Below are 72,089 nucleotides of genomic sequence, written 5' to 3'. Positions count from 1 at the left end.
GTGGCCTTTTCACTATGGTATTATCACTACAGTAGCATTCTTTGCACCCACTGAAACCCAACTTTCCCATCCTTTCCCAATGGAATTTGAAAAAAAAAAAATCATATGAGCACATACAAAAAAATCATGAGTAACAGCACACAGTTGTCAGTGAGAATAAAAAAAATAAAAGGTGAAAAACTGTAAAAATGAGAAAGAGCCGATCTCAATAGACTTTTCATCTGGCAGAAACTGGGCCAGAATGAAAAAGTGAAGGAGTAAATAGGTGTAAAAATCAATCCGCTAACAAAGATGGATATATTTGGAAGTATTTGGGGATGTGCATACATAGCTTTCTATGTCTGTGCTCCCTTGTGGTCTGTGTGAAGAAGTCACAGATGGTGTAGCACTACATGCTCTGAGATACTTTGGAAAAAGAGTAAGAAATCTACTACATCACATCCAAAAAAATCCATGTAGTTCTCTGGCTTTACTGTGATTGTCTAGCTCTTACCCATTGAAAACTCATTAAAGCTGTAGGCCTGTGCAGTGTTTAGGAAACAGGAAAAAAGAAAAGGGGGAAAAAATGGAAAGAAAGAGTTAGAAATTTATAGTTTTACATTTTATTTTTCTTTTCATTCACATGCATAACATCTACAAACTGCATTTCTACAGTCAGGCACATACTCATGAAAAAATATTTAAAATGTGTTTATGGTCAAAGTATAGAAAATATTATGAATGTGGATAACCTCTTTTAATCCAATAACATTAGAAGAACCTTAATCGTCTTTAGTGTTCAATTAACAGCACACTCACCACATAGTTCTAGTTTATGATAATTGTCACTCTTTCAAACAGTACCCAGGAACAGTTCAGTGTCCAACAGAGGTGGAGACAGTGAGCTATTTTCAGGGAAGAGATTTTCACTAGATGGAAATAAGCCATGCACTTGTCCTTCAGGACTAGTCCTACTTCCATTAGTACACAGCATGTCTCCCTCACTCTGGCATTGACTGCAAAAATTGCTGCCCTGTACCTAAAAAGCACTCTGATACGACAGTTTTGTCAAATTGCACAATTATCACAGTCTAAATCAACATCTGCAGATAAAAAGATTTAATTTAACTGCAGTTTTTATTTTAGGTTTTCTATAATATTTAGTCGCTTAACAGAAATTCAAAATAGATTAATGAGACACTGAACACACTGTAGAGTCAACGTTCTCACTGTTTTAGGCTTATTCCAGCAACTTTGGAATGACCTTAATTCTACAGACCGCCAAAGAACCATAGGGAAACTAAGAAAACCCTCAGTTTCCCTATTTATTTTTTTTCATTTTTTTTAGAGAAAAAATTTTTAAATAGTTTAGTGCACTGCAGAATTAAATATCACCATGAATATGCTAATTATAAGGCATACTGAGAAGTTTTCTCCTATACTTTAATAGTAGGTTGCATTATCTACCTGCAGAATATTTACTCTTCTTGCAAAAGAACTTTGGAAAGCTTGATTAATATCAAAGGTCTTCCCCCTTCTGAGCTGAATTGCTCTGCAGGTGACATAAACATGTACTGACCAAACTGCTCACTGCAATAATAGAATCAGTAAAATGTCATCGAACATGTAAAACATTATGGGCAGATCTAAATTGCCATGTAAGGCAATTTAAACATACAGAAGGGTACTTCCAAAAACACAGCACAACATTAGCCCTGCAACATATAGAACATTCAACTTTATCAGCTGCAATTTTGTAAGCAATTCATAAACTTCAATGGTTTTTGGAAAGCTCCTTCACAAGTATGTAAAAATATTCTCAATGTCAGTAATAAATGACAGGCAAGGAATTTTGGCAGCAAATGTTTCAGCCGTCTTCATGAAATGGATGAATATTTCCCTCCTTACATTAATTCATGTTACACCACATACACAGGAGAATGATAATAGGGTTCTTCCCTCGTGCTTGTCATGTATAAAATATTGTACCACTTCATAACATTAAAAGGGTGAATGAGGCCAGACATTGCTTAAAAAGAAAAAAGGAAACCTAAAGTTTGAAAGGTAACATCTTCAGTGTGAAATGTAGTATTCATGAAGACTGTCAAATACCAATCTCATCTCAAGTGCTGGCTCCTGCTAATTCTTACTGACAACTGTTCTTATGCCTACCTTGAGACATTTGGTTTTAAATGTCAGTCTGGTTGGATCTTCTTCTCTAAACACTCACCAACAAGATGAAGAATATGTTTGATAAAAAAAAAGGGAGGGGAAGGGGGAGGGGGAGAGAGGGGGAAGAAATCATGTAAATTTGAAACATGAAATGTTCTATACGGAGATTGCCTTTCAGAGAAAAAAAAAAAATCCAAATTAAATTATTTCTCCCTGTACCTCCAGAGACTGCAAAATAAAGAGGGTTTGATATATACATTATCTACTACATGTGGATGGATAATAGTCTGCTAATGGACTTGTTTTTACAGTGCTTGCACTGGCATACTCAATTACAAGGGTTTTTGAGAGTAGATGTGGGCATGAAAAGATTGATCTCAGCCCTACCATTCTCTGTGTGCCTCTGAAAAATCTGCTGCCTCCTTCATGCTTGCATGCTTAGTAGCCAATTCAAAGTCCAGCAACTGATCCAAAGCCCATGAAAATCAGCAAACATCTTCCTTTTAACTGGGATGATCTTTGAATTTTCCCATCTGTGACAAGGTGTTGTGTCTTGCTGTGTGTAACAGTTGGTCAGAGTTCTTGTGTTCTGGAGATTTATTCATAACAGGATTTGCAAAATTTGAATTGGTCTCTATACTGACCTTTACAGGGAGAGAAATTAATGTCCATTCAACAGATTTAGTCATGTCTGTATACATTCCCTCTTCCTCCTCCCCTCCACCTTTTTTTTTTTTTTTTTTTTTAGTTCTTAAATGAGCTTTGTAGGAGAGCAAAAGTGAATGTAAACAAGTAATGGTACTCGACTGCTTCATATACAGACTGGATGCCTTCCCATGCAGTGTGTTTTAGTCAGGCCCTCAACGTTTTCATTCCACCATGAGACGTAGGGAAGTTTCATTGCCCGGTATCATAGAAGAGTTCAAACCAGATGACCTGAAATGTTCAGATGTGTTGGAAGAGTATTTCTACCTTTGCCTTCCTTGTCTATTTAAGCTGAGATCTTTGGCAAAGATAGATCTCTTTGTACATATCTTCACAATCCTTTATGGAATGAAATATTTTATTAGGGGCAACACGGTCATAATGGAGACAACTAAAAGCATCATTGGAATATTCTGTGACTTTATAGTCTGACAAATCTTGGGATTAATATTGCTTTGTGTCAGGTCTCCAAGGAAATTACACTTCTGTAGTGACTAGATTTAATGCTTCTGTAGGGACTAGATTTTATATATATATATATATATTTTTTTTTTTTCCAAAAAGAGAAGAGTAAAATAATCAGAATGTGCAACAAGGCACTATTTGAAAGCATAGCACTAGATGGTGATTGATTTGGGTAAACCTGGCAAATAGTGCTTCCTCCTGTTGAACCTGAGAGCTACTAGCTAGTAGCTGGCAGTTATTTATTTTTCCCTTTCACCTTCCCTATTTTCTGTGCCTATGTGATCATCTCTGACCATCTCTGACCATTTTCCTACTGTCTAGAATAAACTATCAAGGCATGGATTTCTGGTTGACATCATATATGTGATTATCATGGGCCATTGGCTTGAAAAAATGATGATGCTAAGCCAGCTGAGGAAATACTCTGGGCTGTCATACTGAAGGCTGCTAGCCTCTGTTTTCCCCTGAGTGGTGGTCAGAGCCCTGGTCTGTGACTGTGTCTCTGGCATCTATGTTTTGTTTGAGTCACCCCCCTTAGCTTGTCAGTAAATTGCTGGCCCTTTTTACATGGAAGGAATTGAAACTCAACAACGTATTTGCTTTGTATACATGGCAAAGCACACTGGAGTTCTCAGCTATCACTGGTGTAATCCAAATCAGAAACATGCTACCATGACCAGCAGACCTTTTGTTACCACCCATAGGCAGTTGAAGACCAGTGTCAGTACACCCTTCAAAATTACGCAAATATTGCCTGGCCAAGAATAACAAAAATAAAAGAATGCTACAAGAGAATTGATTAGAAAACTGAGCACTACAAGTACTTATGAACAAGCAATCGTCAAATTCTTCTGCATGAAACATCCAGCTCTTTCCTTGCTTATTATGACTCCTGTGGGATGTTTCTTGAAGGTCAGTATTTTCCCTGACAGATGCCAATCCAGTCTGGAGATGTGTACAAGAACCTGTCCTGTAGCTTTATCAAGAGATTCTTAAATCATCTTCTGCTGGATGTGTAGCTATAGACATTTTAAACACGTTGCTACATTTTATACAAGCATGAAGGACCTACAGCTGTTGCTGGCTCTCATACAGGTTTGGCTATGTTCATTTCTCAGACAGATGTAGCAGTGCTTTCTCAGTGCACAGTCACTGATCCAAATGCAAAGTATTGTTCCACAGTAATATACACAAATGAATTTATCCTTTATTTGGGTTAAAATTTGAGTTCACTAACGCAGCTGGTGTAAGCAGACTATAGTTTGCAACCTGTGCAGTTTACCCAGCTTCTAAAGAGACTCCCTGATCTTTTATGAACCTGACATTGGTTGGCCACTGTGTCACTGACTTCTGGGAATATCATATACAATGCTTAGATTAAAAAACTTACTTTCCTTTGCACCAACACTGGATATCAGTTTTTGATTACAAAGAGTTAGCTAAACCCATTTTCCATAAAGTTTTATCTTTTATATATATACATACATATATATATATTTTTTTTTCCCTCAACTTTTTTATTTAGTAGTAGCTTTAGTGGAAACGGTGCCTAAGTCATTTTGGCCAGAAACTAATACATTTTAAAAGGCTGCGCTATATGAAAACAGGTGCAGTATCAATACATACTGAGGAAGATAATAGCTTATGAGTTTATCCTATGTGCTGTTTTATTATAGTACTCCCAGCAAGACAATAAATTAAAGCTACAAAATGAATTGTTAAACATGAACTTTACAGCTGGAGATTAGGTAGGAGGGCAATTGCAGGTAGGTATCCAGCGACACATTTAGAAAGGAAAGAACAACAGAAGAAATGCAGATTAAAGAAGACTAATTTAGGTGGGAGAGGAGTTGTAATTAATGTTGTAATTCAGTTTGTTTTCTATGCTAACACATATAGAATTAAATATGCCCATTAGCGTATGTTCTGTGTGCACAAAACCTGTGTTATGTGCTATCAAGCATTTTAAATGCTATTGCAGTATAGCCAATACTAGACTAAATTCTGTTTCAGCTGTGTGCCTAGGCCTGATCCCCCGTTCATTGGGATTGTTTGATCCCAAATCTCCTAGTAATGTTTCCAGAAACCCAAATTTCCTAATCCCCTAGCTGCCACTTCTGCTACTAGTCATAGAGATGTCATCTGTGATCTTCAATTCTGTAAACATCAGAATTCCCAGTTTCCTATCTAATGCCTAATGAATTTAACTAGAAACGGATGGTTCAGCCTTAATAAACCTACCTAACCAGCTATTGATAGCAATGAGTTGCTTCATACCTACAAACGATTTTAGCTATTCTTATCTGACCTGCAGCCTTTCCAAAATCTCCAAGGCAGGTGCTTTCATCAAGAGTGCAAAATATGTGAAAATATCTTCTTTTTATGTATACATCTGTAATGACTGGAGCACTTAAGCAGTGGAGGTCAGGTGAAAAATCTTTAAATGGGAAAAATATAGGATCTGTAATCATGTTCATGATGTTGTTAGCCACAAGGCTTTCTTCCTTGATATTTTATGTAAACATACGATAGTTAAGATGAGAAACTGAAGTTAGGCTACTTTCTAAGCTAGTGCAGAAGGTTGGGATTTCAAGGATTAAATATCTCCTACTTTGCATAACAGAAGAAATTTGAATATATGACATATAGGTCTTAAATGAATGTACTAATTACCAGATTACTGAGAACACAGGGCAAGATGAAGGTATGGTGGGACCAAAAATGTCATTACAATCTCTATCCTAGAACATACACTCACTTCATAGTTCCATTCCAGGAATGAGATTAGCCTAGTATATAGTGATTGTAGTTACCAGTTTAATTGTGTATATTATACAGAACTATTTCTTTGTGATGCAGTGTTTTTCTTTTTTGCTTGTATCACATTATTGGTAACATCTTTTGTAATTTTATTTATTTATTTATTTTTGTACCTACTCAGTCTAGGGTATTGCAAGGTGCCCTTTTCCTTTTATATTTCTCAAGAATTTTCTATAAAATGCTGTAGAACCTTTCCATAATACTCTACCTCAATTCTGGAAAGTTTAAATATTTCACACTATATGAATATATGTGTTTCATGGCTTTAAGATCTCTCATTTCCCACAATCCTCCTTTTTCAGAGCAACTTTCATTAATAGAATGACTTGTGTGTCTGCAACAAGCCTCAACATTTCTGTTCCCATAACAAATCCCATGGAGAAGAACACTGCTAAATAAGTTGTTTCTCAAGAGGCTGGGTGTGGCTTACACTTGGAAAGCAACACAGCAAGCCAAGGACAGTATGTATAAATGTACTTCATTGAGTACATTTCTCACTCCACGGAGACCCATCAGCCCTTCAGGCAGATTCCTCCCATGTTTTCTTAGCACACCCATAAATCTTGAAATCCCTCCCACTGAAAAAAAAAAAAAAAAAAAAAAAAAAAAGGAGAAGAAAAAAAAAAAAAAGTGATGCTTACTCCAAGGCAAGCACAGCAAGTCAGCTGATATGTCTAGGCATATCTGCTTTTATTAAAGACAGATGAATGTGTGGGTTGATCCTTGAGAAAACATTATAGTCTTCTTGCTGACAGTGATGAAGTCTTTTGGCACTTGTGTTTTATTATTTGTAAAGTCCAGCCCTTTAATGACAAAAAAGAAAGCACAATCTTTCTGAAATCCATGGAGTGGGGAGAAAAAAAGAATCCTTAAAGGAAAAAAGGGTCCTTAAAAGGATGGATCCTCAGTACCTACCACAGGCTGAGCAAACAAACCTTCCAGGGGAAGTCTTCATTTCCAGACCTAAAGGAGATCCTTGCAGCAAACAATGCTGACACAGTGTATCTATTCCATCCATTCATTAATCTGCATTACTTCTTTTAGTGCTTCTGCAGTTGAAGCCAACTCTGTGATTGCAGTACATTTGCTCTGGAAGGATTTCTGCTGTATCATGCACTAGGGAGAAATAACTGTTGAGTACAATTTAACTCTCTAAGCTGAGGAGAAAAAAATGAATAGTAATTATTCCCGCTTGCTTGCCTTTCAGGAAATGTGCATTTTAAAGGCTCATGTAACTATAAAAGCAGTTGCATGCTGAGCAGTTTTGAAAGATTTTTTAACAGTCTGAAAATCATGATATTTACTGCCTCACAAGGACCACTGACAGCTAAGATGGGTTTGGATCCACTGTTTACTTTTCATAAATCAGAAGTGATTGAAACAGGGAACAGAAGCCTGAATCTCATGAATCATCTGCTTACATATGGTTTCTCTGTATTGGGATCATAAAAATTTGCATTAACTGAAGCTTTCATACATAAGAGGATTTTCTCATACACGTAGCACTATATGCTAGTCGGCAAATCATAGAGATTCAAATGCAGAAAGTTCTGACATCCTAATTGGAGTACTAATTATTTGTGCCTATGAGTTTCATTCCTAGATTGGAGAAGTATATAAAATATCCTTCCCTTCCAGGAGTATGTCAAAACAAATTGAATACAGAATTTATGTTGGAACGGACCTTTAGAGATCATTTAGTCCAACCTTGTGCTAAAAGCAGGTATGGCTTTAAAGTCAAATCATGTTGCCCAGAGCTTTTTTCCAGTTAACTTTTGAGTATTTCCAAAGCTGCAAATTCCCACAGTCTCTCTGGGAAACCCGTTCTAGTGGTTAACCACCCCCATTTTGCATTTTTTTTTCCTTATATCTAGTCATAATTTCTTCTGACTTTCCCTTTCCTGTATATCTTGAAGAATTCAGGCTACCTTCTCTATAACCACTCTCAAGTTATTAAAAAACAGAAGTTATATTTCCTTTAGGCTTCTTGCCTCTGGTTTAAACAAACTTGGGTCTTTCAGCCTTTCCTTGTATGTCTTGTGTCTAAGGCATATCCCCTTTACCTTATTTACCTTTACCTCTGATGGACATTCTCCAATTTGTCAATATATCTCTAATACTGGAGAAGGGTGCCAAAACTGGTCACAGCACTCCAGATGAAGCCTCATGAATGCTGAATGGATATTGATAATCTATTCTCTTGACATGCTAGCTGCTTATGCTTATGATACAGCCCAGTTCATACCTGGTCTTACTTGGCATACTTCTTAAAATGGCATACTTCTGTTGTGTTCAGCAGTCATAGTCCCTGAGGACGCCCTGCAGAGCTGCTCCCTCAGTCAGACAGTCTCCATGGGCATTGCCTTAGTTTTCATTGATCTTCATGAACTTTCAGCAGCCTGCTCCTTCAGCTTGTCAAAGTCCCTCCAGGATACCCATTGCTATTCCCAGTTTGTTGTCATCTGTGAATACAAAGAAGAAACATCCCAGTCCATCATCCTGTCTGTTGATGAATATATTAGACAGAAACTACCTCAGAATCAACTCCTGAAAAATACCTCTCATGCCTGGCTGCCGGTCACTCTTTGAAACTTTGACCAATATTTTTTAACACTTCAGTCAAGACAGTCTCTTGCTTATTTTACAGTCCACCCACCCGCCCCACATCTCTCAGTTTGGTGACAAGAATGCCATGAGACACCCTGTTAAAAGCTTTGTTAAAGTAAAAGTAAACCACACCTTCTCTCTGTCATTGAGCCAGTCATCTGATCATGCAAGGCAACCAGATCGGCCAGGCATTTGTCTTTAGTAAATCTGTGCTGGTTTCTCCCAATCACCTTCTTGTCCATGTGTCTGGAAATAACCTTCAGGAGGACTCTTCCCATAGTCCTCCTTGGGGGCTAATGTCAGGCTAACTGGCCTGCTGTTCCCATGTTATATCTCTAAAATATCTGTAACACTTGCTCTTTTCTGGTGGTTAGGAAATACTGATTGCCATAAAAGACAAGTCCCTGGCAGCAACACCAGCCATACAGCAAATTGTTGATCCATATCTACTCCTCTCTCACCACTTCCCATAGACAAGCAAGGTTGAAGAGAACAGGAATTGATTTCCTTTGCCCTTATTTCTAAGACCATGTGGTCACCCTTGATCTACTCAGCATCTCCACTGGCAGCATCTTTGGTATCCACATGGGCAAGTAATAAACAGTAGTATTTCAAAGTCTGCATGAACCTCTGCAAATTCTCTGTTGTATTGCAGATTTGTGTCCCAGATAAACAGCATGTGTCCCAAGACAGAGAGTCTGGTTGGCAGATGGCTTTCACCATCCTTTACAGGAAGACTGCTGTTACTCTTTTTGAGTTATGACCTGGGTCATGCATGATCAATCTAAGTACATCCCCAACAGAGCTCATTCTTCCTCTTCTGATTCCAGACCCCTCCCCCCTCCCCCCCCCCCCCCCCGCTTTTTTTTTTTTTTCCAACAAAAATACTTCTAACAAGAAACAACCTTTTTTCTGTTGGAAGTCAACATTTTCCAGCTCCCACTGTGGTAGGAGTTCCTGTCCTCACTCCACTTGAGCACAGCCAATGGATTTCCTTTCTTATGCACAACATGGGGCTGGATTCCTGTCCATACAAGGGTCTCTTCAACCCACTGACCTTTCAGATGTCCTCCTTGCTGTGATATGACTTGTTCTCCTCCACTCTCAGCCTACTGAGATGCAGAATCATAGAAGCATAGAATGGTTTGGATTGGAAGAGGCCTTAAAGGTTATCTAATTCCAACCTCTCTGCCATGGCCAGGGATGCCTTCCACTAGGCGAGGTTGCTCAAAGCCCCATCCAACCTGGCCTTGTATACTTACAGGGATGGGGCAGCCTGTTGCAATATCTAACCACAGTCATAATAAAATGTCTGATAAAGAGCCTCTCCTCATGTTTCCTCTAGGCCCCTTTTAGGTACTGGAAGTTCTCTATAAGCTCTCCCTGGAGTCTTGTATTCTCCAGGCTGAACAACCCTAGCTCTCTCAGGCTGTCTTCATAAGAGAGGAACTCCAGCCCTCTGATCCTCATGGCCCTCCTCTGAACCTGCTCCAGCAGGTCTATGTCCTTCTTATAGTGGGGGGCCCAGATATGAAAGCAGTACTTCAGGTAGGGCCTCATGAGAGCAGAGTAAAGGGGGAGAATCACCTCCTCCTACCTGCTGGTCATTCTTTTTTTGATGCAGCCCGGGATACTTTTGGCTTTCTGGGATGCAAGCACAAATTACTGGCTCATGTTGAGCTTCTCATAAGCCAATACCCCCAGGTCCTTCTCCTCATAGAATCATTAAGGTTGGAAAAGACCTCCAAGATCTGGTCCAACTGTCCCCTACAACCTATATTACCCACTAAACCATGTCCCTAAGTACCACATCCAACCTTTTCTTAAACACCCCCAGGGGTGGTGACTCCACCACCTCCCTGGGCAACTCATTCCAATGCCTACCTACTCTTTCAGGACTACTCTCAGTCCATTCTCCACCAAGCCACTATTTGTGCTTGGGATTTCCTTGGGCCATATGTGGGACCTTGCACTTGGACTTGTCGAACCTCACAAGGTTTACACAAGCCCACCAATCAAGTCTGTCCAGGTTACTCAGGATGGCATCCCTTCCCTCCAGCATGTCAACCACACCACACAGCTTGGTGTCACCAGCAAACTTGCCGAGGGTGTACTCAATCCCACTGTTCATGTCACCAACAACGATGTTAAACAGCACTAGTCCCAGTACCAACCTCTGAGGAACACCACTTGTTACGGATCTCCACCTGGACATTGAACCATTGTTTGACTCACCGAGTGGTCCATCCTTCAAATCCACGTCTCTCCAATTTAGAAACAAAGATATCATGCAGGACAGTGTCAAGTGCTTTGCACGAGCCCAGGTAGATGACATCAGTTGTTCTTCCCCTATCTGCTAATGCTGTATCTCTGTTGTGGGAAGCCACCAGATTTGTCAGGCATGATCCGCCCTTAGGGAGCCATGTTAGCTGTGACCAATCACATCCTTATTTTCCACATGCCTTAGCACAGTTTCCAGGAGGATCTGCTCCATGATCTTGCCAGTCACAGAGCTGAGACTGACTGGCCTGTAGTTCCCCAGCTCTTCCTTTTTTCACTTTTTTAAAAATGGGGGTTATGTTTCCCCTCTTTCAGTCAGTGGGAACTTCACTGGACTGCCACGACTTCTCAAATATGATGGACACTGGCTTAACAACTCATCTGCCAGTTCCCTTAGGACCTGCGGATGCATCTCATCAGGTCCTATGGGCTTGTGCACCTTCATGTACAAACCTGGTCTCAAACCTGATCTGCTGCAGTGAGTGGTTCTTCATTCTCCCAGCCCTTGCCTTTGACTTTTGGGACTTGGGTTATGAGGCTAGAACTCTTTCCAGTGAAGACTGAGGCCAAAAATTCATTGAGCACCTCAGTCTTCTTCATATCCTGTGTAACCAGGCCTACCATTTCCTTCTGGAGAGGGCCCACAATTTCCTTAGACATCCTTTTATCAGTGATGTACCTACAAGTCTTTCTTGTTACCCTTGATGTCTCTGGACAAATTTAATTCTAAAAGGGCTTTAGCTTTTCTAACCAGATCCTTGGCTTCTTGGATGATTTCGCTGTATTCCTTCCAGGCTATCTGTCCTTGAGTCCACCCCCTGTAGGCTTCCCTTTTCTTCTTGAGTTTGGCTAGGAACTCCTTGTTCACCCATGCGGGTCTCCTGGCATTTTTGCCTGACTTCCTCTTTGTTAGGATGCATCACTCCTGAGCTTGGAGGAGGTGATACTTTAATATCAAATTGCTTTCTTGGGCCTCTCTTCCATCCAGGGCTTTGTCTCATATTACTTCACCAAGCAGATCCCTGCAGAGGGCAGTCTGCTCTCCCAAAGTCCAAGGCTGTGAGCTTGCTGTGCTCCTTCCTCACTACCTTCAGGATCCCAAACTGCACCGTTTCATGGTCACTGAAACCAAGGCTGACCTTGAGCTTCACATTCCCCACCAGCCCGTCTTTGATGGTGAGAATAAGGTCCAACACACCACCTCTCCTCATTGTCTCCTTTATCACTTGGAGAAGGAAGTTATTATCAGTGCATTCCAGGAACCTCCTGGATTGCCTATGCCCTGCTGCGCTGTCCCTCCAATAGATATCAAGGTTGTTAAAGTCCCCCATGAGGACCCTGGCTTGTGAACATGAGGCTGCTTCTGTCTAGAGGGCCTCATCTGCCTGGACTTCCTGATCAGGTGGCCTGCAGCAGACTCCCACTATAATGTCATCTGTCCCTGCCCTCCCTTAATTCTGACCCATATGCTCTCTGGCAGCTCCTCATCCATCCCCAGGCAGAGCTTCAAGCCCTCTGGCTCTTCATAGAGCATGATGCCCCCTCCTCATCTCCCCTGCCTGTCCTTCCTAAAGAGCCAGTATCTTTCCATCCTAACATTCCAGTCATTAGGTGAGACTACTGTTGCCCCAGCCCAGGCCTAAACATCATTCTTCTCCACAGCTCAAGACCTGCACAGATCTGTCCTTCTCCAGCATGTCCACCTTGATTAACTGCAATTTCTAATCCAATGTAAGATGGACTTCCAATTTTTGTCATTTTATTCTAAAAATTTCGCTTTTAAAATGTGTCTCTTTCACTAATATATATATGTATATATATATATATAAAGAGGTGTTTTCTGATTAAAGACAAAAGAATGAAGTCACTTGTGAAATTACCACTTCTACAGTAAATTGTCCTTGCCCCCCTTCAATCTTTGAATCTTGGCTACAAAGACTGCAAAAAAAGACATGATATAACAATCGCCTATTGAGGTTACAGATTTCTATGCGACTAAAACTTCATGTTCTTTCATGAAGTGTCTCATGAATTGTTACCCTAAAACTATTTCCACATAATTTTTGAATTTCCCACCTCACTGTTCTAACAGCTTCTGAAGCACTCTTCCTTGTATTGTATAGCATCCAATCTAGAAAAAATCTCTGTAGTCTAGTGAATATTTAATGTCTATTTAAAAGACCTGACCACTTTCAGCTTTTCAGTTTCTGATCTTGAAATTAACAACAAAAATGATTTTGCTTAAGTTCCTTCCTCTTCCATAATTTGCATTCTTTATCAATGAACATTAAAGAGTTCGTAAAAAATGCATCATGGACCCATTTAATGTATGTGATTAACTGTTAATATGAGACATTAACTTGCAGTGCTTTGATAGAGATGATCATGTACAATTATATTTGATGATGGTAATTCATAATTATCATTTTTTGTCACATTTTTCAAAAACAGTATAACAACTTCTAGGTATTCAAATCACCTGTATATGTTTAATAAGTAAAAGTTGATTTAAGGCCAACTGTCTTAAAGACAGTTGAGACTTCTGGACCACATTATGCAAGTTTCTCCAAAACTTAATATATGACTCATTATCTTTCTCCATTCTGGAAGAGATACATAGAGTACAAAAACAGATGCACATAAGGACGGCTTTAATAACATTTAAACTCCCTCCTTCAAATTTATTGCTAAATTTTATCTGTACATTAACTCAGACAGAAATTTCCCTAAAAAAAATTCAATTCCTTCATTAAGTGCAAGAAAAACTAAGGCCTCAAGATAACAGAGGAGAACTTCAGCTTTATTGGGGTTTTCCTTCTACTGTATTTTACTGTTCTTCATAAATATGTTGCTGCAATACTAATGTTTGAGAATTAATACTCCACTGATGATGCAAAGGAATTATACTGAGGATGGTTAAGATATTACATGATTTTTATGTGTTTACGTGTTTAGTAAATATTTGGGAAGTTTTGAAAACAAATATATATTTTTTATTTTTATTTTTTTTCTCTTTTGAAAATTCCAGTTTCTGGGGGAAAAAATATTAACAGAATTTGTTGCAATTAATTTCTTCATTCAAAATAGATGTCAAAAGTTAACAATCTCTCAAAAAATAGATTCAGAAAACATGATATTTAATGGATATTCATTTAAAAATTTACAGTTATTTTAGTAGAAATTATCAAGAAGAAGAGAATAAAACTATTAATCTCAGTGCAGAATCCATTGCTCATATAGTTGTATTTTCAGGAGAGAAAGAGATGTATTTACAGAAAATAACTTACTATAGCTGAATAGTGAATCAAGACGACATTTAAATGAGGGAGAAATCCGGGAGATATTTTTTTGTTTTATAAATATTTTGCAGTCAAGAAAAAAAAAAGAATATATATATATATATATACACTATATATATATAGTCTATAGAATATATATATATATAGTCTTTCTCTGGACATAGCTTTTAATAAACTTTTCAATAAACTCAGGATTTTTAAAAATAAAAAGAATATACACATACAAACACACATGCTTAGTAATGTGAATTAATTAGTGAATTTAAACAACATTATAGAAGTAGTTAAGAAAAGCACAAAAATGAAATGAAATGAAATGAAATGAAATGAAATGAAATGAAATATCCAGGTTATTGTTAGTGTGCCATCATTACAATCTCCCTTCTGCACTATGGTACAATATTTTTTTTTATTTCTTCACTTTAGTAATGCTCCCAGAACTCCTGCCTCATTTATTACATATGGTGGCAGTGAAGGTGGTCTGGTATATTATCTCTGCCAGCCATTTTGTGTTCACAGCTTTCTTTCTTAATTAAATACTTAAAGAGGAGAGGAAAAAAAAATAGAGACAGAAATTCTTGATAGTGATCAATATGTTCGTGGGTAAAGAGGAAGACCCTGGTTCAAGTTTCTGCTCTGAATAAGATGGTCATGAAGCCATCATCCGACAAGTATGTTTGCAGTCACCCCTCACTCTGCTCCCTTGCTACACTGCTGCCAAGGTTGTGACAAGTTACAGGATCCCCTTTATTTTAGATCTAAAAATCATACTTGTAGGCAGATCTTTAGATGGTGATTGCTATATAGAAGACATCTGAAATACCTATGCCAAAGACCATGGGGAAGTGACAAAGTGATTTTATGAATGAAGCTCAAGTGGGAACCTCCTCAGTGGAAGACATGAAAAGGAGTTTTCTCATACTCTGGATTAATCAGCCTGCACTGAGCAGTGATAGACTTATCCAGATAGCAGTGTGCAAAAGGAGTGTTTGAACCTCATTTCGTATATCCTCAGTTGCCAGAGGTACTGAGCATAATTCTCTGTATTGGCTTGCAAGATGATGTTCCTTAGTTAGAAGCAATGTTTTTTTATACCAAAAGGAGAGCAGATAGGTTGACCATATTAGTCATGGGACCAACTGATTTATCTTGTGCCTCTATTCTTCCTTTTTGTAGTGCAAATCAAGAGGAAGACACAATTAAACTCTTCACTTAAAACTTAGAATTATTTTTTCAATTGTTTCTAAAAAACTGTTCGTCAATTTACATGTATATCAGGTTCCTTACACACGGACTGTAACTGCTGTTAGCTGTGAGAGAAATAACAGTGAGGCAGCTCCTATGGGGGAAAAATGTTATCATTCAGCTTTCTAATTATTAACACTATTAATCTTCTCTCTTGCTGTTTTTAGAATTCCAATCAAACTATTTAAAAATTTAGAACCTGCTCCATGGGAAAAAAAAAATCTTAATTGGGCAGGATGTGCAGATTTTCTATTCATAGTTGAGAGTTCAGGTTAATTTCTCTTTGCCAGTTCTATTGTGAACATGGGGAGTTGCTCCTTCTACTTTTCTGTAACAGTGCAGAAGCAAGAGATCTGGCTTCAAGTCCCCAGAGAGCATTTTCAAATGCAAGGTGATTATAATTATCCATAGGATCTGTGTGTATAACAGCAGTATAAAACTGTTACAAGATGGATGCGTAATTGAAAAAGGAGCCATTCAAGACTTAAAGGTCACAGTAGTAGACGGTGTTATGATAAAGGTCTTAAAATTACTTGAGCATATCAGTCATTTACTCTTAGTCTGTTTAAGTATAGCATGCACCTTCCCACATCCCTTCCCCCATATTCCCCCCCGCAATGAGGAGGGTTCCTAATGGAGACAAAGAAAAGAAATAAAAAGGCAAAAACAAACAAACAAACAGGAAAAAAAAATCGAGGCAAATAAATAAATAACAGTAATAAAAAAGTTTTCACAAGAAACTTTCTCTGGATTAATACACGGGTCATTCTTTTTCTATCCACAAATCCCTGCCAAGTTCTTCTGTTTTAACATTCACAGGAAATTGGCCACTGGTGAGTAGACAGAGTTACAACCAGGGAGCTAATTTTATCCATTTGACTAAAGTACTGTGATGGGGGAATTCTTAGAACTGTGCACAATACAAATGCACCAATGCTAATGGCAAGCAACCTCACACCCTTCACTGCTTATGACAAGAGGGGAAGCCCTGTCTCCCACCAACTCTGCTGGGGAATTTTTACCATTGGCTGCAAAGGTAGGATTTCAGCCAATAATTATGAGATAATTTCAGCATAATCAGCAATAGGGCTCCATCCTTTAATCAGATCACAGTGACAGTCTTGCACTTATCTTTACATGAGGCCATTTTATGAAAGAGATAATACAAGGAAGAAGGGGGAAGGGAGTACTGACATGTTTCTTCTTACAGCAGGATTTCCACAGATATTAATTTAAAAGAATTTTTGCACAGGAAAATAAATCTTGCTTAAAATATTTGAGATTAAATATGATGGCTACAGCCATAAAAACATAAAAAAAGCATATTAGCTCTACAAGATGCCTTTTTCTGAAGACTGTGCAAAGATACTTTATTCAGTTGTAAACCGAATACTTAGAACATCTTGCTGAAAATCTGGTTGGATAGAATGAGTAAGCTTTATACCACAGTTCCCAAACTTTTTCATTCATGACTCCACTTCTATTTGCACTTCCAGGCTTGCGTCCAGATTTCTAGTTTGGGAAATGCTTCTTTGAGACCTTGAATTGAAAGCATATGTTGAGATTTAGCCTGACCTTTAGAAATCACAAAGTAGGTGCAGGAGGTGATGAGGGGGCGATAGATGAAGAGGCAGGAAGAGTCAATAAGAAATTCTTTTCCCCACCCACAAACAAAATTTTCTTTTTTTTTTTTTTTAATTTTAGCTGTGGTTTCTTTTTGAAATGAATCTTCCAATATGTTATTCTTTGTTGTATGCATGTGTGTGCCTATCTGTCAATTTATCAATTTTTCCATTTCCTATGGTTATGTTTGCATCTATTGATCAGTCTGTAGCAAGACTGAAGCTCTCACCCTCCAGGTTTCATAAAAATAAATGTCAAGCACAATTAAAAAAAGAGGGGGGAGGGGGAAGATTATAGTGGGGTCCCCCGTAGAAGATTGCAGGGTGAACTTTTCCCTCACTGGTCATTATAGATTCCACCCTTCTGAGGTCACCTCCAGAGATCCCCCCTCCATAGCAGCACTGCTCACTCCTGCCTTATTCTTCCTCTGGCACCAAGGAGTCCAGGCATAAGAAAAAAGCCACAGCAAGTCAGTGTTTCTTAATCCCCCTGCTCAGAAAATATACATTATTAATCGATATTGTGTTGGTACCTAGAGGCTAAATGTGACACAAACATGGCAGTGCTGGATTGGATGCCAGTAAAGGAAACCCAGAGGGTTCAGCAAGGTCAGGTAAATTCAGACAGCAGATCTTGCTGGTCCCAAAGTACCTGCCGGCACTTGTAAGCACACACAGGGAGGTTAACGCATGATAATCCCTTTTGGACACACTATAAAGAATTACCAGCTGAACTGCCTCAAGCCAAGAGGAGACAAACTGAACTGGTTCAGATGGTGACAGCAAACTGCAAGAACCCATAAAGGGCCTCTGTTTGCATCTCCATAAAACACTTAGACAAAATTGTTTTAGAGACTGATTTGTGAACCCCTCATCCAGTCTCTTGGTTTCTGCAGCAAATGCCTGTAAACCTAGGCACTCAGTCTAATATACTTAGTCTTGTCCTTGAAAATTTAATTAAGTTTACCAGCATAAAGTGTCTCTTTACTTTGCCAGTGAATAATATTGTACTCTGTATCCGTTTCCACTTTTGAACATTTTCTCTGTAAAGGTAAAATTCAAATATATATATAAATAGGAATAAAAGTCTGCTATAGTTTGCACTAAGATTAAAGACAGAGACATTTAATTTAACATCACCTGATCTCTAGAAAAACAACGAGAAATAAATGAACCTTCATTTCTGCAGCTGTTTTGCTCAATAGCCATAATAATATTGTTGTTAGATATAAACAGCAAACAGCAGCTCTGGCAGAGCAAAAAAAAGGATTCAGAGTTAAGTGCCTGATAAATACTCACAGTCAAATGTTTGCATGTAATATCAGCGTTCCTCCAATGCAAATGACAATAGATGACAGCTGTTACTTAAGTGTAGACAATGCTCAGAATGAGCAGGGGGTCCCACCAAGAGGTGAGCTTCAGAACTTTTTTTTTTTTTTTTTTTCTGCCAGGGACTACATTTTAGCAGTTTTGTGAAGCACAGGGAGGGATTCCCTTTGATGCTGACAAGTTAGAAATAAAAAAAAAATAGAGAGATATGATTAAAGAAAGAAAGAAAACAAAAAGATTAAGTCTGAGGTTCTCCGTAGAGCCTAAGGGAACTAACTTAGTTCAAAGGCCTCCGGTTCCTGTAGGCTTTTTTGAAATTCCCAGTCTGAGCACCACATTGCAACACTGATGACTGCAGTTACTCAATCAAGAAGTGAAGCTTGAGTAAGAAGATCACTTCATGAGGTGGCATTTTAAATAGAATTATAGTTGTAACTGCTTCATGTGATCCAACTCTGTTCCCTGCTTTCTATAGGGACCTTCCTGTCACCACTCCACCATCCACAAGTGCACGCAGACACGCACCATTCATGTCTTTCTCCTTGGTTTTGATTCTAATTGGAACAGATCTGCTTTTTTTCTTCCAAAATATTTGTTCCATATTGTGGCTGGCTGCTAGGGAGTTAAGAATGATTGCAGTACTTCTCTGAAGGATACTTTAGAAATGCTGTCTCCATAAATTTTTTGATCAGCAAAAATTTTTTGATTTTTTGGTCCTGACTGTTCCTCCATACAAACCTCAAGGCAAACAGTGAAAGCAGAAGGTCATGATTACCAATGAAGGATTGCCTATGTGAAAGAAGGGAAAAGGTGTTTCCGATGGATTTAGATACACCACAACACATTGCACCTTCTATATCCAAACCGAGTGGGTGACCTGCAGTCAATCTGATATATGCCAGGTACCTCGGATTTTAAATACACAAAAACCATTTGCATAAAACATTCACAGTAGGTCAGCTACAACGAGAGTATGTTGGACCTAAAGAAAATGTCTTATATGATTAATATGTGCATGAAAACGTTCACCTAATGAACAAAGAAAGAAAGGAAAAAAAAAGTGATGTTTTAGTGAGAATTCATAGGGCATGCACAGTAGGTTGGATGTGTGAGGCTCATGCTCGCTTACCGTAGATGATCCACACGTGTAGGGAATGATGTCTTGGATTTCTCTGGCAGCCTAAGTGGAAATATAGGTCTTACAGAACTTGTTGCCATCTAGAAAGCCAGAAAAATGGGTAAAATCCTCAAAAATTTCCTGATAAAAAGTTGGACTTGTACTTTGAAACATGTACAATAGAGCTGAAACTGGGGATCAAGGAAACAATGCAGCTCATGGGATATTTGTGCTCCAAGAGACAAGGAAAATGATGGAGATATAATACTGAGTTTTACCTTTTTACACATAAGTATGCATTTTGTAAATGTCCACCTTCATTATAGGTGTTAGATTCCTTATTAGAACATCTTTAAGAACAGTTCATAATTCCTGTGCTGTCGTTTTTATCAAGTTTTCCACAATAATCTCACACTTTATAGGCACAAGGAATAATAACTCCAGCTGTCAGAAGGCCTCCTGTAAGAAATACTAGAGCAGCCTGGGCCTATTCCTATTCCTATGAAAAATCACAAGAGGGAAGGCACACTACATCTATCATAGCCAAGTTTTTCACAGAGCTATTAATTTCAAGTATAGCTTAGCTTACTTAACATGATCCTTGGAATCATTCATGCCAGGTTCTTCTTGCCAGGTTGGTTATTTGAATATTTTTGTAATTACAATGTGGTAAACAAGAATTATTCCAGGTTATTCCCCCCCCCCCCCCCCCCCAGTCCGCTCCCCCAATAGCTGTAATTTAAAACGTCACAAAAAAAGACACTAGCCCTTAGCTTATCATTGTGTAAGCTATTTATTTGCAGAGATAAATTACTTTTAATTTAGTTAACCTATGTTTTCTATTTCCTTCATTATTATCTATTTTTCTTTCTTTCCCCAAACTGTTTAAAAGTAACATGATATAAAAAAATAAAATAAAATGGTTGAAATCACAGTATTTGCAAAACATATACAAGATTTCAGTAATTAATTGTATCTCATGGATATAAATTTAAAATAATTACAATGTGCTGTATTTTATTTATTTATTTGTTTGTTTATTTTGTTCTGTAGTAGTTTACAGTTTCTTCCTGCAGAAAACAAGGTTTCAAAAGCTAGGCAACAAAAGCCTTTATCTTTTTCCATATGTTCTATAAATTCTAAGTAGGTCAGTGAGTATAGTGGAACAGGCAATGTAATTGTATTATGCCATGTAGTTGAAAAGGAACATTATTCAGTAATCATGCTTATGATCACAATAAAGACATAACATCTGATAGGCATAAAGCATGAACAGGTACTGGCAGATCATTTTGGAGTGTTTGTGTTTGGGATAGGTTGAAAGTTAAGTCTCTTGCCTCATCATCTGGAAGGAAAATTTACACACACCAGAAGGATCAAAACAAAGGGTACAAAAGTTATTTTCATATCAGTAAATACCGGCGATAATTCAGTTTAGACCTGTAACAGGGATGGGGGTGAGGGACAGTTTTCTTTCTTTTCCTTTCTCCTTTTCCTTTTCCTTTCTCCCTTTCCTTTTCCTTTTCTACTTCTTTCTTTCTGTCCCACCAGTATAGCTCATGTTTTAGAAAGGATCTGAGTTTTTCTGTAGTTTGTCTTCAGGAGTATTCAAATTTGATGTTGTCACATAACTTGCACTGAATTTCCACATTACACATAGTTCCCATTTTGATGATATCTGACCGTGGTGACCCAAGAGAGAACTACCAGCCTTACTTTCTCACAGTTGACCTATATTCTGCATTACTCACTGGAGAAAAGAAAATAAAAAAGTGACATTTGAGCTCCCCCCAAACACCATCCCACCCTCATACCAATCTTACTTATGCTTTCCTGGAGAATTTCTGAATTGTGATAACAACACTAAGCTTGCAGTTGCAGACACGGAAAGAGGACACTCATCTAAAGTGGAAAAAAAAAAAAGAGAGAGAGAGAATAATGTAAAAAAAAAAAAAAAAAAAAGAGGTGTATCACTTGCATACTAGTGGCAAAACATAAACATCATAAAAATAGAAGAGATTTTAGAAGAGATTTGCTGCAAATATTTTCCCTCTGTTACTGTAAATGTTTGTCTCTGCAGCTTTCTGAGAGAACTGACAATAAATGCACAGGTCAAATTTCAATCTCTTCTCAGGAAATGAAGGTCTTGCTATTAGCCATATATAAGACCGATACTAAATTCTATGTTTTTACAGTACTCTGTTTTACTTGTGTTTGCAGATACTGAATGGTCAATACTATTTTTTGTCACAGCTAACTATTAATGATTTCTTCAAATGATCATTGTCTGATGTATAAATAAATGAATAATTACCCAGGAGAGAATTTCTGTAGTCACAGCTAAAGAAAATGTGAAATATGTCAGAAAGAAGAGAAACTTACATTTGTTAATGAATAAATAAACAGTAAAAAAAAATAAAATAAAAATAAATAAACAGACAAACAAAAAACACTATAAACAACTTCCTAACTTGAGTACATAGCCAGATATTAAAGAGTTTGGTTTCGGCTTAATATTAATGCCTGAAACAGATCTGGGAATGAGGTTTTAGGCTGCCTTACCCATGATGGTTATTTTATAAGTCATGTCCTTACAGCAAACTTTCTCAGCTCACTGTATGTGCTTCCAGAGGAAGTTATTTTTTAAAAGTGAAAATGCATATTTTGAATATCAAAAACAAATCAGATTTTTGAAATATGTATAATATCTAAAGACTTGTACATTTGGTTTATATGTCCATATACTTGTATTTCCACAACAGATATATATAACATTATATTATTTTTTATTTTATTTTATTTATTTTATTTATTTTATTTATTATATTATATATTATATATATATAACATTAACATTTGGGTTAAATGAATAATTTAAGGCTCAGAATGTCACTGACTTTTTTTTTTTGTCTGGAAACAAATTACTATCTTCTAGAATGATTTTTAATATTATTGCTAATATTACTATTATTATTTTGTGATTTTTTTATACCTTTTATTTTTATCTCTATGTGCTGAACAAGAGAGGCCCAATAAGCACAAGGCATATTTTAAACCTCATATGTTTAAGATTATGGAGAACAAAGTAAGGCTACATAAATAACATGGGGATTTGGGAACAAGACCAAAAGCAAATATCAATAATATAAAAAAGAATACAACATGAGCTAAACATTTTTTCTCCCCAAACTAAGAAATAGACAAATAATTACAAGGTAAATTTCAGAAAAGAAAAGAAAAAAAAAAAACAAACAACCTTTCATGTCAGCTATTTGTTAAAATAAACTAAGGAAATCAAAGTACAATTTATAAATCTGCTTGAGAAGTCTCTTTCATATAGTAACATTGCTAATCCCTGTTTATTTCCTCAGACCAATAGAGGACTCAGACCAATTGATTTCACCATTTAAAACAAAGTTTAAATACCATTCTGGAAAGTTCTCACAAATCTTGATTTTGCTGCAGCTCTGGGTTCCCACACTTGCCCAACACCAAGGAGAGTGGCTTGGCACTTAAACAGTTCTTGAGCTAACCAACAAAACAATATGGATGAGTGCAGGATGCATGTAAAACAATAAGCTGCAGATAGCTTATAAAGAAATAAATAACCTGCAGGTAGATCTGAGACTTGGTCTTGCATCCTCTGCAAGATGCACTTGCATCTTGCATCCTCCATTGGTCAAGGAATTTGTATTAGTGTCATTATCTGTATTGAGGTGAAATGCACACATGGCATAAGAGATTTCATTTGATTGAATTTCCCTGATTTTGGGCTTTATTGTTCCTCATTTTTGGTGGGTGAAGAAACAACATAGAGGATCCTTTTGTTTAGGTGCAATTGACACCCAAGATTGGTTTTCAAAAAAAGCAGAAATCAAACCTAAAAACTGACCAGTTAATTCACTTCAGTCTATCTCTTACTGAAAACAGTGCTAATTTTGCCAAGTTCTTATCTGAACAGAGATCAGTCCATTCCGGGAAAAAGTAAATGAAAATGTCAATAAAATGTAATTTCTATGGGGAAAGATGGAAGAAGGGAAGGGAAGGGAAGGGAAGGGAAGGGAAGGGAAGGGAAGGGAAGGGAAGGGAAGGGAAGGGAAGGGAAGGGAAGGGAAGGGAAGGGAAGGGAAGGGAAGGGAAGGGAAGGGAAGGGAAGGGAAGGGAAGGGAAGGGAAGGGAAGGGAAGGGAAGGGAAGGGAAGGGAAGGGAAGGGAAGGGAAGGGAAGGGAAGGGAAGGGAAGGGAAGGGAAGGGAAGGGAAGGGAACTTGTCTCAAGACAGAATAGTGTTGGAGTCTCAGTTGTGGGCAATGAAAGGGCAATACAATGAAATATTTCTAAAATTCCTGCTGAGAGATTTACAGAATAACATTTCTTTCTTTGGGGATTTTCACCAAATGTCGGCTAATTATTCCTGACATTTATTCTGAGGTCCCATAGTGAAGAAGCACATGACCAGCAAGATTTAAGAAACTAATAACAGCCAATTTAAAATATTTACTGACTTGAACCTTGGAAGGAAGAGCCAGAGGGTTCCCCACATACCTGAGAAAGTGGCAGCTGTGCTATTGTATACCTGGGGGACATCGAAGATAAAAACAGACACTGGATGCTGTAAACCCCCAGTGAAAAGTTTACTTAGTGTACACATACTGCATGACAGCTTTGAGAATAGTGTGCTAGCCTATTTTCAGTATCTGAGCTGCAGTGTACCTAGTATCATATCAGTTTCTTATTTATTTGCATATTGGGACGTTTCAGTGTATTCTTCTGTAGTTATTTAAGTGAACCTAAGAAGATGGTAAAAAACAGACGATTTTTTTTTTCTTCTAACAGAAAAAGAAGAATGGATTTTAACAGAAAAGGGATTTTTTTTTTTTACTTCAGCAATGTTGATTTATTTAACTTTCATTAGTAATACTAAATATTTAGACAAATCAGAGAAACAAACAAAACAAAACAAAAAAAACCAACTCAGAACTAGATATCAGAGTTAGATAAAAGATCAAAGCCCATTAAAAGAAGAGGCTTGCTGCTGACATGCCATTAAAGTTGCATTGAGGTGTGAGCACAAGGACTTTGTAGTAAGGTGGCGACTGAGAACAATCAATGTCTTGTCTCTGCTGAGGCAACAGTTCCACAAATATCAGCATAATGAGGCACATGCGCAAAGGAAGAAATGTGACAAGAAGCTGCCGTGTGAGAATCCAATGTCTGAGGCCAAAGCTGAGCTCTTCACTCTGACACAGCCATGAGGAGAGGAGAGGCACCCTGCGGCTGCCTCCAGCAAAAAGCATTTGTATTTATTACAAGTGTGTGTGTTCTGTGCTATTCCTTCAGAGATCGCTGAAGCCTGTGAGGTGTGTGTCCAGTTCCTCACTTCTGATAATTTGGCAGTATCACTGTGTCAGAAACTGATATCCCAACTGAAAAATTAAAAATGTTCTTATCCCAAAGTGTTGATGCATCACGATTTTTGCAAGCCAAAACTCAAAACAAATATCAATACACTTAGCTCAATCTTTTTGTTTTGACAACCTTGAAATATTCAATATCTTATAACACTTCCTACTTTAATAGGTATAAGAAAGTGTTGTAATAAAATCAGATATATTTATAATGAAAACTATCCTGTAAAAACTACGAAAAAGTATTTTCTCTCCCATTTTGTGTATGGGGTCTTAAAATCAATAAGTCAAATCAATCATTATAATCAGTTTCAGGGTTGCCAATAAGCTCATTTAATGAATAAATAATATAAACCCCAACACAAACAAACAAAAACACTCAAATATTTTGCAAGTAAATTTCTAAAAAGGTTTACCTGCAATGGAAATTTGTGATGTTTTCCTGGTGGCTAAAACTGTTCCTGTGATCATTCTAATTTCACTGAATTTAATGATGTCACAAATACTCATTTGATTTTCAAGACTGCACAACTACTATTATAGTTGAAACTATGTTACACCATAAAAATGTGTTTATATGTAGATTCAGCAGAAATGACTCAGTTCCAGTGAGGTAGTGATTATACATTTGGTTAGCAAAATTTTCTGATCTAATAAATATAAATATAAAATCTAACCCTGTGCCCTGCATCTATTTCACTACAAATCTACATAAGGTGATCTGTCCCCTCAATATGCAGACCAAGGTTAGCCTTAGCACTCAGGAACAAAACCAGTGAAAAACATCCTAATCCAGAGTACTACCAACCTCAAAGAGCAATTAGTCTTTTTCACTTTTTCCTTTACTGATATTTTAGAAACATGCCTCTGTGATTAAATTTTCATATAATGTTGTATTTAGAAAAATTATTGTAGAATTACTGAAGGATTTTTCAGTTTATTCCTCTTAGTAACAAACAACTGTAGGAAATGTTTGTTATGCAGTTGGTAGGGTAACACCATTTTACATATGTTTCTCAGCAATGCATCTCTATGCAGAAAATCAGAGGATCCCTTCAGGGTGTCTTACTCATAATCTTTTATCTTCCAAAAGATTCGTATCAACACGAAACCTCCAGTGCTGTTTCACCTATCATTTTTCTTGTGCAAAAAACAATTTAATTTTTTGGGGGAAGAATTGCCCCAAATTAATAAGGTTTCAACCACTATTTTACAAACTCATGGCTATTTTCTGAGATCTCTGGGAAAATCTATGCTACTTTGGAAAAATACTAAAGGAAATGAATAAGTCATTAATTTTGCATATAGAGTTGTTTATGTTTCATTCCCTGACAAGACATCCTTACACAACTATTAAGACAAGCTTTAATCTAGCAAATGAACTTCTCTGTTCCCCAGCAGGGCAGAGGGCCTGTACCAATGGTCTCAACCAGGTAAATGTACTCTGATACCCGATACATTTACTGTGTTTGTGTTTGTCAGTGCTGTAGAACAGTCGTCATTCAACACAAAATCCCCCAGGGAAAAAAAAAAAAGAAAAAATAAAAGTTTTACGGTTTTATAAGAAAATTAGCTTTGTTTTGTTTTGTTTTCTGGATACAATCTCACATTTGTTTTAGAGACATGACATTGCTTTCTCCAAAACTACAATTCTTTTTGCACTATACTGCACTTTTTAGTCGTTACATTTGAAATTACTCTCATGCTTTTGCTATGACTGAAAGTCCAAAGATACAAGCATTACCAAGAAATATAAAGCTGAAAATCTTTTCATCTTCACTGTCTTTGCAGGTTCTAGAAGAAGCACAAGTCACTCAGTCAAAGCAGAGAGCTAAAACACAAAGGATAAAGATGATTTTGGCACCTGCTATGCACTGTACCTTCCAACAAAATGCCTTACACAGAACATTGGGCTTTAGATGCCACTTAAAGTGAATGATCAGCAGAAGCCTGACTAGCCTACTCATTAGGGATCTGGCACGCTGGAAAAAAACACGTGGGTGTCAGAAGTCAAACCAGGAGGTGGGTCCTCCCACTGTGAAGCTTCTCAGGGTTCAGGAGCCTGGGGCATTGCTGCACCAAGGGCTGAAACACAGTCCTGCTGACAGAGGTACTCTGGGACCAGAACTGGTAGAGTTGCATCAGTGCATATCCCTACGCCAACTGATTAACTTTGATTAAACTGCATTGATTAGTGCATTAAATATTGTATCACAAGTAATTTCATATTAAAAATAGAATGAGCAGCTAGTGACTAAAGAATACAATGTTAGCCTTAGCATGCCTTATAGTACGTATTAGAGAAACAGTGGCAAGGAACAATAAAACATATGTGCTATGCCACTGGTAAGATAATATCACTGTGCACTTTGTATGCAGGATCTCCTCAGCCTTGCTAGCTCCACCTACACTCTCCAGATAGCGATATTGTGTGCTGTGTGGATGTTGAAGATCATGTAAATGCTAGCTCAGGGGTTTCCTCGCTTCTCTTTTCTGAGTCACTTCTTCATGCTTCCTCTTCCCTTTCCCCTCCAATAGCTCTCTGACTTCTCTAATGGGTTGTAAAACCCAGGATGAAACTAAACTATGTTCAGTTCTTTCTATTGCCTAGAAACATACGACCTCACCTCCTCGTTAAACTCTCTAAACATTGCATAACAGGAAATTCTTAAGTATTTCATTTTCTTTATATAAAATGGAATTACTTCCTTTGGAATGATAGTCTCAAATATCAGAAAGGCCTAAAGAATGGGACTTGTGTTTTAAAACCTGTTCAAAGAAGGGACTTGAAGTTGACCCCCCTTTTTTCTAGCTGAATATGCTCAGTATTAATATATGAAGTAATAAAGAAACTTTCCTCCCTTCAGTGTGCAACTCTTAATGTAACGAGAGCACACTGACATGATAAGGACTTCCAGGCAAGATCAGTGAAGGAATAGGATTTATGGAGAAGAAGGAAAGCAGATGTTTGGCATTGCCTAGAAGATAATTCACTCCACTGGTGGAAGAGTACATCAGATCCAAAAAAAAAAAAAATACTTAAATACCTAACTCTTCCAAAGTAATTGGGAGTTAGTTTCCTAAACATTTTCACATATCTGGCCTCAGGCTTTTCAGGTGATTGTGGAGGAATACAGAAGGTTAAGTGTTTCAATTACCTAAAAGGACACAGTTTGTTAGCCATGTTAGCCATTAGCTTCTTGGCAAGGTGTAATTTTTAATTATTTCAGCTGGATTACTAAAATTTTCAGGCCCAGATATTTGGTCTTGAAGGAAAAAAAAAAAAATTCAAGGAAGGATTCTCTTTTTTTTTTTTTTAAAAAAAAAAAAAACAACTCTCTTTTCCTCATTTGAAAAACTGTTTTCATTTATAACTTAGCATACACAAAACTTAAATGTTCTGTTGATTGAAAAATTACTTATGAAAGAATACAATTATTTTCTTGGCTGCTTGTTTTGATTCTTTTTCTCCCTGGCATTAGTATGGACCTTCCAGGAATTTGTAGCTTTAGCAAATATCATTTTATTTATGGAATAATTCATTCAGCATTTCAGTTCATTGGTAAATCTCCCCTTTAAGTGTCCTCTGCCTACCATTAATCTCAAAAGTACAGCACTGCAGCAAAGTTAGTTAAGCAGCTTACACAAAGGCTAACTGGCTACATACACAGTCTGGTGCCTTTTCTATGACAGCCTGACAAGCTTGCCTTCCTCTTGAATATCCAGGATTGTGGCTGATTTCTCCACAGAGCAGAAACTCTTCCCCTTCACCCCGTGAATATCAGTTTTGTCTAAAACAGCTTATTAAAAAAAGATGAAAGACATTGGTCTTCAAAACTCTTCTTTTTTAAACCACATTCTCTGTCTGAAATGCCCTTCACCATGTGCCTGGTGATAAAATATAAACTCTCTTCAAACATTTTATGTATGTACTTCACGCATTTTAAGCATTTAGACTATTCAAGAGCACTGCCCTCTGCGAGGAAGTGTGGTGTCAGCTGGATTCTGCATATGCTTCTCTATAATGCTTTCATGATAATGCAAATACATACTTCCTCCTTTCTGTCACAGCTAAGCTTCCAAACTCCTGTTCACAAACCTTAGTAGACATAGTTTCATCAAGAATAATGGCAAAGCAAAGGATCTGAAATGTGAGCAAAGTATATGAGACCTGTGGCATTCCTGACAAGGAGGAATGTTTCAATGGTGAAAAAACATATACATAAAACAAGCTATTTCATCAGCAACAAAAATAATAAAGACTTGTTTTCACCATCCCTTGACCCTTTCCACAGTACTCAGGTCTTTCCCACATATTCCTTATTACCTTCAATCCTCCTGCATCTCCCATGTGTTTGGCTGGGCAAGTGGCAGCATATGCTGTGACAGATTTACAGCTACACATGTGCTGACTGTCCAAACATATATGGGTGTTGACTGGCCAGCTGGCTGCTTCCTCCTGAAGTGAGTATAGGACTGGATTGAAATGGCTTTTCTTTCAAGGAAATGTTAATGGGGGCCTTAGCTATAACCAGGAACTCATTTTCATAAAATAAGGGGGAACTTGTAATTTTTGAGACTACACCTCTGTCAGATTTAGTTGTATATCTCTATATATCTCTAGAGATATAAATAGATATAAATTGCCAGGGATGGCAACAACAGACAGACAGATGGACAGACAGTATGATCACACAATCCTCATTTCTTTAGGAAACATGACTGAAATAATTAGCTTTTCCTTGAATTCCTGCACCAAGGTGTACTAAAACCTTCATTATCCTTTTATACCCTTACTGCATGATGATAGATATAAAATATTTTTTCTATTCACCAAAAAGCTTTGATTTATTTATTTATTTTATTTATTTATTTATTTCTGCTTTCTCCAAAGATATGCACAGATTTCTCACTGAAGTGAATGAAAATTTCATCCCTGGGAAGAGTAGCTAATTGGGGAAGAGATGCTCATAAATGTACCTGGATCTGAATTAGCCCAAGGATCTTTCCATGCAGTTGTTTAGTGGTTTGATGTTACTTTTTCTAAGAAAAGGAGAGAGTAGCATTAATCATACAGAAGGCAAATTCTGAATGTAAATTTTGGCCAAAAAGACCAGAGAGAAGATAGCTTCCTTGCTGATTAAGCCACGGTAAGCAGTTAAAACTATTGCTCAAATAAAATGATGTTGTTCTTGGTGGGCTTAAAGATAGTGACAGTGAAAGTTTAAGGAAGCATTAGTAACAGCAGTACTGTGCATAAAGGTGTTCTGCTTAAAATGCTAACTTATTTAGATTATTAACTCCTATTTTATTATGCATACATTTAGCAAAAGATAGAAAATAAGATTTATTTTTTTTTGTCTGCACCATCTTTGTAAGAGCAGATGTAAATTCTGACTTTGCAGTTGTCCTGATAAAGACGAAAAGGAATTTTTATGGTCAGTTATGACAGATGAGGTGAAGCCTTGCCTACCTTTAGACATCTATCATGTAGGTATTAACATCTAAGTTGGTCACTATCAAAACCTCTTTACAGATAATGTGAAGAAACAGACATTTGTAGGGTTTGACTGAGCTGTTTTAGACGTTTCCTGTACGATGATATGAGCTAAGCACTAGAATTGTTTATTTTTCCCCATTGATTAGTCATTTAAAAATATTCACCAATAAATAATTTTGTTCCAGATATAAGCATTTTGTCAAACATCAACATATTGATAAAACAATATTAACCAGATTATATTAAAAAAAAAAAAAAAAAACATTTTTCATTTTTCATTGCTTGTGTTTTCCAACATTTTTTTCTTAAATATGAAGTGATTCTTGTGGCTACAGTCAGCATTGGGTACACCTTAGCTCTTTCTGAGGATTAAGGAGGAATGTATTTTCTGGTGTTTTCTCCAGTATCCTTTTAAATAGTATTAAGAACAAGACAAAGAAAGCTGAAGCTCTGCCTGGGCTTAGTCAAATCATCCAATCACCTCCTCTCCCCCAGTTCTCATCTGTTACTCAGTGGACCTCTTTATGGTCTCATGCCAGAAGAAATCACATTTTGATTTTAGGATGCTCCAATACAGCAATTTTTTGTACAGCATCTGTTTCCATCAGCTCACTTAGCTTTTCTGCCTTGAGCACTTTGAAAGTGTCTGGTGAATTAGCTGCCCAGCGGTACAGTTTCATGCTCCCTCATCAGTGAGGATCTTATTGGTGATTTCAGTGAGCTCGCAAATTTAGAGGGGCTTGAATCTCTGGAGAGCTATTGCTGCAACTCTAATAAGAAGGTGTTGATAGACCTTTGGCAATGCTATTGCAAGATCGGTTCAAGGTTATTCTCTTTTTTTTTTCACTGTACTTAGGATATGTTATTTGTGCTGCTGGATTTTTGCTGTTGAACAATTAACTACAATATTTTTTTATGCTCTAAGGCAAAACACCCAATCCTTTCCTACATTTACTCCCACTTTATACTTTCAAGCAATCATTTTTTTCTGAGGTCATGACACGTCTTGCTTATGTTCATAAGATTCTCTATAACTGCTCTTCTTTGGAGAAGGAAATATACTTCTGTTCCTCATAAACCTAGTCTTATCTTGATTTTATTAGGGTAAATTAATTATGGGAAAATGATGATTCATCATGGCATACTGGCTATAGAAAATCACATTTATTCAAATTAATCTTGTAGGAGGTTAAGTTTCTCTTACACCACAATTTCTCTATGTCCTTTGACATTTTAACACTCTTTCCCCCTTTATTACCTGTAGGTCAAAATGTATTTCTTCTTACATGCTTTAAGAAACAACAAATCGTATGTATGCAGACAGATTGGCAAATATGCAAGTACAACAAAGAATTTCTTTACATGACTAATTTAAAAGATACTCCAAAAGCTGGATATCTGTGGAGGGGTTTTGTTTCTTTCTCTAGAGCCTTCTGACAAAACAACTGCACTCTGTTTTGCTGCATTTGTAACACCTCTGCCCACTTGTAACTATCAATCAGACTGTGAGACTTTTCATAAAATGTCTTTGATTAACCAAAGACATCGCCTTTGTGTTTATCTGGAATTTGTAGAACATAGCAGGTCTTGTAGATGTCACCTTATTAAATATATATGAAATGAAATAATAAAAAATGTAGCTATTTACTTGTAAACTCATAGATGGTAGTAGAATGAGTGATTTTTTTTTCTTTTTCTGTTTTTTTTTTTTTTTTTTTTTTTTTTTAATAAAAGCTACTGTACAACAGCCTTAGGGGAAAAATAAACAGTATTATATACTTTAAGGGAATTTGTCTGTAATGAGGGGAGCTGATGGGGAGGGGAGCATGATGTTTTCCAGGAAAACTTTGCAAGCAGCAGTTTTCTTGGAAACATATGATGCCACAGAAGGCAGATGCTTTTGTTTGAAAAGCAGCATGTCATGCAGATGAACATTGTGCTTTAGCAAGTGTAATATCTGAAAGGAAAGAGATGTCAGAAATAATAATCCACCCTCAAAGCCAGTTATGATTAAAAAAATATTTGCATGTTGCTGCTGTTGCCTCATATGGTGACATTGAATTCACTGAAGGTGTTTGCATCCCCACGAAGTATGGATTATTTCCCATCACACTGGTAGGCTCCCAGAATGCCAAGTTATTTGCACTGTATGAACAGATTGCATAATTATCTGTTGACTTTCTTGAAAGGAGAGTTGGCAGTGGAGTGTGATTAGGTTTTCCAGAGCTGGCAAATGCAGAGGTGAGGATACAGACTCATGAGGACCATATCATTGTAATTTTAAATAATGAGCAGAAACTCTTGGGACAATTTTTTTTTTTTTAAACTAAGAGATTAAACACCTCAGATGTGATATATATATTTGGTTGATTTGGCATGTGATGTTCAGTTGAGTGAATGTCTGTGTTACTACTGAGTTGCTGAACAAAGATGAAAAGGTAGCCTACTAGCAATGTTCTTATTGCCTCTGGAAAATTTAGATTTTGCACAAATCTGTCAGTCTTCCTGTCAGAAAAATTCAAGTCAAATAATTTTATCCCAGGCTTGGTAAATATATTTAAAGGAAACTGAAACCCCTTCTACATGTCTGGTACAATCTGTATCTATTCCTCTGAGTGGTATTAACTATTTCTGTTCTGAGCTCACATCTCATTTCTTCTCTGGTGAGATTTCTAAAAACCTGACTATGCACACTGCATTGAGCTCTCCACAGCAAAACTCAAAGAGAGATTTAGCTCGAGTCTGGAACTGCAATAGCTTTGCACCACACTCTAACAGAACTTTTTTACTGCTATTAGGAGGAATAGTTGATCATTGAGAGAAATGATGACTGAATGACCTAATTTATACAGCTTGATTTTGATCACCTGATAGATCACCTGATTTTCTCCTCAGATGGCCAGATCTTCCAACACATAAAAAACATGAAGTTGGTCAGCAGGAGAAGACTTTGTTAGCAGCATTTTCTCACTTAAAGATCAGCCTGGTTTGATGAAGCTAAACTAAAGTCTTCATAAAAAGGGTTTGTGATACATGGAATGGCTTATGAAAGGCATTATTTGTTATCTCTGCTCTATGGCCTGCGATACCCACCTACTTTTACATATCTCAGAAAAATTACATAATGCTTTCTGGAAATCACAAGTCTATGCTGCATGGTAGAAAAAAATCACCCAGAGAGGGCACCAAATCTGTCACTCTACAAAGACCAAAAGGGATTCTAGAAGTAAGAGAAAGAAAGTCACGCTGAACTGAAATGAAAATCCTATTTTGATTTTTGATTTTTTTTACATGATTTATTAAGAATAATATTGTAAAAGTAATCTAACTCTAAAGAATTTTGAACTATCAGAATTTCCAGCAAAACATGTTGACTGTGTTAGCACACAGCTCATACAGCAACAACAAAAAAACTATATTGCTATATTACAGGTTAGGTGGCTCTTCCTTTTATTTATCTTAAGTGTGAAATATCTTTTTTTCATTTACTAAAAAACAACAAAGTAAAACTATACAAAATTTTTGTATCAGAAAAGAAGCTGAGTTTAGATGTTCACTTTTCTAACTAGAAATGTGCATCTATGGGAAGACAATGTTTGAAGTACAAGATTAAAAAAATACCTTAATATAACATATATTCATTCGATTATTCTTCTGCTATGCTTACTGGTTAGTGAGCAGAGGACTGAGATTCTGTAGATTAGAGATTGTACAATCTCAAAATACTGGAAGTCTTGTTTGTTCAAAAATCTTTGAATTCTTTGAATCAATTTCCCTTCTGATTAGAGATTGAACACTGCAAGGTGTATATGAAAGTAAGTAATTGATTCAGAAGGAAAATCAGAGGTTAAAATTGCAATTTTCTCCAAAGGAAACCTCTCCTGTTTTGAATTTTTAGTAGCTGTCTGTGTATTATTAACAACTCTACTTAGATTTGACAGGCAAGTAATAATGTGGTTATTCATCTCAAAGACAGTGGACCAGAATACATTTCTGGCTCTATAAATGCATTTTAAAAGCTGCAAGACAAATTTCATTACAATAAAGAATGGGGATTTGGTAAATGTAATCTTTGGGGGTTTTATTGGTAGATAAATCTTTCTTTTTCTAAAACTGCTGTTAGGGTTTTAGAAAGCTTAATAAATAGAGCAAGTATTCCCCTATTTATTAGTAACAGTAATGTTTGAAAGCTGGCAGTGTGACATCCATTTCTGAATACACTGTGTCAACCCATCCTGTGTATAATACCACTGAATTTCACCCAGTTACACAGATATGGATCTGGTTCAGCAAGGATGCTTTACCTTTCCTGGAAAAAATAATAATTTCCAGCCTAAGTTAAAGATAAGATAAACCATGGGAACCTGTTCCACACAAAACCTACTGGAATTTCTTTATTGGCTTACAGAGATGCCCAGCTAATTCACCAGTGTCATTTTTCAAACATCATCTATACGTACAGGTATGTTGACTGCAATGTTTTCGTCTCATAGAGCAATTTTTAGAGAGTATTTTTGTTATGACGAGGTTATCTTTAGGTTTTGATAGAAATTGTAGGTTATTGTTAATAAAAAACAGATTAAATAAAAATATAAAGAAGAAATATATAAAGGGTATCTTAGTACATTTGACTACTTCTCATAAGGTACATCTCTGACTTTATCTACAAATGGCAACTAAAAAACTGAGTCTTTGTAGTTAGAAACTGACCAAAATATCGTGGTAGCATTTAAACATTTCATTGTTTAAAAGTAAAAATGTTAAGTTTTTGAGCTTCATTAAGCTCTTTCTTTTCTCAAGCATTGTATTTTTCAGAAGTCTTTTTTTTTTGACGTTGAACTGATAGCTATTTCTTTTTTGTTAATTAGTTTGATTCTAATTGTTCTCATTACTTTTAATTCTGAATACAGACTTTCAGTTATGACTTCAATCTGTTCAAAAACCATACCACCTTGTTTGTTTCAAAGTGTTACATTCTAGAAATCATTCAATACAAGTGTAAGGCTATTAGTAACTACTGAAATAATGATAGTTTTACCTCACATGATGGAAACTGTCCTGACTCAAAGTAAGAATGTGGCATATTAAATAAAGGCAATTCCTTAGGAATAGAATTTGATAATGATGTAAATGACAACATAAAGTTGTGGTTTAATGAAAGTTTTGTCCTGTATGTTTCTTAGCAATATTTCTTCTTTACATCTGTCATTATAACTTGGTATTCATAAAATATACACAGGAAAGCAAAATGCTTGAAATTTACTCTTTGCTTTCCCCAAGGAGTGATAAATTCTACTTAGTTGTCTTTAGTCTGTAAGTTACTTCTTCAGCTGAGAAACTACAGCATGAAGGTTTATCTTGTTTTTGTAACGTTCTGCTGGATTGAGTGCATTGTTCATGCCAGTCTATGAGAGAAATTAAGTGGAAGTTACTCTTTAGTTATCACAGGAATTGTATGAAGTCCTAGAGGAGGTGATTGGCTTCTAATTATTTGTCCTTTTATATTAAAAATCGTTAGCCCCATAATACCTTTGTTGCCATAACATATTGCTTCACTTTCCACATTCTTCAAGTGTGTACAGGCTCTTCAGTAGTGAGTGGACAACAAACAGGGATACGGGACAGTGAATGCTAAATGGCGAGGGAAGAACAAATTATTTCAAGCACCTGACTGTCAGGTGGGTATCAGAGAGTTAGAGCCATGGTCCAGAACACAGTTATTAAAGACTCGCTTTTGTTCCTGTTCACCCCAAGCTGTGAGACGATCTGGAAATGTGACACAGCGGAAGCTATAAGCTTTAGACCTTTTGACTTGACTCCTCTAATTCCTACACTCACTCTCTTTTTTGTGACATTTCTAAGCCATTCTCTATCCAGAATAAATAAATAAATAAATAAAATAAAATTCTGGGTCCCTGAAGCTACCAAAAACTTCATATAACTTTCAGAAAGTCATTTCTGAAATCAGCAACAAATTGACCATGAGCCAGCAATGTGCCAAGAAGACCAAGGAGGCCAAATGATATCCTGCCTTAGGAAGAATGTTGCCAGCAGGTTGAGGGAGGTATTCTTCCCCCTCTACCCTGGTGAGGCCTCACTTGGAGTGCTGTAACCAGTTCTGGGCTCTGCAGTACAGGAAAGAATTGGAGCTCCTGGAACAAGTCCAGCAAAGAGCTACTAAAATGGTTAAGGGACTAGAGAATCTCTCATATGGAAAGGCTGGGCCTGTTCAGCCTGGAGAAAAGAAGGCTCACAGGGGATCTGATCAGTGTGCATAAGTATCTGAAGGGTGTCAAGATTATGAGGCCAGACTCATCTCAGTGGCACCCAGAGAGAGGCAATGGGCACAAACTACAGCACAGGAACTTCCGTCTGATCTTGAGGTAAAAAATCATTACTGTGAGTGTGACTGAGAACTGGAACAGGTTGCCCGGAAAGGTGGTGGATTCTATGGAGATATTCAAAAGCTGTCTGAGCACAATTCTGGGTAATGTGCTGTAGGGGACCCTGCTTGAGCAGAGAGGTTGAACTAGATGCTCTCCACAGGTCTCTTCCAACCTCAACTATTCTGTGTTTCTGTGATTTGACCTTGTCTTCCTTGGAGCATTTCTGTAACCCATTTGATTTTACCTTTTTCAAACTTAATAACAAATTGTAAATACATGAACAATACTTTGATAAAGCTGCTGCTCCAGATTTTGTTATGAATAAACAGATAAAGATTTTGTTAAGTGATTTTTTTATTCTTTTTTTTCCTGGAAGATTTGTTTGACTCTGTCCAGTTCTGAGAGGTCAAATATCAACAGAAACCGGTAGTAATGTTGATAGGTTCTCTTCACTTGAAAATGTCAGCAAGGAGGCCAGAGAACTAATGTAATGAGTTTTCATTTCTAAATTAAGGTTGGAACAGTTTGATAAATGCTAGTCTGGAAAGTTTCCTTTGCTATTGCCTATACTACACTGGAATAACTTGAATGGCAGGTCTGGCTCATAAAATACAGGGCTTTTCAGAGGTGTGACACTAAGTTTTATTTCAAAGCACATCTCAAAACAGAAACACAGCTATGAACAGCAAGACCTGACAACAACAGTATCTCCTCATTTTTCCTCTGCTCAGTGCAATTGCTCTTATCCTAGCCCTGACCAATTGCTGGCATGTGAACTCCCCAGCCAGTAAAGGCATAAAACCACCTTCTGGCTTTGTCTCATGAGCAGTAATGTTTGGTAAATAGGAAACAAACAAAGAAACAAACAAGCAAAACAAAACAACACAACAACAACAAAAACACTCCAACAACAAAAAACACTACAGCTACAAATCATTTTAGAAGGAAAACAACCTTCTGTGCTCTTTGGTTACACGTGCATCCTGCACATTACAAACCTTTGACAGACATGTGACCATCTTCACACATCTATCAGTCTTATAGCTAATTGCAGAATTTCAAATCAAAAGCTACCAATCTGCCATCTCTCACAAGTACTTAACTCTCATAGAAACTAAATTTGTATGACACAATCTCTCTTGAATTCCTAAAATCAGCTAATCTATAAGTAATACAGACAGAAGGCACAAAACACAGTTTATACCCTTTTATCCACCTGCTATCAAGTCAATGCACGTCTGTTATCTAACCTAAATTGTTGGCAGCAAAGTTGGAATGAGCTTTCTCACAGTGATTAGATGTCTCTGCTGGCTCTGACTCTAGTAGCATATGCTACTCGAATATATCTGCCCTGTAAGACCTACTTTATTATGAAGACCTACTATACCAGTTATCATTTCTTAGAAGATCAAACCAATGCAGCCCTCTGTTCATGAGGTCAGAATTACAAAGCAAAATATAAAAAAAGATGCAAAGATTTCCAATATCCACCTAGCCAGCAGACCCTCTAATTTTGTATTCTTTAGAAGTTGACTCGCCTCAGGTTGCTTAGAACAGGGTATAATAAACCCCATGAGGGCAATAACCATGGTCTGTCCATAAACATACATTCATAAGTTATTGGATAAATTTACACCCTAAAAGTTAATGAATTATATTATCTTGCATAGATCTGTTCTAATTTTACATATATCTATGCTAAATGTGAGAGTTCTGTTTATCTTTTTGAATTTTCCTAAGATTTTGTATATCAAGGACATCTTGCAATGATTAGATTTAAAGACTAATTGGATGTTCAGAATTGCTTCTGCTGAGCAATGCTTAATATGTTACTACATTTATTATTATTATTATTATTATTATTATTCCCCCTTCTTGTATTATAGAACAAATTATGTTGGAACATCTGCTTTACTATCTAGGAGTTCATTCATTTTTCCTGTAAGTTTCTTATCCTTGCTGAAATTTAAACAATTCCCAAATTTCTGTTTCCCTGAATTTATTTTTATTTTTTTTCTCTATATCTTTGATTCTTGATTTTGATGCAACATTTTTTCTGCTATACATGTATACTGAGATTGGGTAGCTAGAGTTATAACCTGGCTGAAAACCTCCAATTATTTTATTCAGTAGCTTCTTATCACTTTTTTTTTTCTACTATATTTTTTTGTAAATCTTTATATAAGTTTTAATTTTTGACCACAGCTGCACATACAAATGCTTTCATTGGCAGTCCTAGGATTTTCTCTCAAGAGTTTACAGTTTATTTCAAATTCAAACAAAGATATATAGTTTATTTCTTCTATTTGCAGTATAAAATGTTTTATTTATCACTGTAACAAAATCCAATCCAACAGCCAATAAGCTCTGCAGAAAGACTTAATGGTTGTTTTATCCATCTGCATTTTAAAAATGGTTGAGTTTCTCTCTGTTTCGTTTACTACAATATGTACCAAAATATTTATAATACCAGTTTTATCCATACTTGTTGAAATATGGTAAGCTCGCTTTTAGAGAGGAAACAAACTTTAGATCCTCAATATGAAATAAAATCCAGATTCTGATACCTTTAACTAGGCTTTGAGTCAAGTCTTGCATGGTTCTTTCTATAGAAGAGATGGCAATCTTGAAATGTGGTAGAATTTTTTTAAGCACTATAGCTGACTGTCACTGGTGTCTGGCAAGGTCTTCACACTGAACTTGCCTCCAGTAACAATTAATCTTTATCACTGTCCTAGACCAAGACAGACAGGCAATTCAGATATCACAGAGGCTGAATAGCCCTCTGCTGATACATGCCTGTTTTCATCAACTTTATGGGAGCCTAAAACACACAAGTTACTAATTTAATCTCTGCAGTTGAATGTTTGTTGAATGCAGCTAAAGTTTGGCAGCATAAACTCATAACATTGTTTTCCTTTGTGCAGGGTCATTACTGCAATACATCTCAGCGAAGACCAAAAGGAAGGAGTGGGAGGCTGATACTAAAGTGATTTATCCAGCATCTACAGATGTTTCACCAAGAATCACAGAAAGGTTAGCTAGAATAATTGGAATTTTCTTCTGCATAATATATTTTATGTGATCTTAAATTGTTGTAATTCCTATTATTAGTACTGTTTCTTGTCCAATTTTTGTATCTCAAAACAGAGGGGAAAAAAAAAAAAAAAGTAAAATTGAGATATTGAAAGGAATTTCAGAATTTAGAGTTCATCAATAACTACATAAATAATCTTTCCAAAGCACCTAAAGATTCCGTATCTGAATCATGGTAGTATTCATTTCAAAAGTTTTCATCTGAGAAACTCACTACTGGACTTAATCCAGCAAATGACTTTATAATAGGATTATCATGTTTCAAGAACACACAGAAGAAGAAGCTTCCTTTCCCTTTTCACATAGTATTTATTAGATATTTCCTCCGGTGATAGGGAATTCAGGATCATTTAGTTCCAAGAGAACACACTACTTCATGCTATGCTAGAACTTAAGGGTAGAATTTAAGGCTTTTTCTCTGGTGAACCTTTTATTTGAGTGCCAAAAATTCCTGGACTACTTCACAATATGAGCATATTTTATTGACTGAAATTTGTTTACAAATAATTTCAATTTTTCTGCCATTTAGGAACTGAAACAAAGCTTCTTCAAATGCACTCGTACTCTTGCATTGATTTAGATGACCTTTTGACCAGCTCCTTGGAGTAGCTTGAGGGGAGATTTAAGCTCTGATCAAAAATGATAAAAGTCCTAAGAATTTCTGAAGTTACATACTGCCATCTCAAATGAATTCATTCTTCTGAATTCACTGGAGAATCCAATACAAAATCTGTATTAGTTAACCAGTATTGAGACCTGCCAGGTGTTAGTACAAAAGTTTTTGTTGCTATTTTATTTTACTTCATTTCTCATTTGCTGGTTTTAAAGTATCCAAAAAGTCACAAAGTATCGCATTTGTTTTCAATAAGGAATATGTTTAACTGTTTACCAGCTCATGGCTACTTTAGCTATTCTTGCTTGCATAAGAGATAAGAAAAAATAAAATTGTTCAGAGTCACTCTGTAAATAATACATCAGAACGATACCACTCATCTGAGAGTTGCAGATCTCTTAGTCTCAGTCTTCTCTTATTCATATTAAGCTCACAATCATGAAGCGTCAATTATTAAACATACTTTCAGATTTATCATGAACAAATATTTTCCCGTTCTTCCATCTTTTGCAACCTTTGCTCAGTTTCCAGAATCAGCAATACAAAAATCAATAGATAATATATTTCTTTGCTAGAAAAAGCAGTGTTAGCAGCAGCAGAAACACGACAAGGTCATTCTGTCTGTTTCAGGCTACCAAACATGCACGCTTACCGACACTAAGGACAGGGAACAGCCCTGGATTTCGGCAGTGTGCTCTGCTACTGACCACAGCATATATGTCAACACATAAAGCACATTCTGTGTTATCAACAGGCACATATATATGCAAGCACGTAACCCAACTTACTTTCTGCCTCTGCACTGACTGACTGCTTATTAGAACAGTGGAACTTCCAGATTACTATTCTTTTGCAATATTTTATTAGAATAAGTCTTTTTTTGTATTAAAACGACAACAACAAAGCTCCAAATGGGATTTTTTGGATGAATTTTCTGGATTTATCAGATGTATTTGATGACTGGAACCTACATATCTTAAGATCTTACATTTCTCAGCCCAGATTTCTAAATGTCTATATTGTTCAGACTGGATATGTGCAGAAATATTGAAGTCTTGAGAGAGCACCAAGCTGACTTGTTCCTCTGTCCTACGAGTCTAATCATGATAGCAGGAACATATACTTCCTCCACAGGCCTCAAATCAGCATCCTTGTCCATACTGCACAGCCAAGACAGATTGCACTTTTCCTTTTCTACTTGTATAACAGGTGAGTAATATACAAGAGACCCAATTCAGTCTCTACCTGTCCTGACTTGCAAAAAAACAGCGGTGGCCCATTTCCTAAAATTTCTGTAAGTAGTGGGTGTGGACTATATAGTCTATCTCTCGTATCTTCCAACTTGTAGTCCAGTTCATATTTAAAAAGATTCAAGCCAAGAAAGACAGAAGGGGACTTGAAATCAACTCCAGTTTAAACAGACCATGAGTTTCTTCTTGACTGTTTCTCGATACACAATCTTGATTATGTCTGTGATGCTTTTATTTATTTATTTATCTCAACCATTTCATTTATGCCATGGAACTACCCAGATTAAATCTAGTTTCAATCTTGATGTTATTTAACCATTTTACTACAGAATGAACACAAAATGAAAGCCTGCCATAGTTTTTATTATAATTTAGCTATGCAGCCCTTAGATCAAAGCTGTCTTGCAGATGTACGCTGCAAGGTATGAATGGGACAAAGTGTGCGTACTTGCAAAAGATCATGAAGTTGAAGTTTATGGATGGTTAATTCCAACAAAATTTCACCTTTGTAGAGAAAGGTCCTTTCTCATCCTTACTCTTTGAACATCACACAAAGCTGTTCTCATATTGTGTCTTTAATGTTGCTTCACTGGGAAAAAGAGTTATCTTCTGAGTAAACCTACTCTTCTGGTCAAACACTGAATATTCCTGTGATACTTGGGGATGAACCAGCAGCAGGAAGGTGATGTAATTACAATGCTGGAATGAGATTTGGGACTCTGCTTAATCAGAAACCTCACTTGCAACCTTGGAAAAATCTCATTCCTATATTTATTTAAAAATTTTTCTTCATAAATCTATGAAAAACTATTTTTTTCCCCCATTACCATTCCAATTGGCATGTATTTGTTTTACAGGAACATCTTTTACCAGTATTAAGAGACTAAGCCTTTTAGAGTCCTGGGTGCACATTAAGTGCCATAGGTAAAAAGAAAGAGTTCATCCCTGTGCCAAGAACAAATAGATTTGGAACAGCAGATGAACTTCTTTGTGAGCACTTCCAAAATTATATTTTTATTAATATCTTTCATCTTGGTTGACAGGATAATCCATCATAATTAAAAAGATAACCTAGGTTAGTGAGGCTTTTTCTGCAACAGAGTTGTGAAATCAATTTTTAGATGGCCTTTGTATGTACAACAGAGTTTTCAATGCTTATGAGAGAAAATGTCCCCACTGAACACAAACAGTGATAAGGACACACTTTTTTTTTTTTTTTTCTCCTGACTAAAACCAGAAAATTGACCAAATAAACTACAGGTCAGATTCTCAGCTGTATAATTTTGAGAATGTCAACAGTAATTGACTGTCATAAATGGTCACATAAATATGCATATTTCATGGAACCATGTGTATTCTCTAGAAATTTTAGCACATACTTTTGATACTAGCCAATAGGTAAAAGGAATTTATTACCAGAATAAGTTTTATAAAATAAAAATGTCTGTATGTGCATAGGTTTTATCTGTTACTGGATTTATATCTAAGACAATGTTATAAAAGCATGCCATTGTCACCAAGTGTTTTCTGAGCTCCAGAACAGAGACTGCAGCATCTACAGATGTTCTATTCATCTCACACTCTCTTTATAATTAATGTAGAGAAATAGACATTTTTAAGGTGTAATTCATCTGGCTTGTTTAAAACAACCACTTTAGGATGTGATGAATCACACCTTAGACTACATTGACAGTACTAATGAAAATTCCTTAACTTTAAAGGACGTCCACGGTGTCTGACTCAGACAAATTTAGCCCAGGTAGCCTAATATGGTGGAATGATTATGGCTTCCATTCTTAATTTTGTGAACACTTGTTTTCTACATTTGGATAATTATGTTTTTTGAGAATTAAGTTTCACTTCATAAATTCATTCACTTTGCCAGGGTCTGGGAAACTTGACTACTCAGAGAATGATAGATAGATATTTGAGCATCAGAATAACTTTTTTAAGCAGATGACTAAGGCATATAGCTTTAGTAATATTGGTTTTAATTTCTCTGTGTGTCAGCTGTTCCATATGTTAAATACAAATTATAGTATTAATCTTATTATGAGCTGGTTTTCATTTATTCGTTCAGTTTTATAAAGCGCTTGATAAACTCAAAAGGGTAGAGATGCCAAATATTATTAGCTATGTTATTCCTCTTTATATCTAAGTGAAATTAATGTATTCCCATTACTTATTCTTAGATGTTTTCACTTCAATTTGAATGTTTAATCCTATTCATCTCTCCTTTCTAACTAAATATGATCTTTAACTGTCCATCACCATGCCTTGAACATCCTGAATTTTTACATCAGTACATTTGTGATTCAGAGCATATCCTACAACACCCTTTCCCACTCTGTATTGAATGTGCCTTCCATATGCTATTGAAGATTCAGCATTGCAAGCTATCATTATATTAATTTTAAGACACTTTTTTTTATCAACAGATGAACAATCACTATGATTAAAAATGCTTCTCCTCTCAAGGGCTTGTACAGTATTTTACATTCTCTGGCATGTTGATTAGTTATGTTGATTGAAAATGAGTGAAAAACAGAGACAACTTATTAGCCAGTTTAGTTAGCTGCTACTTACATTAATGAAAATGTCTGGATATATGCCCATTAAGAGTACTTGGGAGATCAGAGGTAGAAAAGCGATTCCTTTGCTTCTCACTGATGACAATTTGGAAAGCAGCATTCCCACAAATGGCTGCTGAAGCATGTACAGCCTCCACAAGGAAACATTGCTGCACAGGAGCCCAGTCCAAACTAGAGCACCCTTGGGAGCAGGGGAGTCACACTCAGCCAGTGTTTGTATTCCCCTTCCCCCACCTCCCTCCTCAACCTGATGGCTGGCAGCACAGGTGCTTTGGCAGCAGTGGTATTTATCAGTGAGAGCAGCTAGCAGCAGCTCCATTACTGCCACTACTAACAACATGCCAGTCTTTCATTACCAGGGAGGTACTGATAGAAATACGTGAAAGCACAGTTAGTTTTCTGAAGGACAGCTTTGTTTTTTCTTCACTAATTGTTTATTTAAAGGGCTACCTCAGAGAAGCTTTAAAGCTGTAAAACTGAATTTCTTATATATGTTATATATATAAATTATATATATATATCACTTCAGCTGCCAGAAGGGAGCTTCATGCTGAACACAAAATCCATTCTCTCAGCTTTATATAGCTAGTAAAATGCACTGATTGTCCGTGGTGGCGAGCAGGGGGGATGGAGGAGGGCAAGTGAAATGTTACTATGATTCCTATTTCATGATTGGAATTGTAAGGGTAAAAGCAATAAAGTGATTTGCCTAAGGTGATGCAGAAAATGCCAGGAACTGAATCCAGACCTCCTGAGTCACAGCCCAATGCCTTAATCAGCTGACCATGTTTCCAAGCATTTGGCTTTACAAAATCAGTTGGCCTGATTTACTGGCAAAGTCTTACGATAGTGATTTTTCCCACTACAAAAAGTCAGTGACCTAAAAAAAAAAAAAAAAAAAAAGTATGTGGAAACATATCCTACTGGAGAAATACTGCAAAATAAAAATAATAATAATTAAAAAAATAAAAATGGCAAAAACAGGAAAAAAAGGGATATTAATAGAAACTAGGCTTACTGGTAGTGCAGGACCTGTTTCAGCAACACTGCAAGAGTCAGCTGGCTACAATTTGTCATAAGGAACTGTGCATTAGAATGAAAGACAGAGATGTGATCACAGGGAAAACATCTGCTACTTGTCAGCTGTCACTTAGACAATGGGAAAGGTCTAAGAAAGAGTTTGGAGTACTTTGCTTGTTATTCTTAGGCTGCTGCAGAACCACTTTCTTTTTCAAAATACTTAGCTCTGTCTGAGCAAAGAAACTAGATTTCATCCTCACTTTGCTTGAATTCTGTTGAGTGGACTTCAAGTAGAAATATGCCAGAGAACAATGTCATTAATTACAGTAGTTAATATTCAGAATTGGTGAGAATATAATTTTAAAGCTATCTATTAGAATTTTACTTATGTTTTCAATCAGACTGCTCCTACTCCATGCTATACATTTATTATTATTATTATTATTATTATTATTATTATTATTATTATTATTATTATTATTATTCCAGCCATTCACTTTTTAATTATTCAAGAAAATATATAGGTAGAATAAAATATGTTATTATTTTGCTGATGTGAACTTTGAATAATTGGCACAATAACATTACCTATTTCTGACACTTTTGACTTAGACACTTTTTCTGACACTTTTGACTTAATGCAGTTAAGGTGCTGGGTTACTGGAAAAGTCAGTGCATATATCTAAGTTTAAACACAGAACTGCTGAATTAGCACTGGAAAATTCAAATAGATAGTTTTTGCATGTTTACACAGTTTTCCCAGTATCAAAATTGATATTTTATGCTATGTGGTGCCTAAGATGAGGACAGATATTTTATTAGTAGGCAGTTTTCCTTTACAACGTAAGTCCAAGTCATGTTTGAAAATCAGAGATCCAAAAATCACACCAATGAGAGAGTCCTGGAGAAACATTTTTTCCAAAGCTTTTTGCAATCCTATCTCCACTTCTATGTTTTTTTTTTGTTTTGTTTTGTTTTTTTTGTCTCTTACAAATGGCAGTTGTAATCTCATCTCCAGAAGACAGGTCATGCCTGGAGAGCAATCTCACATTACATGTATCACTGTTATATACTACAGATGCATTGCAGATTTAATTGTTAAATGTAATTTCTTCAGTAGATGAAAACATTTAATTGTGCATCTTTTGGGACACCTATATCTGTTACATATCAGTTCTAAGGTAGATTCATGGAAAGGTGTTAGCACATAGAAAAAATGATCAACAACAACAGTAACGAAGAGCCCTTTTTTTTTATTGGTATTCTGTTGAGACATCATCATCATACTAAAAGCAGCATATGTCAGCAAGTCTGCAACGTGTGCATTTCATTGTCTCCCAGTTTAACCCACAAATTGTATTTACTGCTACTAAAACATCTATTATGGGAAGTGTTTCATTTTGTAAGAGTGGTGTCCATGTTCTTGGACAAGCTTCTTCTTCTGAGATGCTGCTAAAATCTGCAGTGAGGGAGAGAAAAACTACACAACAGCAACCCAGAAAACAGTAATGAAGAAAATAATTACCTCCTCAGCTGTGGCTAAGGTGGCTGTTAGATACTGATCCTGTAGAAGAAGGAAGATTTATCTGGCAGGCACTACCAGACCAGATGATTAGCAATACATCTCCCTATGTTTTCAAGTGAGTTTGCACATATAGAAACTTTTATGTATTTAGTTCCCTAAAATCATGTGGAAATACTTCCTCTACCTGCTGGTGATTAAAGGAAAACTCACAGGATTTGCAGTTTTTTATTAAAATAACAATAACAATAACAATAATAATAATAATAAAGTTCTGAAAGAGCTTTGTGATTTAAATATATAACCAAATTAGAAAGACCTTTGGGTAGTTTTGACCATGCCTAATAGGGGGGAGGAGAATTACAATATGCTTTATTTCAGCAATAGCTGGATGCAATGGATATCTTATTAGATTTTGAGTGATTAAAAGTCCGGAAGAATAAAACATTATGAAATAGAGTATAAAGCAAGCTGGAAGTACTTTGAGTAAAAAGAAGTTCAGATCTATCTGTGATAGAGGAGAATGGAATAATAATCTGATGTCATCTGCCTGCATCAAAACAGGATTTTCTGTGAGTTTAGAAAAAGAAGAAGGGAAAAAGAAACAGGAAAAACATTATACTTGTATTGTCTTGCACTGCATGGTAGCACGTAAGAAAATAAAAAAGAGAAATGGGCCAAAAGTCATCTTCATGTAAACCTGAATTAGCAGACAGTAGATCAAATTTACCCCTAAAGAATACCCTTCTCTGATAACAAGAAAAAAAAAGGGGGGAAAAAAAGTGCATTGTGAATTAGCATGAATATTAAGCATGGCAAGATAAAAACATATCTCATTTTTGAGCACAAAAATATCATTGTCTAATTTCCTCTCAAATGTGTCATAAATGTGCCTTTTATTCAGTTTTTTGAAAGAAAAATGAATCCCATTACACTTCTCAGTAGTATAGTTATGCAATTCAATGGGGGATGAAATGTCATGATTTAATAAATAGGATAAAGATTAGTAAAATAATCTAATCACCGGTCTCTCTTATTTTCAGTCATCACTGAAGAAGGAAAAGAGCAGGAGAAGAAGATTAATTTGAGGCTTTATGCCGATATGGGTCAGTAGCCCACAGCTTTCCTCTTTTTTGTAAGAGCTAACATGCTTAAGTACAGAGAAGATCACTGAGACTGAGAGTGCTTACAAGTGTAACCCACACTTCTTTGAGCAAGCAGCAGTGGCAGCACATTTCACCTTGCAGGTGGCACCTGGGCATGGTGAGGTCTGCTCTGCTCCCAAGAAAGAACGTGGGATGCTTCTGCAGTGTTTGTGGGTACAGTCCTGAGTTTGGCCTTGGATGCTCTGCCTGGACTTAGCCATTCATAGCCATACATCTTTGCGGTTACCCAGCTGGTACCTTCGAAAAACTCATGATACATTTGGTCCTATGGGATCTGGCTGGACTGTCCTTACTGTTCCATATTCCTTCCAAGCAATGTCACACAGCCCTGGTTGGATAGAAAAGTACCCTGAACTTGGATTGGTTTCAAGCTCAAAGTCTTAGATATTTCCTTGGTTTCTGGATGCCTTCATCTGTGTCCCCCATTGGAGCTACAGAACTCCCATCTACTTGAAGGCCCACAAGCCAGTAAGTACAAGATATGTTAAGCAGGGCTGTGTAAGGCTCTGTCTCACTGTATATTTCTTAAGAGGAACATGTTGTCTGAACGCCTACACCACTATTCCAGGAAGTAGGCACGTTGAATTAATTAGAAGCATTTGATGTTACCCAAGTGAGTCAGGGATTTCAGCAGCCACATATGATACCTTCTGCTCTCACACAGTAGAGAGACAGCCTCAGCCTGAACCTGATTTCTCAGGAGTTTTGACCTCCCTTGTGCTACACCTGTCTTCCACCAACATATCCACATGGAGAATCAGATATATAATCTGCCGTGGTGCTCTCATGTGAACTGCCATTTGCAGGTGGCATTTTTCCTGTCTAAAATAGATGTCTGTAGCCATTTTGTTTTTATTGTTGTTGTTTGTTTTTCCTTCTCATTTTGAGGTTTCAATCAGTTATTCACTCTACAACCTTAAGTTGCCATCAAGTCTGAAAGTCACTGCACAGTCCAGATATACATTTTTAGATCTATCATGCTACTTATTCAGCCCCTGGCTTAAAGATTAAAGGCTTCTTCTGGGTTCACTTCAGTTTTTACAATGTAATTGTCCAACACATTAATGTTTTGTCTCTGTCACTGTGTCAGGGATGACAGGGACTTACCAGGCCAGAGTGCTGAGTCATAAAAGACACCTGGCAGCACATCAGACACCAAATCCAGCTCTTAGGAGAAAAACTAAACTGGACACACAAAAACAATTCAAGATTCAAAATTATAGAAAAAGTATTTGTGATTACAAATTCCCTAAAGTTAGGGTAAAGATTATTTATTTCTGAACCAAGTGCTGACACTTGGAAGTGCTGACAGAGTTTTGGGGGTACAATTTCAGTAAGGGGTCAGAAAAGCTGAATTATTTATTATTCATATGTGTTGTTACTCCTTAACATTCATCAAAATCAGAAGCAGGCATGTGTAAAGCAAGCCACCTGTTTCTTCCTGTTTAATCTGCCATACTTATAAATCATTTACTGAATAAAGGCTTCTGGATGGAACAATGGTGATGTTTACTATAACAGCATTGTAATGCTTGGGCAGAATCTGTGGTCCTTTGAGGTACCTGAACAAGGGCAGTGAATGCTGTCAATGAAAAGCCTGAAGGAGCAAGATATGAGGCAGTCAAGGGGGAAAAACAAGGAAAAGGAGAAGTCAAATGATCATGGCCGTGCTGGCACCATTGCCTGCAGCAGAGGGCTGGAAAACCAGGACATCCCCTGCTATTGGTGTACAAGGAAAGAAGTTTTTTGCTAGGACAGGAGAGAGGATAGAGCGGACCTGAACACAGGTCACATTTTCTTGTCCCTTGGTCAGGCTGTACACACTCCTCAGGCTTTCCTGTTCCTTTCCTCCCCACCGATGTCAATTTCCTCTCTGACTCTCCATCCCAGCTCTATCACCTCCACCTCAATGTCCCATTTTCTTAATGAGCTGGGCAAGGATCCAGTTTTTCATGTCCAAGGTGGCAAAATTCAGCTTAGTCCACACTTCACAATGGCCTTCAGGCCACTCTGAAGTTCATTCATGTAATATTTAAAAGCCCTAACAGTCACCTGACACCCTCAGAGCACGTGCAGATGCGTTGGCTCCCTGAGGCAACCCAAGGCAGTGTTTGCTGAGACCCAAAAGCTGTTTACCGTGAAAACACAGAACTGCTCCATGGAAATCTGTTGCTGTGCCTTGCATCACGCCGGCACTATGTCAATGTCTCTGCTTTTTTCCTGTTTAATCTACCATACATATAAATAATTTACTGAATAATGGTTTCTAGATGGAACGACGACGATATCTGCTATAGCAGAAAAGACCTGTGTTGTGCTGCCTGGTCAGAATCTGTGGTCCTGTGAGCTATGTGACCAAGGAAGCTGAATGTTGTCATAAAAAGACAACAATATGTATTAATGATTTATCTTCCTTTTTTATACGGACATTTAAAAGGACCGAAAGTCACTTCCAGAAACTTCAATAAAGTCTTTGTGCTAGTCATGTACAACCAGTGGAAATATTTGAATTGAAGGCTGGATGAGCTGTTGACTTTGGTGAAGTTATTCAAGAGACCTGCTTCATATGAATTTTGGATTCAAAATCAACTGGACACTTTTTACATTAAAAATCATGTTGTTGCTGGACCTCCCTTGGCAAGGTTAACATTAAAAAAAAAAAAAAAAAGTGAGACCCCTCAGCTCCCTTTTTCAGCTTCCCTTTTACAACTATGTAAAGGCATCTCTCTCCAGGATTCACCCAATGGGTGTAGTTCTCAAGGACACTGTGTGCATTTCTGTAACTATTCAACTGGTTTCAAGCACCTGGATTATCACAGAAATCTCTGAGAATGCAAATCTTCTTTCTTTTTAGAAGAGTCATTCAAAACAACTGCCTATGGTCTTAGCTGGAGGTTGGTGAGGGGGATATCCTGCAAACCAACGTTAGGAATAATTGCAGTGTTCCGTTAGCCTGGTAGGCAGAGAGTACTGCACACCTTGCTGTACGTCTGAGGGCTCCAGAGCCTAACATTAGCTGTGGCACAAGACCTATTTTCTTCAGAAAGGGCAGACCTAAAGGCCCAGCCTGTGTCTGAACAGCTGGCTATGAAGTTTAGAAAACATCTCACCAGTATGATGTGAGCTCCTGTACTTCCCTGAACAGGCTGGGGAACCCTTTTGGTAATCCAGTCCTGTGGATTTCCCTTCTGCATAACTTGTTTTCCTTATGAGTCTCCAGCTTAAAACAATAGAGGAGTTTCCAGCAATAAGGAGATTTTCAGCACTCCAAGCTTAGTCATTTCCTATTACTCAAAGTAAGAAAATGTGAAAGAGTTCCAATTTAGTCTCTGACTAGTAGTCCAGCCAATATTTATATATCTGTTTTCATAAATACTAAATTTCAGAACAGCAGGGTCATTGCCTCCCTATGCAAACAACATGATATTTTGGAACAATTGTTTAAAATGGAATTGTAAATGGCTTTCAACACAACATATTTTGCAGTGGACATTAATGTTTCCATGGCAACACAGAATGCTGTCCTGTTTTTGTTTTGTTTTACTGGATTTTAAAGGAAAACCCTTTGAATAGTTCCAGTGTTAAAGATTATATTGTAACTACTATTGCTACACATTTACTCAAAGCAATAAGAATGTTCAAAAATCTATATTGACTGTAGTTTTGGATATGTAAGCACATATTTAACAACTTTTTTTTTTTTTACTAATACTGACAATTATATTCAATTTAGCTATGTCTCAGAGTCGAGAACTTCAGTTAAATAATAAACTTTCTAAGCTGAGAAATGGCATTTATATTGATCAGTCAAATAAGAGACATATACCAATAATTATATTACATACAGACCATGCTGATGTATGATTTATCTCAGTGTCTTTTTGTTGGAAAAGTGTACCTTGCTATTTGGATTTATGTGTAAGTGAAAAAAAAATCCTCTGGAAAATGCTTCAGGCTTTTTGTCATGCTGGACTTTTAATGAGGATTTTTTTTTTTAACCATCATTTCAAAATACATTTTTGTGATCACCTTTATTTAATATTCACATTATTTTATTATACTATTTTATGAAATATCAGGAGTGGCGTTATGGTGTAGTTATGGGCTCAAATAATTGTCTTGCCCTGATTTGCATATCGCTACTAAACAAGAATAAAAGTACTTTTGATGGTGCAATAGAGCCATAGAATGATTTAGGTTAGAGAGAGTATCAGGAGGTTGTTTGATCCAACCTTCTGCTCAAAGCAGGGCTAACATTGTTATTAGATCAGGTTTCATGAGACTTTTCCGGATGAGTTTTGCATATCTCCAGTAGTGGATATCACGTAGCAACCATGTCATAACATGGAGAATAATCATTTATCTTGCCTGTATGCTTCTCCTTATAATGATATCCAATGCAGCCATCCATTTCCTGCTGTCCCTCAGGAGTCCATATTGAGACTGGTACTGTTTAATATCTTTATTAATGACATGTCCTGAGAGCAGCCCTGAGGAGAAGGACCTGGGGGTGCTCTAGGTGAGTGTTCTTGGCAGAGGGGTTGGACTTATTTATCTCCAGAGGATCCCTTCCAACCTCAGCCATTCCATGATTCTGTGATTTTGTGTTGGTGGATGAAATACTGGACATGAGCTAACAATGCACACTTGCAGCCCAGAAAGCCAATCATATCCTGAGCTGCATCAAAAGAAGCATGGCCAGCAGGCTGAGGGAGGTGATTCTTCCCTCTACTCTGCTCCTGTTAGACCCCATCTGGTGTACTGTGTTCAGCTCTGGGTCCCCCAGCAAAAGAAAGACACAGACCGGTTAGAGTGGTTTCAGAGGAGGGCTACAAAAATGATCAGAGGGCTGGAACACCTCTTCTGTGAAGAAAAGCTGAGAGAACTGGGATTATTTAGCCTAGAGAAAAGAAGGCTCCAGGGACACTTTATTGCAAGCTTCCAATACTTAAAGGGGGCTTATAAGAAAGATGGGGAGAGACTTTATTAGGGCCGGTAGTGATAGGAAAAGGGGTAACAGTTTTAAACTAAAAGAGTGGAGATTTAGAGTAGATGTTAGGAGGAAATTCTTCACCCAGAGCATGGTGAGGCACTGGCACAGGTTGCCCAGAGAAGTTGTGGATGCCCCATCCCTGGAGGTGTTCAAGGCCAGGTTGGAAGGGGCTTTGGGCAACCTGGTCTAGTGAAAGATGTCACTGTCCATGTCAGGGGAGTTGGACTAGATGATTTTTAAAGGTCCCTTCCAACCTAAATCATTCTATGAATCTATGGTTCTCTGTTTTCTGAAGACAATAGCAGAGGTCAGTGAGAGATAGATTTAAGCAACATCCAGTTGCAATTTTAAACACCATGACACTTCTTTTATGTCCTCCTGATCATTAATTCCTTCAGATAACCTTCTGTTCCATTGTAAGCAATGGAGATTTTGCATCTAATTCCTGTAATTCCCTTTTTATCATCTTTTCTGTCTGTAATACATCTAAGAAAATGAAAGTGATTTTTTTTTTTTTTCAGCAATATTTCCTGTGAGCTCCTGGAACTTAATCCATATCTCAACTTATCTCAGTTCTACCTTGAGTTTATTCAGTTCACTTTTGTAAATCAGCATGCTCCTTCTTTGTGCTGATGTGTCTTTCCAGCCAAATTCTTTAAATATCAGTTCTTTAGCAAAATTCTAATATAGTATCCTAATTACTAATTAACAATATTGGAGGAAAAATATTCCTTACTTTGAAAACTTTAATCATTTATTTCTACACTAGTTTTAGAATCTGTTTTCCAAGTGGAACTCTACAAACTTCAAGCAATAGAAAACAGTTAAGAAACCTCCTCCTGAGACTGCAGAAGCATAAGCAGTCCCCACAATCACAGAAATCATGAGGTGAAGCAGGATTACTGTATTACAGCTTGTCTGAACACTTTTTCCTACAGTATGCCAAAACAAGATTAGAACAGCTGATTTAGGGGTGTCTGAAACACATTTTTTTTTCCGTATCAGTGTCTTATCATATGATTACAGAAAAGCACATGTCCTAAAACCATAACAAATATTCTTTCATAGTTCCAAGTAGTCCTTGTTCTTTAATCAGATGACAGTTATTTGATCTAAACATATTAAACCAGAACAGTTCATGTGTTTTCCTTCTCACGATTACTGTATGCTTTGTAAGGAGCCATAAACTACTGCAGATATGGAAAGTAATTACTAAATACAACAAATGTAGTAGATCACCTAAACTGAGTAAATGTCCAGTATTAATATGTAAACTAGTTTGCTTCTAACTTCTGATGTGAGCATGATGAAAACCATTACAACAATAATTATTCAATAATTATTTTAATATGCATTTTTAATGATGTTACTCTTTTTGTATTGTTTTCTATCACATTCACAGCAGAGAACTGTGTATGGGTTGATGAATAAACATATGCTTAAATGCAGCTGTTTCACTATTGCAACAAAGCTAGAAGATGTTTTAAGACTGGAAAAGCCAAAAATTAGTGTGAAAACAAGGTAGTCCAAGAAAAGGCTTCCCCAGCTCTTAATTTCTCAGATCATGAAATATGATTTCATTAATTATCACATATGGGTAGTTTTCTCAAATTCATGTATAAAATAAACCCAAATTAGATTTCTGGTCTAACTGCACTGACAACAAAACTACTCAGCATTAATGTAGTTACTATATGAGAAAAACAACCAAAAAACAAAACAAAACAAAAAACCTGTGTAAATTGAAAAAGACATAGAAACCTACCTCCAAGACAGTGAGCTTTTCTCCAGAGTGGAAATTGCCTTTGGGATATTTGGTTTGGCAATACTTCTTGTAATAAGAAACAGTTCCTAATTTGATGTTAGGTGCTATTACGTTAGAAATAATAAGTATTACTTAATACTTTCACTTCACATACAACATAGAAATCATATACAAAAAAGGACAGATATAGAATCATAGAATCACATAGAAATATAAATAAAAATTCAACTAAAATCTTGACTATTTCACCCTACTGGGCAGGATTTTCCAAATGTCTGTTCTTCTGGAATAGCCTATGAAAACACGCATTACTTCTGTTTTCTTGCAATGTCAGGCTTAATCATGTAAGTAAGCCACTGAAGAGTAAGAGCACTGATTTCATGTTACATTTTGGATTTCTAAACGAGGCACAAAACCAAAAAGTTCCCACTGAAGACAAAAGAGATTCTTAACATGGCATTCATCTAATCTGATGCATCTTGTCAAAGCTGGGTTTTTTTGTTTGTTTGTTTGTTTTGAGTGCTCTGTAAGATCAGTAGAGAAATCAACAGTTTCTGAGGGTCATCTGAAGATAAATAAAAAAATTTGTCAAAGTTTCTTCCCTTCTAGTAGTATCGGAAAGCCATAGGTGAAATTTAGGCAGATGAGTTGAGGAGAGATGAATCTTCAAGAAGTGTTGGATTAGGTTTCATCTATGATGGTGACATATTTGTTCTCATTTAATTTGAGTCTGTACCTCCAAGAAGACAGAAAAGTTAGAGAAAGACAAAAGGAAAAGTTAAAATGATTATTTTAATAGTTTGTGGTATAAACAAAATACTGTACAGTAGAAGTATCTATTTTTTACAACTTCTTGTTCAGAAAACCAGAATAGCCTACTGTGTAATGGTCTTTCCAAAGTTACAACAATAAAATTTCATGGTGTCATTCATTGTCACATAATCTGTAGTTATTTCCATACAATATAAGTAATGTTAAAACACCTTTTTCTTCCCACACTGAAAACTTGTATGAATCCTCCCCCAGTCCATGCTTGTTTAGAACACATTTTTATAGCAAAGTTGTAAACTCAGTAACGTACGGTGATTTATCTTGGGAATACATACCCAAGAGTAACTGCAATGATAGCAATATGGCAGGAAAAGAAGAGATCTGGACCATCTGGGTGAAAATATGTGGCTTTGAAAATTGTTTAGAAAAAGTTGACATATATCTGGATGTGAAAAGCTTTGAATTCAGCTGAGAGTTTTGTCACTCATTTACTCACTGACTTTCGTCATGACATTGATAGTTGATTTTCAGAGTCACATAGTGCTCACATCTTCTTTATAGTCAAATAACTAGGGAATTAGGCTAAAACTTGTTTTCCCCATCTGAGGCTGACATGCATTCAACAACTATTTAATAACTGTGGAACAAGAACTAATGGGTTCTTTAGTTATCTTTGCCTCACAGAAGTCATTTAGAGAAATAGTCAAATTAGCATAACCATTGCAGAGCCACTTCCCTCTCTCAGCTATGCTATTTCTGATCATAATATGAACATAATGATACAAAATAATAACCCCCTGCCTGAAACTGGGGAGCATTTGTTATATGCAATATTCAGTTAATTATAAAAAAAGATTTGTTTCCTTGCTCAATGTTAGTAATGTTTATATTCTTGCTCAGATAAATATAAAGTTAAAGGTGAACTGCTGGTGTTTACAAATAAAGCTTGTTTACCACCACTGAAAGAAAATGCATGCTTTTGTGTCTCATTGGAAAGGCAAAAGAGAACAGGCTGCTAAAAATATAAAAATATATTCTTATCAGTTGTTGTTGTTGTTTGTTTTTATGATTTGTTATTTCTCTAAAACTCTTCTGGTATTTATCATGGGATAAAAGGGGCAAAAAAAAATCTTTACTGGAAACTTTGAAGCTTTGATGTTATAGATGATATCAAATAGATCTGCTAAGCAAAATAGTGTCAGAGTTCTCAAAATAAGCCGAATACAGAATTTTCATAACAACTACAAATTTTAATGTGTCATTGTTCAAAATATTAAGATGGATTCTGATAAAATCTATGATGATGTTCAAATAAACTCCAAGGAAAGTCAGACAAATTTCACTGCTTTTTGTTTGTTTGTTTGTTTGTTTTGTTTTGTTTACGAATAACAGGGTTTCCCCAGAAGGTACATGAGCAGGTAATAGAGAACAGAAACTTGGGATCCCACTGGTGGCTGAAGAGGCCTCTGCTTTTCAATGTTTCATCTTTATTTGTTAGTCAAGAAGTTACCATGAAGTAAAACACTTCATGGTGGCAACTCAGGTGCTGGTAGTGCCAGCTCACATGGTTTATCCATTCAGCACTGCACAGTTGACATACTTTCACATCACCCCAAATGTGTCCTCTTATACCTATATTCAGTCATATTTTCCAATATCTTAATATCTTTTTTTATTGTGGAGACCAAAACTGTACACAATATTTGAGGTGAGGCTGCACCAAAGCCAAACATAGTGGGAGAATCCCCTCTTTTAAGCACCTGGCTATGCAGAGTTTGATGCACCCCAAAATGCAGTTTGCCCTCTTGGCTGCCAGGGCACATTGCTATCTCAAGCTGAGCTTGCTGTCAGCCAGCACCCCCAGCTCCCTTTCTGCAGAGCTGCTCTCCAGCCACTCATCCCCCTGTCTGTACCTGTGTCCAGCATTTCTTTGTCCCAGGTGCAGCACCTGGCATTTGCCCCATTGAATTTCATGTCATTGCTGATTGCCCCATGCTCCAATCTATCTAGATCTCTCTGCAAGGCCTCATCTAATGTAGTCTAAGGGAGATTGTTTATTTTGAAACGTTAGAGAACTGTTCAATTAAATCAAAATATTCAAGCACCCTGCATAAAATCAGTTCCCCATCCCATGAGTGAGGCAAAGATGAGGAAAAGCGAGAAATGTTGCTTCCCCATCCTACCCTCCAGTACTATGCAGAACAGTCCCACATGACATTCTGGTTTCCATATTCGAGAGAGGTGGATTTGATGGGTGGAACATTCAGTGGATAAGGAATTGGCTTGACCACCCAGAGAGTGGTGGTCAATGGTTCCATGTCCAAGTGGAGGCTGGTGATGGGTGGCATACCTCAGGGGTCTGTCCTAAGACTCGTACTGTTTACTATCTTTATCCGTGACATAGACAGAGGGATCGAGTGCACCCTCAGCAATTTTGCAGATGACACCAAGCTGAGAGGTGCAGTTGATACAATAGAAGGAAGGGATGCCATCCAAAGGGACCTGGACAAGCTTGAAAAGTGGGCCCATGTGAACCTAATGAGGATCAACAAGACTAAGTGCAAGGTGCTGCACCTGGGCCAGGGCAATCCCAGACATGAGTGCAGACTGGGAGAAGAACTCATTGAGAGCAGCTGTGCAGAGAAGGACTTGGGGGTTCTTCTTGTAGATGAAAAACTTGACATGAACCAGCAATGCATGCTTGCAGCCCAGAAGGCCAACTGCATCCTGGGCTGCATCAACAGATGAATGGCCAGCAGGGGAGGGAGGTGATTGTCCCCCTCTGCTCTGCCCTTGTGAGGCCCCACCTGGAGTCTTGCATCCAGGTCTGGTAAACCCAGCACAAAAAGGATGTTTATCTGTTATAATGGGTCCAGCAGAGGTCCACAAAGATGATCAAGGGGCTGGGCTGAGAGAGCTGGGGCTGTTCAGCCTGAAGAAGAGAAGGTTCTGAGGTGACCTTATCACAGCCTTCCAGTACTTACAGGTAACCTATAGAAAAGTTTCTCTTTGCTCAATCAGATAATGACAGGACAATGGTTTTAAACTAAAATAGGAGAGATTTAGAAGGAAATTATTCACTCAGAGAGTGGTGAGGCACTGGAACAGGTTGCCCAGAGAGGTTGTAGATGCCCCATGCCTGGACGTGTTCAAGACCAGGTTAGATGAGGCCCTGAGAAATGAGCTACCTGATCTAGTGGGTTGCATCCCTGCCTATGGCAGGGGGGTTGGAATTTGATGATCTTTAAGGTCCCTTCCAACCCAAGCCATTCTATGACTCTATGATCTGCACAGGAAGAAAAATCCCTTTTGAAATATATACAGTAAATGTATTTGTATCCATCCCAGATGCACACAGTAAATAAAAGATCAAACTGTCATCTTTGAGTCAAGGTGATTAAATCCCACCCTTATCTAAGATAGATTTTAGAATATTAGGAAACCCTAAAACTTATCACATGTCTCTGAGATACAATGTCTCAGCAGAAATCTAAGGGTTTGTGTTATTAAAGGTAAACTGCATTAACAGAAAGTAGAAACTCTTCTAAGAGGCAATCTAAGAAAAATTTGGGGGCCTTTTTAAAGTTCTGATTACCAGTGAAATCATAACAGAATATCACAACCCAGATAAAAAGTCACGTAACAAACATCTAGTCTGAGGGAGCTCCCTGCTCCAAAAATCAAAGTCTCTCTGAAAACAATAAGCATGAAACTGTACTTAGGTTTTACTAAGTAACAAACTGTTACAAATCAGCACATTCTCTCTCCTGATTTTGTTTCACAGGAGAAAAAAATCCAAAGTATTAGTTAAATGTATGTAGACTCACACTGCTCCCAAAACAGCAAAAGTGGAGGAAGCATTGCACAAACTTGAGAATGCAGCAGAGGTGTCAGAAATGTGGAGAAAAATGTAAAAGAGGAAAAAGAAACAAAGGGATCTCCTTCCTGGATTTTTCTGTCCCCAAAGTGGTTTGGGGACCAACTGCAGCAGCCTGGATGATGTGCCTGGAGGAAGTGATGCCTCCATGTGTCTCTGTGCCTCTCCGTTCAGTAAACCTCACAGTTAGGTAAACAGATGAAAGACCTTTCTGATGCCTCTTAATCTAAGATAAAGCTACCTGGACTTAGTCCTATTTAAAAGTGGAAAAGACAAAGAATGCCTACAGATTTAATCTGCTAAAGAAATCTGATTTAGCACGGACACATTACTTCAGCAAAGCAACCAACAGCACAACTTATAATCAAACTTGTGAATATCCTTCTCTCCATATACACATAACTCTTTTCATTTATATATAATACTACAAATAAGACAGAATCCTTCCATGCCCTACAGGAAAAAATATGACATCTGATTATGGGAAGTACCCATTACCAACTACAACTGAGTAAATATATCAAATGACTATCAGAGAACAAGAGACATGCCAAACTATGAAAAACAGATACCTGGCTGTAAGTGTTATAAATTATAACATAAATAAAGCTTACCCAATTTCTTTAGCTATGTAGCAATATCCTTACATGAGAGGAATTGTAAGAGCTCATTTGTGCCTTGAGAAATTATGTAATGGAGTTTATAGCTCCTACATGTCCAATCACTTCTCATGATCATTATGCAAAGCCCTGCCTCTCTCTAATATTTTTCTGGTATTCTGGGGAGCTTTTAGAGAAAATTCTTCCCCTCAGATATGTCCCATGGATGTTTCTTCCATCCACCTGAATACATCAGTCTATATTCATACACCCTGTATTATACGGTCTCCACACAGAGATCCTATGGAGAGCTACATGTTCTCCTGAATCTCCAGCCTTGATGGCAGAATATTTCTCTTAAATTATTGATGGTTGACTGCTCTAAAAGTACAACATAAATGCCTCTGGAGGTATTATTTGTGCATAGTGAATGTGAGAATCTTTGCAGCTTTGCTTACCCATGCTTAAGTTGCTAGAAAGGCTAACATTTGCACACTTATTTATGTGCTACCAAAATATTTCCCTTCTGATCATTAGCAGTATGACCACCCTACAGAAGAAAAGCAAGCAGCTCAGAAAATTCCTACAGAAAAACAACATCTTACAAACTGGAAGTACAAAACCTCTTTACTTATCACTGAAGAAAGAGGCAAAAATACTCAGTAAAAAGAACTGAAATCGTAAAAAGAAACAGACAGACACACACACACACAAAAGGAAACAAAGTTCAATAATGAAAAACACATCCCTTCAAGTATGGGGAAATGAAAAATGAAGAAACAATAGACAATGCTTTCTGGCCTAATACAATCAAGTCCTAAAATCCACAGCTAAATCCACAAATCTTACTTTTCTTCATCAGTTACATTTCTCGTTTGTTTACCTCATTAACCATTAAGAGAGATTTAGTAAGGTTTGTGGGCTCTAACAAATGCCTCCAAAGCAGACTTGATTTAATTAGCAGACAAGCTTTATGATATGGTTGTAATGGACTTCCTATTTTGAGATAATACTCTTTTATTTTATCCTGTTGCCAAAATAATCCACATAGTGTACACTAGTCTAAATTCCATATAAATGCCTGATTTTCTAGCACCTTGAAAATTATGATGAATCTTTCCACTAAAATTAATAGGCTTTTCACAGTGTTCAGGGTCTCAAATGCAACCTGAGCAAGAAAGCACTTTTATAGAAGGTCAGTATTAGCTATTCTGCACAGATTTTTTTTTGATTAATCCCTGGGGGAATGGTTAAACTAATTAGAAATGGTGAAAATGATAACTGAGAAGTGCTAATGCACGGTATAAACAAGTAAATTTGCCAAAAGAAGTCTGACTGAAAAATATCACTTCAAGACTAGCTGATGAAATGTTTTGATCCACTGTGGAAGATGTGGATTGCACCCCCCTACATGACAGGTGTTCATTGGCAATGTAGTAGAGAGACTGAAAGTGGAACAGGCTCAGGGTTACCCCTCCAAATAAAGGCAGCATTTTAGCAAAGGTGAATTTGTGTTTAGGGGTAAAATGGAGGAACCACTTTACCTTCCAGTGCATACCTTCACTGCCTTTTTTGCCATCTTCTGTCCAAAGCATTTCTGTCTCCCTTTCAGATGTTTTGCAACTCCTCTCCATCCTCTATATGCACAGGAGATATCCCTTACGCAGGTCTTCTCTATCTTACTCTTAATTAGACCCATTATTGTTTTTCTGGGACCACTGGAGATCCCAGCAGCAATAAAAAAGTCTTTTTGTTAGTCATTCTCCAAACATATACAAGAACTATACTGTGTGTTGAATAGGTCAGTAAGCAAATGTGAAAAACTAGAAGCAAGTAGCTGGGAAGAAGATGAAGGCATGGGAAAGAGATTTTTCTACTAAACCAGACAGTGAAGGGTACAGATAAAATAAGGAGCTGCAAAACTGCCTCTTTCTGTTGCTTCTGTGATTACATTCTTCTCCCATATTTCATACACATTCCTATGAAAAAGAAAAAGAAAAAAAAAGGAGAAAGAAAAGAAGAAAAAGAAAGAAGGAAAAGAGAAAAAGGAAACGGAAAAGAAAATGAAAAATGAAAATGGAAAAGGAAAAGGAAAGGAGAAGAAGAAGAAGAAGAAGAAGAAGAAGAAGAAGAAAGAAGAAGAAGAAAGAAGAAGAAGAAGAAAGAAGAAGAAGAAGAAGAAAGAAGAAGAAGAAGAAGAAGAAGAAGAAGAAAGAAGAAGAAGAAGAAGAAGAAGAAGAAGAAGAAGAAGAAGAAGAAGAAGAAGAAGAAAAGAAGAAGAAGAAGAAGAAGAAGAAGAAGAAGAAGAAGAAGAAGAAAAGGAAAGGGAAAAAGAGAAAGAGAAAGAGAGAGAAAGAGAAAGAAAGAGAAAGAGAAAGGGAAAGGGAAAGGGAAAGGGAAAGGGAAAGAGCATTTAGAGAAATGGTTAAGCTGCTGTGAAATATTAAAAGCATTTGAAGACTTGTTTCCTAAAGGAAAACAAAGAATGTGGGGCCAATGCAAACTAATACCAATCAACATACCATTCACTTAATGGGGATTTGCCAAACTTCTTAATAGTATAAAATATTCTTATCAAAAATATCATCTACACAGGTGTAAATGACTTTGTCCTCATGGTGAAAAGAGTGCAAAGATTATGAGAAGTGTGCAAAACACCCAAGGAGAGGGTTCAAAGAGGACAGAACCAAGCTCTTTTCAGTGGTGCCCCCTGACAAGACAAGAGGCAATGGGCACAGACTGCAGCACAGAAAGTTCTGTCTGAACATGAGGAAACACTTCTTACCATGAGGGTGATTGAACCCTGGCACAGGTTGCCCAGACAGTGGGTGGAGTCTTCTCCTTGGAGATCTTCAAATGCCTCCCAGACATAGACCTAGGCACCTTGGTCTGGGTGTACTTGCTTGTGTAGTGGGTTGGACCAGATGGACCTAAAGGTCCCTGCCAACCTTAACCATTCTTTGATTCTATGATTCCTTCTGGGCAGAACTAAATTCACAAATACATCTGAGTTTTCAACTGACAAGTGACAATGGTCCCCAAAACCTCTGTGTCTCTCTCCCTCTTGCCAACTTAAATTATTGTGTGGTGTTTAGAGGTAAAACAGAGGAACCAATTTACCTTCCAGTGCATACCTTCACTGCCTTCTTTGCCATCTCCTCTAAACATCAACTCTTAAGAAATAAATTATTACATTTGCAATACACCGTGAGATATCTTTAATGCACATTTACCCAAATTTCTGACTATTCAGATTCAAAGCAAATTTCAGCACTCCCAAAATTTGTTTTCATTTGAAATCATAATTCTTTTAAATTTTCAATATATAATTAAAATTTGAAGTGATTACATTTTCTGATCTATTTTATTTCAAAAGAAAATCCTTTTTTTTTTTATTTTAGATCTTTAGTCTGATCTTCCTATTATTTTACATCTATTTACCATTGTTCTGAAATATTAAGACATCTTGTATTAGATGAGAATGCAAAAACAAAAATCATAAAATGACACCCTATTGAAATTCCAGAATTGTTAATCAAAATTCCAACATCTTATCTTCCTCTGAAAATGAAATGTTTGTTTTTCCTTAGAAAAACTTTGATCAAAATTGATGCATTGTTCTAAGCATTTCAGTTATAGCAATCCTAACCAATTATTTATTATTGATAAATAAACCATTTCATGGATAAATATTAGACCCAATATATTCCAAAACTATTGGAAGGGACTTCTATTGCACAGCATAGGCATTCACACCTTTGAAAAACAGCATACTGCTTTTCCTTATGTATCCAAGTATGACCATTTTTTACCAGATTCAGAGTGTGGCTCTACAATATACATTGGCAACTCAGAGGTAAAAAGATGTAAAAAGTAACAGATGTTTAAAGGTGCTGTGATATGTTCTTCCTACTGATAACCTTTCTCACTCAGCTCTGAAAATATATCTTCTGGTTTTGGGCATCTATGCTTAGAAACATTTTTTTCTATAATTAGTTGTAAAACCACCATACAGTTACCCAAAGCTCCTGGCAAGTTGCCCATGTGGTCCTCTATCCCGCAAGTGGTGGGTTCTCACACCCTTCTTCCCTGGTTCTCCCACCCTTCCTAAAAACATTTCATTTTACCATAAGTAAAACCTTCTTATGGCTTGCATTCTTTGCGTTTTCAAAGGCAAAAGAATTGTAAAGCCTTTGTCAACAGTCTCATTTACTCCTTACAAGAAAAGCCAAATATACAAATTTCTGGAAAAATATTATCTCAGCAGAGAACGCTTCCTAAGAGCAAAATCATTTGATCTTGATCCTATGACTTCTTATGTGAATGGCAGCCTTGAAGTCAACACTATGACACAATAAGACTGTTCATGAGCTAGGTTTGAAGATGTATGATCATATGACTATGTATACTACACTAGTTAAAGCAGAGATTTTCAAGACAAGCTGAAGCACTTATGCACCTAGAACCAATCAAAATTCATGACTTCCTTCCTATGTCTCTTGGATGACTTTGAAATTAATAAAATAAAATACAATAAATCATGTTTTAATTAGGTACCTTAATTACATCTAATAACAATTATTATAAACATTAAACACTGCTGTAATACTTCATTTCTGGACTTTTATATTTTCATATGGAAATATCACCTATGTTGTAAATTTTTATCTTCTTATAAAAGACATCTTACAAATTAGTATGAGAAAAGCTGATTATATCATCAAGCAAAATTAATTCAGATAACAGATAAAAGTCATTTAAATATTCTTGAATTTTCATTCACTCCAATTTTGGGGTATAAAATGTAGAGGATTTAACTGGAATGTTTGTGGTTTTTTTGTTTGTTTGTTTTGTTTTTTCCCCTTAGGTGAATGATTTTGTGTCAGTGCTTTGACCATATCACAATGGAATTCATCACACACAATTTCAGAGGTCTAGAAGTTGGATATCCAAGTCTAAGATATTCTTATTCCCCTAAAGTCAGTAAAGAGACACAGGCATCTCTAGAGGGCAGTTTATCTGATCTGTCCTAGACACCTGTCTCAGAAAGAGATGAATCGTTGTCTGGAGATGGTATTTCTCTGCACTGACTATTAAAAGAGTGTATAATAACTGTCTTAGTCACTTTGTAACTTAGTTCCCATGTTAGATGCCTAAGCTAGGGCAGATGGATCTCTTTTTAGGTGACATTTTTACTTTTAATACATGCCAGGTTCAAAAGAGCAGCACCAAGCAAATTAACGTGTTTGTCTGCTGTTCCACTTCCTATATATATATATATATATGTATATATATATATATATATATGAACATCTGTTTTGGAAGCAAATAAAATTATTTCTTCAGATTCTTTCCTTAATGTTGTTTTTAGCAAATTTCTCCTTATATAGTAAATGCCAGGTATCTCTTGAGATGCTCCATGCAAATGCATGCTTGCCAGTCCTTGGAAACCTGTTGTATCTTGATTTCCCAGTCTTCGTGTTAAAGCAGTGTAATGCCAAGGTGCATGTACATGCAAGCAAGGAATGTAATAACCTACAAAGTGCCAAATTAAAAAAAAAAAAAGCCACAGGGAAAAAAAATATTTTTTATAAGAGAACACGGAGTGCTACAGGCTGAAATCTTTCAAAAGCAAATGTACTCCACTAAAAATGTTCAGACATGGGAAAATGAGTAACATGAGGTTTTGATAGTTAAGAGACTGGAGCAAAACATTTTGAAGAGTGTTTGTGGAGTAACTCATTAACTTTCTCTGCCTGTTTTGAAAGGTTATATGGATTGTTGCACTACTGGCCTTTCACATCTGGTGCTTAAGGTTTAGAACTCCCCTGTTCAGCTTTTGTGACTCTAAAATCTTGATTACAGCAGTTATGCTACAATAAAGAGGAGAATAAAAAGTGCCTGCCTCAAAGCAGCCATAGGGCTTTGTAAGCAATAGAGACAGTAACCTAGTGAGATAAGGGGGAAGAAGAGGATTAAAGGGAAGGGGCAGAGATAAGAAATTCTGTCTTTGCATTAGCTTTCACATGTAATATTTAACGGTGTGCAAGGTTCGTTTTCTACTGTTCTCTTTTCTCAGTTTCATTTTGTTCTACCATGCATGAACAAGAATTGAAAATATTAAATGACTACTGGCAGGACCAAAAGGCTTCTGCATCACTATTGTCATTTTTGCTGCTATATATTGACCATAAACCATTGAAAGAAATTTAGGAAGCCTGAGGGGGCACCTTATCTATTGTTTGTAAGCCTGGGGTTTGCAGACATCAGAAAATACCCTGCAAATGAAACAAAAACAAAACAAAACAAAAAACTAGCTCATCAAATATACTTATAGATTCCTATGCCTAGGAGCAAGTAAACAAAAGCAGGGGTAAATACAGGTGATAAATATGCAGAGTTTAGTTTGCCTTTATTCCTGAGTTAAAGAAAACCTCTGTAGCAATGCTACAGATGACATGCTATTGTGTTTTGTTTTGGTTCCAAAAAGCTGGGAGGCAGGAAAGAGGTGGAGGCTGGGAGGCCTTTTAAAAGTTTGGAAGGCATTGATGTAATACATCAGTCTGAGCTGGTACAAAATGTGTTATTTTTATAGTGCTACATGAAGATATTTGTCCAACCTGTTTTTGAAAACTTGCAAAGTTCATGATTCCACACAGAATCGTACGCTGGTGTCACAGTATCTTACCTAAATCATCTCTGCAACAATAGGGCAATTGCTTCTTGCCACCCCCAGTGAGAATTGAACTGATAGATCTTTACATGTTTTAAACACAACTTTTGTACACTTGTACACGCTTTATCGATACTATGATCATTCTCTCTGCATGGCCACCTGAAGTTCCCTCTCTCTTTTGCCACCTGAAGTTCTTTTTTTCTTTTTTTCTTTTTTTTTTTTTTTTTAGATTAAATATAAATAAATATATATTTCTGGCTTTCCTTAAAGGAAATAAACCTCTCATCTTAGTCAATATTCTTCTGTAGATTGTCTCTGTCTTGTCGATATCTTTTCTGAGGTGTGGTGTTCAAAACACCCCTTCTGAAACTTCTTAATTTCTGAGAAGGGTGGAATAATTATGTCCTTGTCTGATATAGGAGACTTCTATTAACATATCCCAAATGAAATTTGCACTTTGCAATAACATTACTATATTGATTCATATTGGTTTGAAATGCACTGTACCACTTGCATCCTTTTCTGTAGTGTTGATGCCTCCCTTATCTTCTCCAGTCTCTATTTAAGAAATTGATTTATTTTTAAACATAACGGATTTTAGCTCAGCCATGCAGGTGCTATTCTTAAAGTTCTCAAAATTCTACAGTACTTCTATTGTACCTTTCTAACTTAATCTTAAATCTTTACTTGCAAAATGGATGAAAGATTCAATTACTGTATCAAATGTCTGAATTTGCATCATTTGTTCCAAAAGCATAGCAAATGCTCACAGAGCAATCATGGTGAGCTTTCAGGGGAAAGAAAATCTGCTAATTACAGAATCACAGAATCACAGAATGGCCAAGGTCGGAAAGGACCTCTGAAGATCATCTAGTTCAACCCCCCTGCCAAGCAGGATCACCTAGAACACATTGTGCAGGATGGCATCCAGGTGGGTTTTGAATATCTCCGAAGGCGGAGACTCCACAACCTCTCTGAGCAACCCGTTCCAGTGCTCTGTCACCCCCACAGTAAAGAAGTGCCCCCTCATATTCAGCTGGAACCTCCAGTTTGTGCCCATTGCCTCTCGTCTTGTCACTGGGCACAACTGAGAAGAGACAAGCTCCATCCTCTCGACGCTCTCCCCTCAGATATTTATATACATTGATGAGGTCTCCCCTCAGTCTTCTCTTTTTCAGGCTAAAGAGGCCCGGTTCTTTCAGCCTGTCCTCGTACGACAGCTGCTTCAGTCCTCTCATCATCTTTGTAGCCCTCCTCTGGACTTGCTCCAGTAGTTCTATGTCCCTCTTGTACTGGGGAGCCCAGAACTGGACACAGTGCTCCAGGTGAGGCCTGAGCCGGGCAGAGTAGATGGGGAGGATCACCTCTCTTGACCTGCTGGCAACACTCTTCTGAATGCAGCCCAGGATCCCGTTGGCCTTCTTGGCCACAAGGGCACATTGCTGCCTCGTGGTCATCCTGCTGCCCACCAGGACTCCCAGGTCCCTCTCTGCAGAGCTGCTTCCCAGCAGATCAGCCCCCAGCCTGTAGTGGTGCTTAGGGTTATTCCTTCCTAGGTGCAGGACCCTGCACTTTCACTTATTGAACTTCATGAGGTTCCTCTCGGCCCAACCTTCCAGCCTGTCAAGGTCCCTCTGACACATTCTAATATATTCACTGAATTCAAAGTCACGAATAGAAATAACATTTGTTTTTATTTAATTTCCACATTATTATTTTATTTATTTGTTTGTTTGTTTGTTTATTTTCAGATTTTCTGAATTTTGGGAAGTCCTGTGGATTGCTCACAATGACTCAGGATGGAATAAGTCTTCCAGTTTACAAGTGTACTGACTGCTACATCAGAGTCATTATTATACTGAACAGGCTTCTGAACAGATCTCTGTAGAATCTGGCTAGGAGTACTCATCTGGCAGGAAACTCCTGTGGTTTACCAGCTTCTTACACACCCTTCTTATGGTAATATATAGGTCTTATTTTGTTATGTAATCTTCTTACATACACTTATAAATGCAATAGGGCAACACATTCTTTATGGCTATTCCAATAATACAACATCTTATTTCAAAATTTAGGTTCATATGTACTGAAAGGATTAAAGAAACACGGTGCCTGACTCAGTGCATTACAAGTGAAGAAAAAATCACATGTGAAGTCACAGTAGCATTTTACAGAGAAAATTAGTGGAAGTTTCCAGTTATTTGTGAAAAACCTGAATTGTGGTACTACTTGGAGGTGGAACTCAATGAAAAGGTTTACTCATATTGTAATATTGTCTAATCTACTTTCTTCTTATTTCCATAAACTCATTGCCTGGCATGGAAACATTCATTTGCACATGATTGTTCTCACTGCATGCAAAATTTTTTGGCAACAAAATCTATCTCTACAGAAAGATCTCTGTGATCTTTCCAGCACATTTGGAAGCAGCTGACAGTGTAGTTTCTATCTATTATATTTAATGTCTATGTTTCCAATCACATTTAATCCATTTTAATAGCACTCTCTGCAACTTCACGACTTTGTACTTTTATTTTGTTAGATGTTATGGGTTAATTGAGTTCATCTAAGCTCAATGTTTTGATTGAAGGTCTCCAAGAAAAGAATCAAATGTTATAGGGAAAACTACTGATGAATCAGTATGATGAATTCTAATACACAGAGAACTACTGCCATTGTTATAGTGAAATGTGCTTTCTTATAAGATGATATAGATCCTGGTCATACTCTACCATTTAATTACAATAGACTTGTGAAAATAATAGTACTGACTCTAGTATTGTTGCCAAATTGTGGTGCTGATAATTGGACTGTGCTAATTTAAATATTTCTTGAATATCCATACAAAAATATTTTAAAATTTTCATTCTGAATGTTATGTCATGCATGTGTATGTTTCTCTTCAGAAAATCCTTAATGTGAATATTCTGTAAACTGCTAAGTTTCAGTTTTTTTATTCATCCAGAGAGACTGACTCACTCCACATCGCAAACTACCACATTTCACAAGATATCCCTACTACTGGACTCAACATCCTGTATTTGACTAAGTAATTAAGTATTAAATCACATTTAATTTTAATGGCTTAGGCTAAATAGGCATTTCAAGTTGCATATGATAACTGTTTTGTCGTCACCACGTCTGACCTTTATGTGGTAGACATATTTTGTCAATGGTAATTTTATGTTTATTTCCAGTTCATTGATGAAAATATCAAATGCCATATAACACAAGTATTGTGTGTATGCACACTAGGAGCATCCCATTAGATGATTAATCCCCACAGATGACTGATTTTTTCAATGTGTTAGTTATTTTAAAATCTCTTTAATATACACTGTATTAATATTATATGGCAATAATATCTTGACCAGAATGTCAAGAGAGAGAACTATTTTTAGATATGTCTACAGTTTTCATTAGCATTTGAAATATTTCTTCTACAGTTTATGCAACCAAAGGTCACTTGATTTTATATGTTCCATCTTTTGCCAATTACAGTAATGCTTGCAATAGCCAATCAATAGGAAAATTACTATTGACTTGAGCAGCTGTGTTTAAAAAAGGAGAAAAAAGGACAAAAAAAAAAAGAAAATTTACAATTTTGTCTATAAAAAGAAACTTTACTCAATTTTTTTAACAAAAATATTATGTAAGAAAAGAGAAATATAAAATTCAATAGAGAAAAAATATGTAGCTTTTTGACTCCAACAGTTTCAAATTTTGAAGACAGATTCAGCTTCATTGCTTCTCCTCAGGTAACTCAGAGCCATGTCCCCACATACTAATATTAACTCCACCACCACTCTGGGCAGCCTGTTCCAGTGCTCCTTCACCCTCACCGTGAAGAAGTTCTTTTGCATGTTGGTACAGAACTTCCTGTCATCCATTTTTTGACCACTGCCCCTTATCCTGTCCCCACAAACCACTGAAAAGAGGTTGGCCAAATCCCATTGTCTCCCACACTTAAGATATTTGTAAACATTGATAAAATCCCCTCGCATATTAGAATTATCAGAAATTAATAATATATCAGAATTAATCTATGAATAACAGGATCACATCTCAATTAACATGTTAAATAAATAAATAAGTAAATAAGATAAAAATCGTTATAATTTTAATTAAAAAAAAATGTGTCTAAAGAGGTACATAACTATTCCTGGAAACTCTCCAGGATATCCCCTGTGAAGTGGGGGTGGGGAGGGAGAATGTTACTTTTTTTTTAAGGAAAGTGCAGAACTTGGAAATAGCATTAGGCCAGCTTCTGCCATCCCTACACCTGCTGAAAAACAATTTTAAAATAGCTCCTCTGAATTGCAGTAAAAAGCCACTGCTCAAAGGAGATCCCAATGAAGACCTTATAAATTACGGATTATGCAGATACATACTAGGAATGTGTTTCTTGTCATATGCAGGAAGAACATCCCTATCCTCATCTGCAAACATGTAAGTTGAATCCTTTGAATCCTTGACCATTGACTTCCCCCATTTGTTGAAAAACATTTTTTCTGCAGTAGTTTAGAAAGCTGTGCTTTCAAATAGGTCATCAATGCCCTTAATCTTAATTTAATATGTATCAACAGTCTATCTAGATGGCAGATTTCAAATTGGTGGTTACTCAAGCTTTTCTATTTAAAATACAATGTTATATCTTTAATGAGGAAATCACTGCTGGAACAGCTGCAATATTAATACTATAATTTTAGTTTTCTTACAGATTTTTTCCTTGATCAAGTATCTTCATGTATGTGTATCTCTGAAAACATTTTGAAAACAGTAATAATGGCTACTTTGTGGAAAACGAACATTTATATTCCTTCCTGGATTTGTGCAGAATGATACATATGATACAAATGATACATGATCCCACTCACAGATGTGATTAGTTAACCTCAATTGATGTATTCTGTAATGGTTTCCTTGAAAGTATTGGGATAATAATGAAAACACAAAGCTTTAATAATGAAGCTATAAAGAAACTTCCATTGTAAAGAAACATTGCACTACATTACCTCTCCTTTGGACAGATTGTATCGGATGCCAAGTCATCTACTGTATTGTAAAATATTGTGTTTACCTTCTGGGGAAATATGGAAGATTGCAAATAAAACTTCAATAGTAAAAAAATAAAAATAAAAAAAATCCATGACTCATTTGTAAATTAGAATTCACTAGAACATCCTAAACTCATGTTTGGATGTTTTTTAAGTTCTTG

General features: G+C 36.8%; 2 long non-coding RNA genes across 4 annotated transcripts; one reads left to right on the top strand and one right to left on the bottom strand.

The window, feature by feature from the left end:
- Nucleotides 1–15,468: 15,468 nt before the first annotated feature.
- Nucleotides 15,469–44,718, bottom strand: LOC308189511. The gene is made up of 3 exons (XR_013946417.1): nucleotides 44,478–44,718; nucleotides 19,653–19,741; nucleotides 15,469–17,111 (listed from the first exon to the last, which is right to left on the bottom strand). It is a non-coding gene; the product is annotated as an uncharacterized lncRNA (long non-coding RNA).
- On the top strand, nucleotides 29,051–50,381 carry LOC308189510. 3 transcript variants are annotated; one of them, XR_013946414.1, is made up of 6 exons: nucleotides 29,051–33,568; nucleotides 34,955–35,008; nucleotides 36,120–36,224; nucleotides 39,860–39,968; nucleotides 41,776–41,850; nucleotides 48,068–50,381. It is a non-coding gene; the product is annotated as an uncharacterized lncRNA (long non-coding RNA). The 3 variants fall into 3 exon arrangements; XR_013946416.1 differs by having other exon boundaries at nucleotides 36,120–39,968; XR_013946415.1 differs by lacking the exon at nucleotides 41,776–41,850 and having other exon boundaries at nucleotides 36,120–39,968.
- The last annotated feature ends 21,708 nt before the right edge of the window (nucleotides 50,382–72,089 follow it).

This window comes from Anser brachyrhynchus (genome assembly GCF_964034855.1).
Source record: "Anser brachyrhynchus genome assembly, chromosome: 2".
NCBI lineage: Eukaryota > Metazoa > Chordata > Aves > Anseriformes > Anatidae > Anser > Anser brachyrhynchus.
The sequence above is the reverse complement of the archived record's forward strand: the minus strand, read 5'-3'. Positions and strand labels throughout refer to the sequence as shown.